Here is a 67,841-nt window from a genome sequence, read left to right as displayed (position 1 = left end):
TTATGGGGGACTTGTTCCAATATGTCAATATAGTCGAGAACAAAAATAGTTTATATATTCTTTCTTTCCTAAATTCTCCTAGACATCTTTTAATGATAAAATCACAACAGATCACAAATTTCTATGTGATAATTAATCATAACGATGTTATATCATGAACTTAAAATTGAAAAAAACAATAAAATAAAATCACACAATGATTACATATAAATCAGCAACAGTTAAACACTTTCAAATAAATTAATTTTTTATTTTATATTTTGTAGATGGTTAGAAATTTATCCTATGACGTAGTTTTTTTTTTTGATAAATTTAATTAAAGTACTTATCCACTGAAAAGACACGATTGATTGTTGTAATGAATGCAGAGATACATTATCGTTAACATGCGTCACTTCAAACCATGTTTAACCAATAAAAGCTAATAAAATACTAAGTTGTTTCACTTCAACAATGTCCATGTTCTTTTTTATACTTAACATGTCTCACTCCAACTTGAGGTGACTTGAGATGTACGATTACTAGGGGTTTACAATTAAATTATTTTTTTAAAATAAAATAAAAATATACATTTTTTAACCAAATTTTCCAGTTAGAATTTCAAATTACTTATTCTATTTAAATATATTGTTACATTTAGAATTAATATGTAATTAACAGACATGTCTTTTATAAGATGTTTTAAAGTTTGATCACAATATTTATATTTATAAAAATATCATAATAATTTATATTATAAAATTGTGTAATTATTTGTGAATATAAAATAAATTTGAAATTTACAAATATAATGATTATAAAAAATGACAACATATTTATTTATTTAACAAGTTTGCATTAAAAATATTTAATAATTTTTTATCAACAAAAATTGTAAAGCTCAATTTAATTTGAATTGAACCACGAAACATAAACATTGTTAATTTGATTTGGATTGGATTTTATATTAAATTAAAATCAAATCAAACTAAATTACATTTGATTTTAGTGATTGGTTTTGTTGGTTATTAATTTAGATTTTATTATTATTATTAATTCTGATTTTATTATTCTTAAACTATTTATAACATGATAAGTTTTAATATTTCTACTTTTATAGCTTTCACTAATTGTAATTTTATTATATATAAGATTGATTGAGTAAATCACAATGAATAAGATCAATTTTGTGTAATTACGTTCAATCAGTTGCTACAACCTTTTGTCTTCTCTTATTTTCTCAATTCCTACACCTACAGGCTTAAATGATTATTTTTACGATAAACACTTTTAGTGATTATATTAAAGTATGAATTTTTTTTTTATTATATTTTATAATTTTTATTATAGTTCCTTGCTTTTTGGAATACATGTTTTAAACATAAAAAAAAATAACGTTTATATATGATACAAGTTATAATATTTAATTATTTAAATCCTTGTTTGCATCATGCTTGGAAAGAGTGGTTGTCATATAATATTATCTCCTTTATAATCCACTATTTTAGAAGGCAACAAAGTTTATACCAACCTAGCTGGATGATATTGTTATTTTAGAAAACTTTTTCTCTTTTTTTCTCTCATATCTTAAATCCTCTATTTTATTTTGACTGGATAGAGGTTTTCTTAATCAAACATTTACTCGTAACATAAAAAATTATACATAATAATTAGGTTATAAACTTTTACTTAACACATTAGCAATCTAATCATGATTTAATCGTACTACTAATTTTACTAATTTTTTTGTTATAATTAAAATAATTTATACTTTTTTTTTCTCAATAATTGTAATGTCTCCATCATCGAAATCAAACATAATTTAATGTGATTTGATTTAGTCTTCATCAAGAGACAATTAATCTAACTTGTGACAATCTTCCACTTACCAATCATTCCATTGAAATAAAAAATAATTCGAATGTGACTTGACTTACTTAGTCTCTAAAAAATAATTTATATATTTGACAACCATATTCTCCTTAATAAATATCATGATAAAAATTAAACTTTTTTCATTAGCTCAAATAATTATACTATAAGATAAATGACACACCCTACAACAATATCTGATTAACCGTTGTTTCAATAAGAATAAAATATGTTTCAACAATGATTTAGTCCACCTAATTAATTGTGTAATAATTGAATTAACTTCCTTTGTTCCCAATTAAATATGAAAATCTTTATTATTATATATTTATAGTTATGTGTTTAATCTTTGAATAAGATTTTTGGAGAGCATGTTAAGACATCATAGCTTTTCTTCCTCTTTGGACTATTTTTTTTTTAAGTTAAAAGATATAAAATGAGTAAATTTATTGAGAAGTATTTTGGACATTTTTCATAGTGAGAATTTCTGCTAAGTAAACTATTGAACTCTAGGTTTAGATATTAGGATATGAATTTTTTGGGATTATTAAACTATATAATATTGTTTGTTTTGATTTAAGTTTATTTATTGATTTGAATATAGATATGTTGAATTTTGATATTGAATATTACATTTAGAGAATTTAAATTAATTGAAAAAATTAAATATATAAACTTAAAAACATTAACATCAATATTTAAAAAAAAAAGTAGAAGAGAGGATGGGATATTAACATCAATATTTTATTCACCTACATCTTTTTAAATCTCTTGAAATAAATTAACCTTTTAAAGGTAAAAAAAAGATGAGATGATGAAAAATAATGGAAAAAAAAAAGAGAAAAAGGAGTGGTGGTTTAAATTATGTTGAGTTGTATAGAGATGAGGTGAATGAAAAATAGAATTGTTTTGGATTGAAGCATGGAAAGAGCAAAGTAGGTGTTACACGAAATAGAATTAGAAGATATGATGGTGTGAATATTGGTGGATGAGTTTGGTGAGAAGAAAGTGATGAGTGTGAGATGTGAGATGTGAGAGGAGAGAGAGAGAGTAAAGAGAAGAAAGGTGGGCGTGGTGGGCTCAGAGAACAGCTTGGTTTAGGGTGTCATCCCGTTGTCATTTGCCACTCCAGCCCTGCTTCTCTGGCTGCACTTCACTTTCTCTTTCATTCACCAAAATTCCAGACACAAATCTCAGCCACAACTTTACATCTACATTCACCACTTACCTTTAGTCCATGGTTATCAACAATTCATTTTTAAATTTAATTTTATATAATTGTCTCGTAAGTTTGAGTTTCCATTCACTTATATATTATGAAATGTCTTATTTTTAATCAATATGAAATCTTTAACACATTCCTTTCATATCAAAATAGTCAATTTATATGTGAAACTATACACGACAAGAAAGTCATTAAATAGAAACTAATTTTAGATATATATATATATATATTTTATAAAAGTTTTCATGTTAGATATTATTATGTAACTTGACATCTCAGTCAAGTTCACACCTCAAGCAACAATCATTTGTCATCATATAAAAACATATAATCTTGTAAACTAAAAAATTATTGATATCTAAGATAGTTCATATTATAAATAAAAAAATATAAAATAGTTTTTAAATTAGTATCTAACTATTAGCTATCAAGGTTTAGCTACTGACTACTTATGTTCTAAATTAGTTTATATTATTATATAGACTAATTTAGAATCTAAAATATTAGTAGTTCAAACTTTGGTAGTTAATTTATATACGAATTTAAAAACTATTTTATAATAGTTTATTAATAATAGAAACCACATTAGATATCAATAATTTTTTAGTTTCTAAATTAGTATTTAATTTAGTCAATATAGTGACTAATTATTTTTTATCTCTAAATTTGATTACTGTTCAATTTCAATGATTTTCTTGTAGTGATATAAGTGGTTTGTTGTTCTAACCTAATCAACCTAAAAAAAATTCGTTAAAATAAACTTTAAATGAATTTGATACCAGATTAAATATTTTAAGTTTAATTCAACCTTATATGTATTGTTTTTGTTAGCATATGAGTTTTGGTTTAGTCCATAATATTTTTGTATTTTTTTTCTTTTTAAATAATATTTTTTATGTGATGGCAAATGATTGTTATTATTTGAGATGTCAGCCTAGCTGAGATGTCAAGTTGCATAGTGATGCCTAAGATAAAAACTTTTATAAGAAAAAAATCAATCTTATGAAATTGGATTCAACTGGACTCAAATTTACACTCATTGATATAATATGAAATGTCATTATTTCTAATTGACGTGAGATCTTCAACATTTTTAGTTTAATTTTACAAAATAAAACACATTTAAAAAAATATTTAAACCGAAACAAAGTGCGGATTGAAAAAAAAAATACAAAAGTCGTGTAAAACTTGTTGTTTATTCTAAATGTTCATCCAAGTTCAATCTATAATGAAGAATAATCACGGGGTGGACTTGACTCTGATTAATAAACAAGAAAAAGAAGCATCCTAAATGATTGATCCAGCCTGTGCTGGGTTCATCTGATCTCATATCTAGCCAGATATGAAATAAATAATGTTCTCAATTCTATAAAAAAAAAGAAGTCCTTTCGTATTGTTATTTAATATTCTCTTCGTTTACCAAAAGATGGTCAAATGATCACACAATTAAAAAAAATTAAGTGTCTCTTCGTTCTCAATATCATAATTGTACAACTCTAGTTAGTTGTAATTGTCTCGATTAAACCTCATTCAAACATTACATTTGTTTTTAGTGTCTTTTCTTTTGTCTAATTTCAATTTAATATTTAACAAAATTTGTTAATTAACTGTGACATGATAAAGTTATAACTTACGTGTTTGATACATATGCCAATATTACTTAAGCATTTTTGGTTTCTCGTGTCAGAAGGACCAAATCTATAAACCAGTCATGTCAATAAATGTGTGTATAAGCTCTCACAGTATTGTTCTGTGATAAGTCATGATGTTTGATAAATGTTTGAAAAATCGAAAAAGAAAATCAAAGTCTCACATTACTAAATATAAAAAAATAGTTAACTAATCAAAACTTAAAAAATCTGATGCATAATTCATTGTCATTTTCTTAGGAGAGGCATGAATTAAATCTTAACCGATGCAAAACATATATGTAAGGAATAGTTGTAGTGATGTAATAAATGTTTGTTTATGACTGATGCTTAAATTCAAAAAAATTGGACGGAAAGCGCACACGAGTTTACTTTAAAATAATCAATAAATGTTTTTAAAAGTAATTATATTTTTTTAATAATATTGTAGAAAAATAAATTTTAATTATTATAACAATATTTTAAATAATTTATTTATTTTCTATTCCTTATTCATTTAAACAGGTGAAGCTTTTTTTTTCATTCAATCATATATATGTTTTTTATATTCAAATATTATGATAAATTCTTCCTTTAACTTTATATATATATATATATATATATATATATATTACTGCACGTTTATATATATTTTTTAATTTTAATAATATTCTTTTAAGTATAATGGAGAATGGTGTGTTTTTTTTTTCAGCTGATCGTAGTTGTTTGTGATTAGTGATGGGTGTATTTTCTTTTAGGGTTTGTTATTTTTAAAGTTATAAAATTTAGAAAAAAAATATAAAAATAAAGTATAAAATTAAAAAAAAAAATATTTTCACATTAGAGAACATTTAATAAAAAGAATTTTCTCGTCAATTAATATTGTGGCTGTTGAAAAAAAATAAAAGTATTAAAACTAGAAAGGAGATTTGAGATGCGTGAATATAATTAATGTTATTTATTTAAAAGATAAAATTATGCTTTATTTTAAAAAGTTTGAAAATTAAAACTATTTTTTATAATTAATATAACATTAAGGTGGAGAACTTGACATTAATAGTTGTACTGCCGTAATAAATGGTTTGTCTACGACTCTGCTTAAATTCAAAATATTTGGACGGAAAGTGCTCGAGTTTACTTTAAAATAAATAATCAATAAATGCTATTAAAAGTAATGATTATTTTTGAAAATAATATAGTAAAAAGTATTTTAATCAGGATAAAAATATTTTTTTATATACAATCCTCTTTTTTTTCAACTCCTTATTCCATTCCCTTAGACACGTGAAGTTTTTTTGCAAATTATATTTTTTTTAATAAGTAGAACAATATTTTAAATTATTTATTTATTTATTTTGTATTCCTTATTCCATTCATTTAAACAAGTGAAGTTTTTTTCATTCAACCATATATATGTTTTCTCTATTCAAATATTATGAATAATTTGTTTATTCCCACATTAAAAAAAAATCCTGGATTCGTCATTGAGCGCGAGAGAAATTTTTAGGTAAACAACATGTACCTATTTTACAATTTTTTTTAATCCCCTTTATAAGAGTAAATTAAATATTTCATTAAAGTTAAGAAAATCAATTAGTATAGTCAAATAATTCATATAGAAAGTTTGAATTGAAAACTATATCAGAAATACATTGGTAATTACAGTGAAAGGCATCAATAATATTTTTTAATAAAAATATTATATTATGAATTATTTAACCGGTGCGGAATTAGCATTTTGTTTTTCTTTTAATATATTTGATTCATTTACTGGTTTAACTGCTAAAAAAAATTATTAACATTAATTTACTGGTTTAGTTTTTTTATTAGATATGCAAGTGAAATTTTTATATATGTTTCATATATATTGTAACAGGGATAAAAATAACGAAAAGAACAATTACCAATTACTTTATTATAAAAAAACATGTATTATATTTGTTAGTTTCTACATGAAAAAAAAAACCTTAGGGAAAAAACAAAAAGAATAATTCGTGAATATATGGGTTGAGAATTAGGATAGGCTCAGATAGTTTATTCAAACTAAGCAAATGATTATAGGTGAAGGCTATAATTTTTAATTGGGTTTTTAGTCAATATATTAACAAAGAACATTAAATACATTTTTAAATGCTCATAACTAAATAAAATAAACTTGTGTATTAATATAAAAAATATATTTATTTTCATCACCTAATTAATTCACAGAACTAAAAGACTTTTCAACAATCATGAAGTGTTGAGAATGAAAAACCACCCCGTCAGTTACTTCAGAAAACTTGTGACTACAGATCCACTTTGACTCTATATTTACCCGAGCAGTAATATTTTTATTTTATTTTCTTGAGATCTTCATTTTCACTGAAGAATTGGATTTCAGAGAAAAATAGACTAACTTAATTATTATTATAATAAATAAATAGTTTAATATTAATTTAATATTGAAATCTCTGAGTAGTGTTTATTGAATGATTATTTAAGTAAAAGAATTGACTTGTGATTTTTGTTGGTGTGCATAACGTTTAGTCCAGGGTAACAGTATCTATGTAGATTCTTATGATGGCAGGCATTAATAAATTATAGCGTATATTATTAAGGAGAATTATTATGATGACAGAACAGAAGCAAGCATGCACCAATCCTCGTATTGTGATCGAGTCGTATTCCCGCGAAAACAGCCAAAAAAGTGAGAGGAAAAAAAAAAAGAAAAAGAGAAGATCTCCAACACAGTGTTTTAAACCTCGAAGCCGACACCCATATTTGTATTCCACAAAGGTAGAGATGTTTCTGCAGTTGTGTCTCTGAAACAACCACCACAACTATTCTCTCTTACTGTCAAACTTTCTTCTTCTTCTTCAATGGATCCTTGTCCCTTCGTGCGTCTCATCGTCGAATCTCTCGCTCTCAAACTTCCCTCTCCGACCAAACCACCTCCACTCTCCGGGGTGCACCCCTCCACCACCCCATGCTTCTGCAAAATCCGCATCAACACTTTCCCCACCCACACAGCCCTCCTCCCTCTCTCCGTCTCGCCCTCCGCCCCCGACACCACCACCTCCGCCCCAGCATTCCACCTCGACCCCGCCGCCCTCCGCCGCCTCTCCGGAAAGCCCCTCAGCCTCGTCCTCTCCGTGTACAACGGCCCAATGGGCCGCTCCTGCTGGGTGCGCGGCGCCAAGCTGTTGGGCCGCGTTCATTTCACCGTTAACCTCTCCACTGCCCTCTCTCACTCCAACACCTTCCACAACGGCTGGCTCAACCTCGCCGGGCCCCACAGTAGAAACAAATCCTCGGCCCAGCTTCACCTCATCGTCCGGTCCGAACCGGACCCCCGGTTCGTCTTTCAATTCGGCGGGGAACCGGAATGCAGTCCGGTCGTTTACCAGATTCAGGGAAACATACGACAACCCGTTTTCAGTTGCAAGTTCAGCGCCGATCGCAACTACAGATCCCGGTGAGTCACTCACTCACTCACTCACTCACTCACTCACTCTCCTCTGCGCATATTTACCTTACCTTCACTCAATCTGCTAAAGTGCGCTATCTGTTAAATTTTAATGTATATTTGATTGAGTGATATTATTCAATTATGCAGATGAAATTATAGAAGTAAATTGTTGGAGTGCAATGTGTGATTTTGGGTTTAGGTAAGGTTTATTAGGCATGTGGGGTGTTTGGTTGGGCCAAGCCTTGTTCAACTGAATTCATTTTCGTGTTCCTTTCCTTGTTGGTGGATATCATTACCTACTGTTGTTTCTTTCTTTTTCGCCTGAAAAAAACGTGAAAAGTGACAGTGCTGCTGCGATGTTTTCCTTCTCATCTGTCGTTTTCCATTGGCTGGATCGTAATTCCAATTTTCCAAACGGTCTGTCATTGACGTTACAGTTTTCACGTTCAGACACTGTTTTCCTTCACAACTTTTCTAATTTCCCATTTCTCAGAAGAATTGGTTTTTAACTTTTAACCCTTTTGGTTTAATTTTCAAATTTTATGATAATTAACTTTAGGATTACGAAAAAAGACAATCTTAAGTGAGACGACTTAGTGAAGACTAACTGCCTCCCCCTCTCGAAACATTAATATCTCATGATTTTAATCAAACTCTTAGTGCCTTTTCTTTTCTCAATTACTGGTTTTCGTGCAATTCAAGAATCCATTGCTCAAATTTATTTTGCACTTTTTTTCCTTTTCGCATATACTACCACTTCAACTTTTGGTCCTCCACCTTTTTCTTTTACCCTTCAAATGAAAAGCCCACATCCTAGACTACCACAACTAAATAATTCCGTTTAAGGGCCAATAAATCAGTAAATGGGAATTCTATAGTAACTGCTACTTCATGCCCATGTTCGGTAAAGCAGAGGAGTTAACACCATCCAATCTAGTACGAAAAGTGAAAACATATTCTACCTAGGATTCCATCTCATGTGAAAGCCACTACACAGCAGTCACAGTATCTTGTTGATTACAAGCTCATTAAAAATTACCTGTCACTGTTTCTCAATTTCGTTGTGTTTGTTATCCAATAATTATACTTACCCACTCATTTTCACTTTATTCTCTTTCAATGTCTCTCTTCCTTTAAGCTTACACTGTCTTCCCTGAGTCTACATACATTTTTAATGAGAAAAAAATAATCTTTACACGACAGATATTTTCAATATATGAAAAATAATTGATGAGTAGAAATTGGTCTCTTTGAAGAGGAGCTAAAAGAAGTTGATTTTTGTTTCCCTATTTGAAAACTCAGGTCTCTTCCATCAGATTTTTCAAGCAATGGAAATGGGTGGAGAAGATCCTCCACAGGTGACAGAGAGCGCCAGGGGAAGGAGAGAAAGGGTTGGATGATAATGATTCACGATCTCTCAGGCTCACCTGTTGCTGCAGCATCAATGGTGACACCATTTGTCCCATCTCCCGGCTCAGATCGCGTGTCCCGTTCCAACCCCGGAGCCTGGCTGATCCTCCGGCCCAACGGAGCCTCAGTGAGTAGCTGGAAGCCATGGGGTCGGCTCGAGGCGTGGCGAGAAAGAGGCCCTGTGGATGGGTTGGGGTACAAGGTTGAGCTTTTCTCTGACAGTGGACCAGCCAACAGAGTACCCATCGCTGAAGGCACAGTGAGTGTGAAAAAGGGTGGCCAGTTCTGCATTGATTACAAGGTGATGAAGGATGCAGGGTTGGGTTGGAGGTTGCCAGGGGAAGAAGGGTTTGTGATGGGTTCATCTGTGGACGGTGAAGGCAAAGTTAGCAAGCCTGTTGTGCAAGTTGGTGCACAGCATATCACGTGCATGGCTGATGCTGCACTCTTCATTGCGCTCTCTGCTGCAATCGATCTCAGCATGGATGCATGCACGCTTTTCTCACATAAACTTAGAAAGGAGCTTTGCCACCACGAACAAAATTCCCTATCATAGCCTCCCCACCCCTGAAAATCAAAGACCAATCTCTCCAAATACCAAAACCCAGAATTTGGTCTTTTTAACAGATGCTGTTTTATAGATAAAGATCAAATCTTTCACCATATACTTGAAAACCAAGACATTACTTTATCTTCCAAATATAATGAGAGCATGCATTCTGTAGAAGTGGGTTATTTTGGTATGAGCAGGTATATGTAGATTGAATCCAAAATTTCACCCCTCCTCGTGATTTTGTCTCAGGGATATATACCATGAATATTCTTTTTGCCTTCATCTGGGAGTGCTTGAAGCTTTAGATGATTTGGGTGTTAATGTTCTGAGGCCTACCTCTACAATTTGTTTCGTGTTTCTATTGAGAGTGTTGGAAAAAGATATCGCAAGCAGTTGCTGTAGTACCTTGAAGTTGGGTTTTTCTTCAGCAGCTAACATTATAGGGGTGTGATTTAACAGCTGAACACATTGTCTGGTTATTGGGTGTATAGATCTCAACGAAAGATTTGAAATGTACAAAGATATTAAATGCACATGTCTATTCATAAATATTTCAATGCAAATTTCTGTTTATGATTCCATCTCTTCTCTATCTCACATATTAAATGCTTATGATATTTTATTTAGTTATTTATCTTTAACATATTAATTTATCTTCCTTATTTCCACAAAATATAGATTGTTTGAGTTAATTTCAGGAAATATTTTTTATACTTACAAAATAATATATTATTAATAATAATAAATCTATTAGTAGTGATCTTGAAAACCCATCTACATCAAGTCTTATTCCAATAAAATAGATTGAATCTAAACTTGTGATTCATTTTAATTAAATTAAATTTAAAAAAATCTAATTTATAGAAAGGTCGACGAGAAGGAATAACTTTGGTATATTTTTAAAGAGATCTTTAATTTAGATAAATCTTTCTAAGATTCTTTTGTAAGATCGATTATAACTAACATTTTCTATAATATAGAATAAACATTTATCATATTTGAATTATATCATGAAATGTTTAAGATCACATATTTTATGATGTGTTTGTTAAAGTCTAAATTGGTGAAACAAAGATAATTACATAAAATATTTTGCATGTCTTGCCCTTAGAAGAAACAAATTTATATTTTAACATTTTATTGTGAAGAAACTTATTCAAAATAATTTCGGATCTAATAAACTTTTCTCTGACACAACTCAATTAATACTCCAACTAAAAAATACAAAAATAAAATAAAATAACAATACAAAAAATAACAAATCAATACATTTCAAAAAAGATTTCTTGATATAATTTAGTTATATTTACCTATTCTAACATATATTATAACTCCAATACAAGCTATTTTTTACAATCAAAATCACAAACTTATTAACTAATCAAAATTAATATACATTAAAAAAATAATTAAATAATAATTAAATTTAGAACAAAAATAATTAGATACTATTTTAAAAACTAAAAAATTATTGATATAAAGTGATTTTTATTATTAATAAAAATTTATAAAATAATTTCTAAATTGATATTTAAACTAGTTAACAAGATTTTAACTACTAACATTTTAAATTATAAATTAACCTCTAAAAAACTAATATAAACTATTTAACTACTAACATTTTAAATTATAAATTAACCTCTAAAAAATTAATATAAACTAATATAAAATTTAAAATAATTAGTAGCTAAAATCTTGATAACTAATAATTAAATACTAATTTAGTAATTTTTTTATAATAATATTAAATCAACTATAAATATTTTACATAAAACGATAAATCCAACCAACCATTGGAATCCAAACTCACTTCAAAATTTAATTATTTATTACTGAGCATGTAATTTAATATTATTTTAAAAATAAATTCAAACAATATTAAATCTACTTTAAGTCATCCTATCTAAGAGTTATTTTCATTTCCAAGAAGAAGAAAAAAAAGTTTACCAACCAAACGGTGATAAGAGAGTAGACAATAGAAAAACATTTTCATCTTATTAAAATTCAAATTTAAGACTACTAAATACTGAATTAAAACAATTATAAATCAGTTTATTTATGTAACCAAAGGTCACATTAGAAAACAAATTCACTCAATTCGTTCAATAACTTTTTTTGTTATATATTTGTACCGGTCGGCACTGGACGACCCCAGGGTACTCATGGTAAAATCATCACAAAACCCTGCGTCTTATACGACTCTTCGTCCTTCCATGACCTCTAGCCGGACGACCGAATGGTTTATGTCGATTAAATCTAATTTAATCCAGAACGTGGTTACACGTGTAGAAAAGAGCAGTTATGACAACCATTGACGAAGTAAAAACACGTTCTCTAGACCACTCCCCTAGTTTTCAGGAAACCACCAGGCACGACCCAAAGACCACTAAGCATGTCTCTAACCATCAACTGATTGGCCCACATGGCCAAGGCCCAGGTCAACCTACTAAAGGGACTTCTTAAAAGGGGGAAAAGGTACGTTTTCCATACTATCAGAGAATTCACACTTGAGCACCATCGCTGACTTGAGCATCGGAGTGCAATCGCAGGTACCCCCGCCGGCCGATCGAAGCACGCGAAGAGAAAGAAGACTTGAAGAATAGGACAACCAAGAGTGAAGAAGACACCTTGTATCGACGTAGATCAACATTACTCAGTCCCCAATATCCATACAGGTACAATTGGCGCCCACCGTGGGGCCCGAGTAATCATTATTCCCAGACCCAAGGATCCCAACGCTTGAAGATGGACTCAACGGCAAACAACAACAATGATATCTCCGAAGAGCATAGGACCATACTCCAAACCCTCCAGATTCAGATGCAGGAGTTACTCCAAAAAGGAGTCATCGATCAACTTCGCCAGGATGAAGAAAGGAAAAGACGAGAGGAAGAGCGTCAACAACATGCAGAGGAGATAGCACAATTGAAAGAACAGAACAAGAGATTGTTGGATAGACTTGAGCAATCTGAACGCGAAGGGCATTCACGTGCACCTTCTCCATCACCGTTCCAATCAGGAACAAGAACAATAGCCCAGGCCATACCTCACACGTCACTCGTTCAACACACCCGTCAGAGTGCAAAGCCAGTAACCCCAAACGAGGTAGCAAACCCGAAAGGCCATCCGTTCACTGATGACATCATAGCCACTCCTCTCCCTGACAAGTGGAGGGGCCTAACGATAAACCTTTATGACGGTTCCACAGACCCAGACGAACATCTGAATATATTTAGAACTCAAATGACCCTTTACACAACCGACCGAACGGTATGGTGTAAAGTCTTCCCCACCTCTCTCAGGGAAGGCCCCCTTGGATGGTTTTCGGACCTTCCACCCAATTCCATTGCAAGCTTCGACGCTTTGGAATTGAAGTTCACCACGCAATACGCCACAAGTAGACCTCATCGGACATCCTCCATGTCTCTTCTAAATGTCAAACAAGAAAGGGGAGAATCATTGAGAACATTCATGAACAGATTTAGCAAAGTGTGTATGAACATTCGTAATCTTAATCCAGAAATAGCCATGCATCATTTGGTCTCGGCCATACTACCAGGAAGGTTCACTGAAAGCCTTATCAAACGACCTCCGTGCAATATGGATGAATTAAGAACAAGAGCAACAAAGTTCATGCAGATAGAAGAACATATTGACTACCATCGAAAAACTTATGCTGAGAACACGGACAATAGCAAAGGAATTCGTCCCCCCACAATACCGACCGACCGAGAACGACATCGCCCCAATAGGGGACCCCGTTTCCACAACTACACTCCCTTGATTGTACCAAGGGGTAAGGTTCTCGACGAAGCACTGCAGATTGAATTGATTCCGACATTGAGGCCATCACAAACCCCTCCCAATGCCGACACCAGTAAACGTTGCCAATACCATCGTAACTATGGCCACACGACCGAAGGATGCCAAGCACTGAAAGATAAAATTGAAGAGCTCGTCCAGGCCGGTCATCTGCGCAAGTTCGTGAAAACCACCATCACTGCACCCAGGTCACCCCAGCGTGATCATGATCCCCGCGAACGTTCGGGACGAAGAGACGACCGGACCCGTGACAACCACTATCGTTCAAGCAGAAGAAAAAGAAGCGGAAGTCCGATCAGACGAACGAGGCCTAAAAGCGAAAGCCCTGAACGTAGAAGTCGAACTAAACAAAAAGTTCGCACAGTCATCAATACAATCGCTGGACCGGTGTCGCTCGGTCAGCCCCCTCAAGAAATTAATTACATTGCAGGCGGCTTTGCGGGTGGAGGATGCTCTAATTCGGCAAGGAAAAAACATTTGAGAGCAATTCAATCCGTTCATTCGACTCCCACACAACGCCGACCGCATATACCACCAATCACTTTCACTGACGAAGACTTCACAGCAATCGATCCATCTCAAGATGACCCCATGGTAATAACTGTGGAGATAGATAAATTTGCAATTGCAAAAGTTTTGGTAGATCAGGGTAGCTCGGTCGACATCCTATATTGGGAAACGTTTAAGAAGATGAAGATTCCAGAAGCAGAGATACAACCCTACAACGAGCAGATAGTTGGTTTCTCAGGGGAAAGAGTGGATACGAAAGGATTTATCGATCTATACACCACGTTCGGGGATGATTACCTCAGCAAGACCATCAACATACAATATCTACTCGTTAATGCCAATACATCGTACAATATTTTGCTCGGTCGACCATCTATCAACAGATTGAAAGCCATTGTCTCAACTCCTCATTTAGCTATGAAGTTCCCCTCGGTCAATGGAGACATAGCAACCGTACATATAGACCAGAAGACAGCACGAGAGTGTTATGTAGCTAGCCTGAAGGTGGAGCCGACCCGAAGGCTTTATACCACGTCAGCCGAACGGACCACAGAGCGAAGAGGTCGGTCAACAGAAAGACGCTCCAGAGGAAGAGAATCTAGAAGACACTTGGTCGCTTTAGTCGATCTAGATCCTCGACTGGATGATCCCCGAATGGAAGCAGGAGAAGATCTTCAACCCATATTCCTTCGGGACAAAGACCGGAAAACATACATGGGAACATCCCTCAAACCAGACGACCGAGAGACGATCGGTAAAACATTAACAAAGAACGCTGATCTTTTCGCCTGGACGGCTGCAGACATGCCAGGGGTAAAATCAGATGTGATTACCCATCGATTGTCTGTTTATACAGAGGCCAGGCCAATCGCTCAAAAGAAAAGGAAACTAGGTGAAGAACGGCGGAAAGCCGCACGAGAAGAAACCGACAAGCTAATTCAAGCTGGTTTTATTCAAAAGGCCCACTATACGACATGGCTAGCCAATGTAGTGATGGTAAAAAAGACGAATGGAAAATGGAGAATGTGCGTAGACTACACAGACCTTAACAAAGCGTGCCCAAAGGACTCGTATCCTCTACCTACTATCGACCGGCTGGTCGACGGTGCAGCCGGTCATCAAATCCTAAGTTTCCTTGATGCTTATTCAGGTTACAATCAAATACAAATGTACCACCGTGATCGAGAAAAAACCGCGTTTAGAACAGATTCTGATAATTTCTTCTATGAAGTCATGCCGTTCGGCCTCAAGAATGCAGGAGCCACATACCAACGACTCATGGATCACGTATTCCACGACATGATCGGTCGGAATGTAGAAGTATACGTTGACGACATCGTCGTCAAATCAGACTCTTGCGAACAACATGTTTCTGACTTAAAAGAGGTTTTTCAAGCCTTGCGTCAATACCGCATGCGTTTAAACCCGGAGAAGTGCGCGTTCGGCGTAGAAGGGGGGAAGTTCTTAGGCTTCATGCTCACACATCGGGGTATAGAGGCTAATCCAGAAAAATGCAAGGCAATCACTGAAATGCGAAGTCCCAACGGACTCAAAGAGATCCAGAGACTAGTCGGCCGTCTCACTTCGTTGTCTCGATTCGTACCTAAGCTTGCCGAACGAACGAGACCCATCATAAAACTTCTGAAGAAGACAAGTAAATTTGAATGGACAGATGAATGTGAACAAAATTTCCAACAGTTAAAAGCATTTCTGGCATCTCCACCGGTCATCCAGAAACCGAACGCACGGGAACCCATTGTGGTCTACCTCGTCGTCTCCAATGAAGCGGTGAGTTCCGCTCTGGTACAAGAAATTAAAGCGGAAGAACGACCGGTATATTTTGTAAGTCGAGTCTTACATGACGCAGAAACCCGGTACCAAATGGTCGAAAAAGTTGCCTTCGCTTTGGTCATCACCGCACGACGGATGCGGATGTATTTCCAAAATCACAAGGTCATTGTTAGGACTAACTATCCCATTATGAAGATTCTCACCAAACCTGACCTCGCCGGACGAATGATAGGTTGGGCAGTCGAACTGTCAGAATTCCACATCGAATACCAACCCAGGGGAGCCATCAAGTCCCAAGCCCTCGCCGACTTCACAGCAGAACTCACTCCCTATCTGACCGAACGGACTCCCCGATGGACACTATACGTAGATGGGTCATCTAACAGTCGTTCGTCCGGAGCAGGAGTTGTACTTGAAGGACCAGGGGAGATTGTTGTCGAACAAGCCATGAAATTTGAATTTAAAACTTCCAATAATCAAGCCGAATACGAAGCTATAATCGCAGGTTTGCATCTGGCGATTGAATTGGAGGTAACAAATATAACTTGTAAAAGCGACTCCCGTCTAGTCGTCGGACAGCTTACAGGGGAGTATGAGGTAAGAGAAACATTACTCCAACAGTATTTTCATTTCGTAAAAAATCTTCTAAACAGGTTCAAAGAAATCTCCTTCCAACACGTACGGAGGGAAAATAATATTAGGGCGGACGCTCTATCGAGATTGGCTACCCTAAAAAAGAAAGGCGCCCACCGGTCGGCCATACACGTGACCCTGGCTAAACCAAGTGTTGGTACCGAAGAATGCATGGCGACTGACACCCAACCTAACTGGATGACTCCCATAAAACAATATCTTACCGATGGTGTATGCGATCCACATTTGGAGAAAACGATGAAGTTACAAGCCGCCCGATACATACTGATTGGCGAAGATCTTTACAGGAGAGGGTATTCCCGTCCCCTCCTAAAATGCCTTGGTCCAGAACAAGTCACTTATGTAATGACCGAGTTACACGAAGGGATATGCGGAACCCATTCAGGAGCGCGGACTATGTCCGCCAAAATTCTAAGAGCAGGATACTACTGGCCGACCTTACAAGGAGACTGCACTGAATACGTTCAAAAGTGCGTGAAATGTCAAGAGTTCGGCACCCTATTGCACCAAAAACCAGAGCATTTGCACTACATCCTATCCCCTTGGCCGTTCGTGAAATGGGGAATGGATATTATCGGACCTTTCACACCCGGAAAAGGGCAATGCAAGTTCCTACTGGTGGGTATAGATTACTTTACCAAATGGATTGAGGCTGAACCACTAACAGCCATCACCGCCCGGAACGTACAAAGCTTTGTGTGGAAAAACATTGTCTGCAGGTTCGGCCTACCTCAGATCATTATCACAGACAACGGTCGACAGTTCACCGACCGTGGGCTAGCTGAATTCTATGAGAAACTTCACATCAAACATATAACGAGTTCGGTCGAACACCCTCAAACCAACGGTCAGGCGGAAGCCGCCAACAAAGTTATTCTCAATGAGTTAAAGAAGAGACTTGGCCCGTCCAAGGGAAATTGGACTGAAGAATTGGTAGAGGTTCTGTGGGCTTATCGTTGTACTCCCCAGTCAACAACTCAAGAAACACCTTATAGCCTGACGTACGGCACAGAAGCCATGATTCCGGTCGAAATCGGCGAGCCTTCACTACGCCGACAGACGTTAGACCTAGACTTAAACAAGGAAAGTCTACTAGTCGGCCTCGACCTCATCAATGAATTAAGGGACAAATGCAAGATAAGGGAAGAAGCATGCAAGATACGAGCAGCACGAAGGTACAACTCCAAAGTGAAGCCACGAAGCTATCAGAAAGGAGATCTAGTTTGGCGCATGCGCAGCGACGCCCGGAAGGACGAAGGAAAGTTTTCAAGCAATTGGGAAGGTCCGTTCCGCATCTCCGACACAGCAACAGGAGGAGCTTATTACTTAGAATATTTGTCAGGAAAATCTGCACCGAGAACGTGGAATGCCACGCATCTCAAATTCTATTACAGTTGATGAATAAACTTAGTGCACTCTTTCCTCGCTCGGTAGTTTTATCCCTAAGGAGGGTTTTCTACCGAGAAGGTTTTAACGAGGCACTTTAAATCACCAATCTTGGTCAGAAATTCAGTTAATTCACCGTTCATTCGGTCGGAATACATAACGAAAGTTATCCGAATTATAACTTAAACGTTATTCACCAATCTTGGTCAGAAATTCAATTAATTCACCGTTCATTCGGTCGGAATACATAACGAAAGTTATCCGAATTATAACTCGAACGTTATTCACCAACCTTGGTCAGAAATCGAAATTATTTATGCCTCGTTCGGCATCAGAATTATTCAGAATTATTTATGCCTCGTCCGGCATCAGAATTATCTTATTACTTTAATGTAATCAGAATTATTTATGCCTCGTCCGGCATCAGAATTATCTTATTACTTTAAGGTAATCCGAATTATTTATGCCTCGTCCGGCATCAGAATTATCTTATTACTTTCAGGTAATCCGAATTATTTATGCCTCGTCCGGCTTCCGAATTATCTTATTACTTTAAGGTAATCCGAATTATTTATGCCTCGTCCGGCATCAGAATTATATCATTACAATTATTCACCAACCTTGGTCAGAAATTCAATCAATTTATTAATTAACCGTTCATTCGGTCGAGATTATATAACTACGGCTCTCCGAATCATATACTTCTTCAAACCCGGATCTATGCTCACAACAATCTCTGCAACATAAACACGAAAGTAAGAAACAGATACGCTATTAGCCGAACGACCGCAAGAAGAAGGTGCTCACCTTTTAGTTCCGCCTACTGCTTGGACGACCCATAAAGAGCTATCAGTTCCCGCGTAGGGAGCCTACACGGTAGTTGATTCACGACCATCAAAATTTCTTGGTCGATGGGAGACAAAGATTCCCAAAGCCGATGGTCAAGAGAGGTGGGATTCTCCGTCCAATAGAATGGAAATTTTGTGCTTCCAGCGGCATTATAGAATAGATTTTGTGCACCGGACGACCCCAGGGTACTCATGGTAAAATTATCACAAAAACCCCTGCGTCTCATACGACTCTTCGTCCTTCCATGACCTCGAGCCTGGGGGGCAAGTGTACCGGTCGGCACTGGACGACCCCAGGGTACTCATGGTAAAATTATCACAAAAACCCCTGCGTCTCATACGACTCTTCGTCCTTCCATGACCTCGAGCCTGGGGGGCAAGTGTACCGGTCGGCACTGGACGACCCCAGGGTACTCATGGTAAAATCATCACAAAACCCTGCGTCTTATACGACTCTTCGTCCTTCCATGACCTCTAGCCGGACGACCGAATGGTTTATGTCGATTAAATCTAATTTAATCCAGAACGTGGTTACACGTGTAGAAAAGAGCAGTTATGACAACCATTGACGAAGTAAAAACACGTTCTCTAGACCACTCCCCTAGTTTTCAGGAAACCACCAGGCACGACCCAAAGACCACTAAGCATGTCTCTAACCATCAACTGATTGGCCCACATGGCCAAGGCCCAGGTCAACCTACTAAAGGGACTTCTGAAAAGGGGGAAAAGGTACGTTTTCCATACTATCAGAGAATTCACACTTGAGCACCATCGCTGACTTGAGCATCGGAGTGCAATCGCAGGTACCCCCGCCGGCCGACCGAAGCACGCGAAGAGAAAGAAGACTTGAAGAATAGGACAACCAAGAGTGAAGAAGACACCTTGTATCGACGTAGATCAACATTACTCAGTCCCCAATATCCATACAGGTACAATATTGAAATTATTATTTAAATTCCGTAACAGTCAATCCTTCCAAACTTAAAAAAAAATCCAATTCAACTTTTATTTATTATTTTATCAACAATAAATTAATAAAATAAAAAATTAACACTTAATGGGTATCCGTATACAAATCCAATTCAGCTTGTAATAAATATTTTCATATTTCTTTAATAACCATACAATCCATGGAATGAGGGAATGTACCATTCCATTAAGTTTAATGTCAATCCTTGGTGAGAGAAGCTTTCACTTCAATGGGAAGTTCGAAAGTATAGTTTAACCTAAAACAAACACACTTAGTGTCACCACGTTCCCTACATATTTTACACACATTAGCATGTATCAAATTACAACTATTTTTTTTATTAAAATATAGATTACAAGTAAAATGAGTTTTTATAATTATAAATTAATATCGTTTATTGTTAAATTGTTAAAGTAACATTTTATTAATTTTTTTTTACAAAGCTCACTTCCAAGGTTCTTTAAACAAAATTTTAATTATCTAATAAAAAATTACTTAAACTGTTTTTTTAACTTCAAATTAATTTTACAACATTTTTCTAAAATCATAAAAAATATTATTTTAGCGTAATTTTGGTTTAGGGTTCAGGGACAAATGCACCCCTCAATTTTTTAATTATATATATATATATATATATATATAATATTGTTGTTACTATTTAAAAATTAATAATACCTATAGTTTTTAATACATATTCTTCTTAACATTTATTTTATATTATTTGAGAATAAGAGATTAATTCTTAATATTTTTCCATCGATCAAACATATACAAGAATTATATAAGATTTTGATAATTTAAATTTTGAGACATATTAATAAGTTACTTTCAATAATTATTAATTATTGTTTCTATTAGAAATATGAGACTTAGAGAACTGTTGACTGACTTCGTTTTCCTCCTTCCTGTCGGGCAATCTGCTAGAACTTTAGCTTGCTTCTTCTCGCCTTAGCGCTACTCCTTGAGGTCTCGGTCGCTCCATCTTAGGTGAATGCCGAAAGGGTACTTGCATAAGGCACTCCAATACCCAAGTCAGCAAAGGATACTCGGCGCTCGGTTGTCAGAGTATACTCAGTAATGACGTACCTTGTTCTTGGAATGCGCGTTATTTATATTATTTTAATGGACTTACCTTATTAGACCGGATTAGTGGAGTGTATCGCACTTAGGAACGTATTACCTAGTTCTTAATAGTGGTTTAACTTTACTGACCTTGATTTGAGCGTTAATGGATTAGATGTTCGCAAGGACGTGTTGAACTCGATCAGCTCGATCATGGAGACCGAGTTATGGTATTGACCTTTCAGTCCATACCAGTACAATTACTATTTTCCATTGATAATATAGCGTGTAAGATAATTTATACTTGTCTAGTTTTGAAGTATAATTAATGTAGATGTCAATTTTTATTACAAACATTTTTTTTAGTAAAGTGTGAATTAGTGATTGTTATTTATAATTAAAAATCATTAAAAGACACTTAAAACCGTATTTTCTATTTTAATTTATTTATTTATTTTCTCCCAGACGAAGGCATCTGGCTCCATCCCTAATCATTTTCTAATAAACCAAACCATTTCAGATTAAGCATTCATTTATATATTGAGATGATTATATTTATAGGTAAGGGTTATTGTTGACTTCAGATTTTTATTAATCTGGTACAATTTTATCTCAATTAATAAAATAAATTTTAAAAATATTTTATTAAAGTAAGTGTCAAGAATGAAGTACAACTTCCCTATAATAAAATTAACTAAAATTGTGTTAAGATGAAATTGCTTATCTATTTTAATAATTTTTAAAAAATTTATCCATTCAATAATTAATAGATAAAATTGTATCAGATTAAAAAATTCAGATCATTGGCATCTTTGGTGTGTTGAATGGCTGGGGCAATTGTGGTTTCCATTGTCCAGGATCCACAATTCAAAATAGTTGCAAGTTATGTCTTCATTATTAAGACAACTTATGAAGAAAATTACATATATTCTTTCCATACCAAAATGTGTTAAGATGCCTTTTATCTACTGAATTTGTTTTTCCATTTGAAATATTAAGAGCGTCAAACCTACAGTGAAACCTCTGCAACTTGTTTCTGCGACAACGATTGACTGATTGAATATGATCAATTGATCCCATAAATTTTTTTACATAATCCAGAATATGTCATATACTGGGGCAGTTTCAATTCAAGGAATTTTTTACATGAATTTTCTTTCTTTACATGATATTAGTTATTGGCCTCAAGATTTTTAGTGATAGTGTTTTGTCATGGGATCCATGATTAAGATAAAACTTAAAATTGACCAGTTACAGCTTACAAAAATGCCTAAGCTATAAGGTTATCTGAATAATAATAATAGTTAATAGCTAAAGAGAACAACAGGACCAAATGAAGTTGCATGATGATGCAGGTGACTTGTGAATCTGGTTTAAGTGTGGTGTGAAGATTCAGTAGTCAGAAAGCAAGCAATGAAACAGGAGGTTTGTGATATTTATGGGGAGAAAAAATGTAGCAGAAAACTGAATACACAATCTGAAAAAACCCGTGATGGTTGTACACATTGTGGTGGTAACCAAATCAAGGAAGCATGCCACGTGACATATAAATTATCTTGTTTGTTAACACCATCATAGAAGTTTCTCAACTCTGGTTGCCCACAAAATCAAGGCAAATCTTATCCGTGCGGGCCAAGTATAATAATAAGATACTAACACGTATACTGAAACCACCAAGAATAAGATTAGCAGGGTTTGATTATGAATTAACTTGGTAGCATTAATTAAGGTAAAAGCCTCGACCAACCTGCATCAGGGAGAAGAGGAATGTGAATTTGCGTGGTTAGACAAAGTTGCAGCCAGAGTTGCACAAACAAGAGGCTTTGGAGCAGGGATTCTAAGACAATTGAGACTGCCACCAGGGATCCCAGAACACTCTGGTTGTGGTCTTTGCATGTTCCTTCCAGGGATACAGTTATCCGAGAAATCAAACCCCACATTGAATAGCCTTGAACATTCCTGGCTCAGCCCAGAGAAGAAATTGTGAGCAACAGTTAGATTTAATAGGCTTCTCAAGGAGCACACCACATCAGATAATTCCCCTGAGAGCTTGTTATTGGCCAAATTGAGAACCTCTATATCCTGCAAGCAATTCATTGTGTCAGGCAAATGGCCCATCAGAGAGTTGAAACTCACATCCAACACTTGCATCTGTGTGAAGATCCCAACTCCTTGAGGAATGCAACCTGTTAACTGGTTGTTAAGGAAGAGAATCTCCTTTAGTCTTGAACTCATGAAGCCAAAGCTAAAAGGGATGTTTCCACTCAACTTGTTGTTGGCCAAGTTGATGACTGAGGCAGGTGAATTTCCCAGATTCTCTGGGATTTCACCTCCAAAATTGTTGTTGTTGAGGAATATTGCATCGAGTCTCTTGTTGAAGAGTTCATCAGGAAGTTGCCCTGAGAAGTTGTTGTATCTGAGGTCCAAGTAGACGAGGCTTGGCATGGAGAGAGTGGCAGTGGGAAAAGGTCCTGAGAGTTGGTTGTTGCTGAGGTCCAACTCTTGGAGGGAAGTGAGGTCTCTGAATGAGTCAGGAACTGAGCCAGAAAGCCTGTTGGTGTTGAGATGGAAAAGAGTGATATCTGATAGCAAAGAGAGCTCTTTGACAAGAGTCCCTTTGAGATTTGCATGGTTGAGATCTATTCCAGCAACAACAGAAGACTCGGTTGATGCTGTTGTGGCAATTCCATTGTCGTCCTGAGAATTCGAGCAGAAGACACCTTTGTAGGAACACACATTGGGACCAACCCAAGTGTCCAAAATCTTCAAAGGGTCATCAGTGATAGCAGATTTCCAAGCCTGGAGGGCCGTGAAAGCATTGTTGAGGTTTGGCACTGAGGATCCAGAGGGTCCTGGGGTGCTACCACCACTTCCCCCATTGCCAATACCAATGCCAACACCTATGCCACCTCTTCCACCAACACCCACACCCACACTAATGGCCCCTTTTGCTGCATTTGAATGGAGCAGGAGGAGAAGAAGGTGGAAAGTGAGGATCCAGGTGTTCTCCATTTGGAGCTGAAGATACCAGGATAACTGTTTGATGGATGAAGGCTTTTGAGGTTGTCCAAATAAAGTTGCTACATTCAAGGGAGAAGAGAGGGTGGTACACTAATGGGGTCTTCATTCACCATTTTCTTTTGGAATGACTCATAACTCACTTAAATCCTTCAATTAAGTTATTTTTATTATTTTATCACAGTGTCTTTTTCCCACTTCTTGCTCTTCTTTCTCTATGGTGTGAAAAGTGGTGCTAAAGTTCTTGGTGATTAGATTATAAAGTTTGAGCTCAGCTTTGAATAAGCACAGAGGATGCTGACTTCTGTTGGCTTAATATCTGTGGTTACCTTTCTCCTCAAACAGCTTCCAATAAAAATAATTTAGAACACAATCACTTGGTAAAATGGTTGCAATTTTGCAATTAATTAACTAATTAAAATGGAATGTATTTATTCAAACTTAAGGCATCTGATTAAATTAGGAGAACTCATGACCAAACATAAAATATATCTATTATTTTAAGAAACAAATAGGGTGTAGTGTACATGTTAGGTTAATTACTAGCTTACAAATTTAATGAAAAGCTGGTATGTTGCGCAGACATAACCATCAATGTAATGTTACGGCTAGGCTACACTTTCCATTTAAGTTTGAGATGGAGATAGCCATAAAGATTAACACAGAGTTTAGTAGTGTCTATAACGGGATATTAATACAACAAATATAACAGCCTGTGTTTGCTTCTGCAGTGATCAATGCAGTTTTGGTTACTGTCATCAGTCATCAAAAGAGGGGCAAAATTAAAGCTGCATCACTCTAGACAGCAAAGTAAGTATAAACATTGGTCACAATATATCTCTTCCATTTTGTACCACAACTTAAGTTTTATTATTAACTACTGAGTAATTCTATATCTTAATTTTCTCACAAATTGTATCATTATATGACCTTTATTTTCTTTAATGTGTGATGTGTTCTAAACAAATGAAGAAATTAATCATTTAAGGGTAAAAAAACAAGAGGGTTACCAATAAACTAGGCAAAAAGATGTATGAAAAACAAGGGCAAATCAATATCATCATGAGTATTGATTAATCTGTTTCTTCACACTTGACTTAGTTGAGCTAGAAAAAGAGGCCAAGACCAGAGTCCTCTTTGATAACTTGCAGAACAAAACAAATGATTCTCTATGACCCTATGACATAATTAATACATCACATAGGTTTGGTTAAGTTAGTTCACATCGAGGGGTGGAGTCCTTCAGATTTGCATCATCAATTAGGAGAAAAAGCAAAGCAAAGAAACACAAAGATTTGTCCTTGTAGTTGTAGCAGCAGGTCTGGTAGAGGGAATTGAAGTTGCGATTAATGGTTGGCAGATGGTAGCTACCAGCCAACGGTCGTGAAAAGTTGTCTCTTAATTTCTAGCTCTTAACTTTCCAATCATAATGTGTTATTCTTTAAAAACATCCTCATGATGAATCAAAAACTTATAAAAGGAAAAGTCTTAAAATAATCAAAATCATTTTACACAACGCGTGCTCTGTGAAACATCCACAACCACATGCTACAATACTAATTATTGGTGTGAAAGAATTCGGGCAGGGTTGATTCAAAGTGGAGGGTATGTTTTTTGTTGAATTCTATATTGAGCTGAAATATGAACAGTTCAACAAAAGTTAGTGGGATACGCAGTTCAGTTCCCTTGCCTAAAAAATGGGAGAACAGTCCATAAATTAATGATTAGAAAAAAGTGATCTTGCATGTCATAAATTCCATATCTTATAACATTGTAGCTAATGTGATTTTTTTTTATAGAAAATTATGTTGTATTGAAAAGGGCAAGGCTCTATTTCACTCACTTTGAAAAAACTTATATACCAAATATGTTTTTATATTGGTAGGATATGCATGACTGAGTCCATGACTCGATATCCGATTCAAGCCAATCGACACAGTAACACCATTATGCATAAATAGGATTAACGAGACTAATCAGTTATCAAACAACTAGGTAATACACTCCTAAACATGATCCAACTCTCTAATTCGGCCCAATAACAAAGGGTTCATGATAAACATATAAATAGGCACAGATTTCAAAAATCAGGTACGTTGTCATACAGTATTAATAACACCAAGTGTTAAATACCGAATTCTCACTTGAGTCGGAGTGCCTTTTGCAACTTCTATTCGGATTTGGAGTTCACGGAAACCAAAGGTAAAGTAACAAAGGAGGAGTAAGGAGCTCATTTTGAGAGGAAGGGAGGAAGTGCATACCGACCAGTAGTCCGAATCGTTCTCTTGGTTTCAACCCTATTATCCTATTACTTCTAGAATGAATAATGGGAGTTGGAGTCGTTGCATACATGAATTAAGGCATGAAACACACATTATAAATATTCTTTTTCCTAAAAATTTATCAGAATCCGAACTTTGAAGCATTAAAACATAGAAGACAGCTAGTTTCCATGTGAATGATGATCCTGGTGTGAAAAGGGTGAGCACAGAAGAGCGCACACCATTTTTGAAGACTAATGGAACAGCTAGTTTCCAAGTTCTATGGTTGGGCATGGTCATGGAGTATTGTTCCACTTCAGAAAAAAGGAGAAAAAGAGAAAGATTCCTCTTCCCAATTCTCCATCCACTCGACTGCATAAAAGGAAGTTTGAGTAAGTAGTTGCGTTTTCAAAACGTAGCCACCAAGCTTATAGTAGCAGTAAATTTTATAACTATGATGCCACCTACCAAGGTAAGACTAGTGTAATGCATATGCGTGTTCTTAAGTTAGGTATTCATCCCCTTAAACCATTCTAAACCTTACTTGAAGGAATTAAACAAATGAGAAACTGATAGTGACACTACTCCAAAAATAACATTAAACTTGGCTAAAGTCTCCAGGGTTGTTTATTGCAAATAAATGACCCTAAGTAACGCAAGAATATTTGGCCTCTGTTTGTGGACTCTGCTCACTCTAGCCAAAGACAAACTTCCATATGCTGTAACATGGATGTGATTAGACAAAAAAGTTTAGTTCTTTAGTTAGATGTCGTCTTCTAATCAAAATTAACTGAAGTTTCATTTTTCCAATTTTCTCATTAAAATTTATGTTAAAGGTTAGTGTAGTGGTGTGAGTCAGATGATCTTGTAATTCTCTGTGTTCTACCGCTTAGTTTGAATACATCAAGATAAAATGGAATACACGATAAATTAGTTAATATCATTTTTATGATTACGTATATTAATTATGATTACGGTTCATCAATGATAGAGCCTATTACAATGGTATCCATAAGCATAATAAAATAAATGTAAATCATTATTACATGCATTAACAACACCCAAAATACCGAATAGTTACTTAAGAGTCAGAGAATGTGTTACAGATACACTTGTTACAGATACACTTGTCAATCAAGAAGAAGGAGATGAAGAAAAACGTAACCGAGAAAGAGGAATCAATTGTCTAAGAAAAAAAATTATGTGGTGAGGTGGACCCATCTTTAATCCTTGGAAAGGATTTGTTGGGTTAGTTGGTTTGGTTGCATAAATGTTGTTTTGCTTCCACTTTACGTTTACTCCCTCGCCTCTTTATCTGATCAGAATATTGGTTTCCAGCATTTTGTAAGATTGTAGGATTAGGACGTGCAAGGAAATGGTAGACAAATACTCCAATGTGAGAACTTTGGTTAAAACAAATAATGAATAAAAACTTGTTATTATTATAGATGTAAAAAATTAAAAAAAAAAATCATCGTTGTATTTTTTTAGTAAAAATATTTCACTTTTCATTATTTAAACTATGTGGTCACATTTTTTCTTATATAAGTTAGAATTAATTGTTAAAAAAAATATTCAGTTTTTTTAGTACTCACATTAAATTCTTTTCTTAAGTTTTACTACTGTCATGAAAAGAACAAACTGTTCCTCTTTTGTAGTTTCATTTCTCACTCTCATTCACTTGTATTACAGGGCAAGGAAGGTAAGGTGGGTGATGTTACAAGGGAAATTAATTGCTATCATTAACTCCAACTTTTTAATTTTTATTATTTAAAAAAACTACCCACGGAAATTAAAAGTAATTTTAGTTTATAATCATAATAATAAATAATAATTATTGATAAAAAAATCATATGTATTCCTTTTATATAATTATTATAACATTATCAAAATTAATAAAAAAATATTTTTTAATTATTTTTTATTTACATAAATTTTTATAATTCCAATAAAAAAATTTAATGACCTTTATTATATTAATTATTTGTTATTATTTTAAAAAAAATGAATACACATGCCCCGCTTGTATTTCCATCAGTTTAACATAATGTAAATAAGTTTTTCTTGTATTATAAAAAAATTAACGCAACACAAACAATTTTCAATTATATTAATTATAATAAAAAAAATTGTTTCATCTGAAGTATTTTTTTAACTAAATAAATATTATAGACATAATTTTGTTTTCTGGCTTTGTTTGGACAGTGTAAATAGTAACTTGGGGGTACCAATAGCAGGGCCCAAGTAGATGTACATTGGATCGATTTAAGCTTTTAACCCAATCATTTCTTTGGTTAGACTCAGATATTCATTTTGTGTTTGGTCACATTTTTAAAGAAAATAGTTAAACAGGATTTCATTCTTTTATTTAATATATAATTGAGATGTCCAAATAGGCTTAATTTATTTTTAATATTTTTTCACAAATAGCTAATAAAGCAACAAAATAAATATTCAAAATAAACCATCAATTCATTCATGAGTCAATGAATAATTAACTAACAATCTCCTTTCCTACTTCTTTTGATATCAACATGTATCCAGAAAACATTGCAATATCAAACCATTAATATAAAAAGTATAATATAGGAATATTAACCCGTGATAACCTAAAGTCCCAAGTTCAGAAAATAAGGTGCAAGCATAATTTTCTTTAGATTCTTCCAGCACAGTCTAAAATTAAAGAAAATGTAAGTTTCATTTAATTTTCTCTTATCTATAATAATATATAAAGCGTACTCCTCACTATGATATACACAAATTATTTTTCTTTAATAATATTTTATTCATAATACAAAATTTAAAATAAAATAAAAATATCAATGTAAAGAATAAATAAAAAACTAAAATAAAGTATAATAAACTAGACGAAAGAGACTCTTATAATATTATGATGATTAACTCTAAATCATGTTATGATACACTGAAGAGTTCAGACAGATGATGTTATTATCGAATAAAAATGAGTAAAATACCGTCTCCTAAAAATAGTTTAATAATGTTGTAATAGATCGTTTAATGCAAACATTTATTGTTGTTTAGACTTAATTGTCGTAACAATTTATTATTATTATTCTCTTATGGTGAAATTCCAACTTTTGTTGGCATTACTTGGATTGGAAACAATTTTAACTAATGAAAGTTATTTCAAACTAAAATTGTCAATAGTTAATTAATTGTTTGTTTATTTAGATTGAATGGGATAGATTTTGATCATCGCAAGAGATTTTGAACTAGGTAGTAACTTACAAGGGTCAAAATGAGCATTATTGACTATTTTGAGTCATTTATGTTCTCCTTTAGTATAACTCTATGCTTTGAACTTGTTAGAATATTTATTTTGGTTTAAATTTGTTTTGGGTGAGTTATGAGCTATTAAGTATAAATTGTTATTTTCTACATATGTTGCTTGAGTGTCAAATTGTTGCTCAATGAATGTTTTATCGAAGACTTTAATTTACAGCAAATAGAAAAATTGTTTGAGTGACTAGTTGGGTATTTAAGCGATCACTCTTATCGCTTAAGTTAGGAGAGAAATCCTAAAGATAGAAAAAGAAATTATTTCCTCCGCTTTGGAAGTGTCTAACTCAAGTCATGGAATCCTGAGATTTCGTGGGTCTCTAGTCTTAGTTTTCTCATGGTTTCATAATCATGTATAGTCCAATTAACATATTGTAGCTTGACGGATTAGGAACTAAAAGCAAATTGAGTTTTAATTAAGTTTATTACTTAAACATTGACAAGATGTTAAAGAGATACATGCTCTTACTCAAGCAACACCACACAATTTTAGCAAGAAGCTTCCAATGACATACTTTTTATATTTTTGGAAATGTATGTCATCATTAAATAAAGAGATTAAAATGTAATAATAATACATTTTTATATTATATAAATTTGATAATTATGTATGATATATAGTTATGTTTTGTTTTAGTTGAAGTTACTTACATGGGATGATATGATAACTATTAATTGTATACATATAAGTATATATAAATTTCTATATTCAACAAAGATTTTCTATATTCAACAAAGATCATCTTACTTTATTAATAATCTAAATAATGCAAATTAAGAAAGAATTATTGCATATTAAAACATTTTTAGATGTTTGAAATCAATGTTACAACAATCACATTCCTTATTTTTGTGCTTAAATCCATTGTAAATATTTATTACGTATAGATTGAATAATTTTATATGAGAGGTAATTGTAATTAAACTAATTGTGACAATACTTATCTTAATTCATGAAGAAAAGCAATATCATATATAATGAAAGAAAAGGTATTTCTTTTATATATTATGAGAATTAACACTAAGAAAATAATTAAATAAAAACTAATTTTAACGACAAAAAAAACAGTTACTATAATAACTAAATTAAAAAATATTTTAGAGAAAAAAAATTATTAGTTTTTAAATTAGTTTCTATTATTGATAAATAGTTTTTAAATTGGTATTTAATTAGCTACCAAAGTTTCAACTACCAATTATTTAGATTTTAGATTTGGTTAGATACTAATTTAGAAACCAATAATTTTTGTAGTCTCTATAATGATATCTAATTTAGAACATTATAACATCTAATTATTTTTTGTCTTTAAAATTAATTTCTATTTAATTATTTTTTTAATATACTTTTTATTTATGAATATTATATTAACAATGAAAATTCGAATTATATCGATCTTAATCTATTTATCAGCATCAAAATTAACCATACTCAGTTCTTGAAAATAAACAAGCAATAACTTATATTTTTTTTTATCAACAAGATAAATAAAAAAATATGTAAGTATTTGAGATACTCCAAGCTATATAGAAAGAAGCAACAATTTATGTGTCAATTATATTTTTTTGAGAGATTCTATATCAATTATAATAAAACTATATTTATCTAACAAGTAGACATATAAATATATTAAAAAAATCAAATACTGTTTTATTTTGAATTAGTGAAGATCCTTCTTCTTTTGTTCCTTTTTTAACTGGATGATCCTGTGGGGTCCCTAGACTCTTTGTCCTGCATGCTACTGAAGTTTCCTTTGATTTGTTGGGTTACTGAGAATAATAATAAAAAATGAGTGAGTCTTATCCACTAAAAATGCAATTTCGCATATCAATCTCTTTAGATAATGAATATAACACTGATAGCTATGTCGTATATCAAATTTATACTTTAGTCCATATAGTACTTTTTTAAACCATTACCACCCAAATGCATCTTTTAGTCGACCATATATAAATATAAATTATAAAAAACAAATTTATACTATTCAAGTATTGTTCTGGTAAGAGTTTTTGTGAGAGTTTTAAAAACCCTAATTAGAACACCATTTATTATTAGGAGTTCAGATCAAATATTATTTATATACTGGTTTTTCTTCCAATTTATCGAAACGTCTTTTAAAGATAAAGACATGATAAAATATTAACCTCCAAAACAAGTAATATATCGAATCGGTGATTGATTTTAATGATGTTATCTCTTGAACTTGAGGTCCAAACGATTTTTATTCGTGTCACTCTGTCCTTTAAATGAGACATGACACTATAAGAAAATCATGAGATAGAAACCAATTTTTAAATAGTTTCTAAATTGATATCTAATTAGAAACCAAAGTTTTTGCTACCAAATTTAGAAACTAAATAATGGGTAGTTAAAACCTTAGTTGCTAATTAGATACCAATCTAGAAACTATTTAACAAAAATACTAATTTAGAATATTTTTTTTTAGTTTCTAAAATGGTCTCTAATTTAATATAATGTACTAATTTAGAAACTTATATTTTTTTATAGTGTGAGTATACAAATTTCTAATTTAAAATGGAAAGATGAAGAAACTATATTATTTAAAATTTATTTTTAATGTAACATATTATTGATTTGTGGTTATCCTAAAATATAATATTTTTGCAGAACTAAATGTTTGATAAATAAATTTTCTTTTAATGGTTTTATTAAATTAGTGAAAAATTCAATTTTTAATCATAATGACAAATTTTAATGTATAAAGAGATTTCATGAAATAAGAGACTTGCATATATTATTTCAGAGATTAAAATCATTAATTTTAATTTTAAGAAAACAAAATACAATTTTAAGAAGACCATAATAAAAAAACATATTAACTTGATTAATATTAAAAGCATATTAAAATTTGTTGGACGTGTCGACAAATTTATTAGCTTCTTTGATGGTCTTGGTATTTATTTAGTCATTACTAGTAATTGCATACTCACGGGTTGCGTGGACTAGTGTTTAATTGTTTACATTTTTTTTTTTATAAAAGACATTTGTTAGTTGCCACGATTATTTTTATATTGAAATGTTAATTTCATAATACTTTATTAAGATTAATACTGAGATACGTATCATATTTACAACAAAATTTATTAATTACTACTACATACAAATGAAATATGTTCACAATATTCATCTCATAATAATGTTGCATAAATTTTGAATAAATAAAATGAACAATTTAATATTTTTGTTTTATTTTTAATATATACTTTAGTTCTAATCTTAGTTAATTTTTTTTATTAATTACATAATAAACATATTACAGTGTAAAGGGAGTTAAAATAAACTTAGTACAGTATTTTCTAAAACTAACATTAAAAGAGTTATTCTTAATTAGATGGATAATTTTTTTTCTAATTTTAATTAATAAATTTTTTAATATTCTTAATATATATTTTGGTTTAAGTATTAATTAAAATTAATAAGGTAATTTGTAATAAAATACTACGGTGTTTTATATTGCTAGATACTGAATAATAAAACATATTTACATTTTTCATATTGTCGAGGGAGTTAAATTAAACTACTAATATATTTGTTATATTTAATAGAATTCATATTAAAAAATTTATTAAATAAAAAATAATTTAAAAGATAAAAATATTATATTAATTAAATTAAATATTTGTTTAAAATATATTAATATTTAAAATAATTCAATTATTAATAAATAATTTTTAAATTAATATATAACTATCTACCAACCTTTAACTAACAACTAACTAAATTATATAATTTGTAGTTAAAATATTGATAATAAATTATATAATAATTTAAAAAACATTTATTAATAATAAAAATTAATTTATATTAATAATTTTTGTAATTTAAAAAAAATTAAATATAGTCATTAACTGTCATATCTAATAATTTTTTTAGTACAGTTACTTCAAAATTTGATAACATTATATGTTTTAATTTTTTATTTCAATATATTATAACATTATTGAAATTATTATTTTTATGATTAAAAAAATTGGATTTTTTTTTACTCAAATTAAAAATTAAAATAGATAAAAAATAGGAAATTAAATGTTTTTTAATCAGCTGGCATGTAATATAAGATTTATTATATAAAATATATGTATCACCTTAAATAACTAAATTATAAATATACATAAAAGGTATTTTATTATAGAGATATATAAATAGATAATGAAGTATTTCATTAATGCATGATATTAGTCTACTGAAGTAGTTTTAAAACAATTTGAGTGTTTTGAAATTAAGTAGTTAACTCTAAATGTTTTAAAATGAAGTAGATATAATTTGTTGACTTGGTGATATATTTGTATAGAGCATAAATGTAATGATAGACTAATATCACTAAAAAATGACATAACAAGTACACTATCACGCTCAAAATGAATAAAAACACAATTACACTAAAATTTAACTTAACTAACTTCAATCTTAATACCAATAATTCCTAATTTTAGAATTAAAATCAAAATAAATTTCATTACATGATAGTTAATTGCACTCTAACTAACAACTATAAAGGATTGATATTTCACCAAAATCATATAAAATTTTAAAAAATATCACAAAATAAATCAAAACTTTGAGAGATGATTTAATTGAGAATCACGTTGAGTTGAGAAAACGCAAGTTGATGATATAGTAAGCTAAAAGAAAGAAAAAAGTGAGAGATAAATACAAAATGAAAAGTAAAAAAAATGATAAAGATTTGTATAAGAAGTTACATTTTAAAAAAGTATATGCGTGAAGGAAAAAAAGAAAAGAAAAAGGGGAGTGTTAGAAAAAAAATGTAATGTGTTTAATTTTCAGACATACTTATTGTTGATTTTGTAATGTCTTTAATTTTGTAAGAAATATATTATTGTATTTATTTCTCAGACATATGAATGTATAAGGTTACAAATATAGAAAAATATTATTTTAAAACTTTTATTTATTGTGAAATGGCACACTAATTTATTCCCCTAATGTATTTTTTAAATAAATAATTTTTTAAAAATGATTTAATAGTTAATTTGATTATTTGATAAATTTGGGGCATTGACACCCTCTAGCATGGTTTGGAGCAATAATATTATAAATATTAATAGAAGGGTAATTTAGGTAAGAAGCAAGGGCATTTTTGTGAAGGATCTTACACAATCCACACTCTACTCTTGTGAACATTGCATTTCTCTCACCATTCTCTTTCTCTCTCAGACCAAAATTCGTGGTTTTCTCTTTCTTCTTTCCCTTCTTCGATTCCATTTCTTCCTAATTCACGTATTCCTTCGTTCCCAGGTCAGCGTTAAGGTACGATTGCTTTTCGATTCCCTTCGTTTTTCATGTTTCTAACCGAACCAATTTGGGATTCGTGTCGCGTTTTCTTAGGGTTTTCTTTCGTTTGGCGCGTGCGATGAAGATCGAGGAATTGGACGACGCGGAGTGTAGTATAGTCGAACAAGAGAAGTACGAGAAGCAGGTTGTCAGCGTTGAAGTGAAAAGAGCGTTGGTGGGCGCAGGTGCTCGGATCCTGTTCTATCCCACACTCTTGTATAATGTGCTTCGTAACAAAATTGAAGCTGAGTTTAGGTGGTGGGATCAAATTGACGAGGTTTTGCTCTCTCTCTCTCTCTTAATCAACTTTAATTTTGTTCTTGATTAATTGTGGTTTTGAATTGCTGTATAACCTGCTTATGGATTTGTGTGCCTTGTTTGCCGGGAATCATTGTTGGGGTTTTGTTAATTTTGGTTGTTGTTCTTTTTTAGTTTTTGTTACTGGGCGCTGTTCCGTTTCCCAAAGACGTTCCTCATTTGAAGAACCTTGGTGTGGGTGGTGTGATTACTCTTAATGAGCCCTATGAAACCTTGGTGCCGTCGTCGTTGTATCGGGTAAGTTACATCCCCTTTCCTTTTCTGAATGTCTCTCTTATCTTTGCATTTTGTGTGCCACTAAAGCCTTCTTGAAGTTAGGAAGTCGTGGAATCTCTGATATTGGTCATGTATGGGTTTGGAGGTTTAATGGATACATACAGGAATAATGAATTTCTATTTAAGCAAAATAGTGTCACAATGCATTTTCTTTAGTTGTTTTAGTATAAATAATGAATTACTTGATTTTTTTCAGGCTCACGGGATTGATCATTTGGTAATTCCCACTAGAGATTATCTCTTTGCCCCCTCGATTGTTGATATCAACCAGGCTGTGCAGTTCATTCACAGTGGGTGTTTTCTTGTTAATTTAATTTTGAGAAAGGGGGGATAGGGTCAATGCATCAGTCAATGTTGTTATTTTGTTGTGGCTGGTGATGAATTATAGTTGTGTATTACCTTTGTATTTTGGCAGAGAATGCAACTTGCGGCAAAACTACTTATGTTCACTGTAAAGCTGGGCGGGGGAGGAGTACAACAATTGTGCTTTGCTATCTGGTAATTGATGATCTTTATGATTGAGTTTAGGCACTATTGAAGCTTGTAGGTTCTGAATTTTCTCCATGTGATCTACTTGTGTTTTCTAGGTTGAATACAAGCACATGACACCTGCTGCTGCCCTGGAATATGTTCGGTCTCGACGACCTAGAGTGCTACTAGCACCATCACAGTGGAAGGTATGGCCAAGTCCGTTTTTTTCTGTGTTTCATTCCCTCGAGAAGGCTAGTGAGTTTATGTTGTTGTAGTACTGTTTTTTGGCAATGATTTGTAAGTGTTGCTTGTGTTGTGAGCAGGCTGTTCAAAACTATGACAAGTGCAGGCCTTGTCCTTTACCGTACTCCCCCTCCGGGGACACAGTTCTTATAACCAAAGCAGATCTTGAAGGCTATCATAGCACATGCGATGCCGATATGGAGCTGGCCATTGTTCCCAAACTTCCGAGGACTATGCCCATGATTGCAAGATTATCTTGCATCTTTGCATCCTTAAAAGTATCTGGTAGTAGTGTACCAATGATCAGGCGGCTGCCGGTTTCTGAGTCACGTGCTTGCTGAGCCAGCTTGATATTCTTTCAAGCAGGTGGCCTGTACAGAAGATGATGATGAAAATAAGTGGAGTTTCATAATTTCCCAAGTCGGTACAATTGTGTTACATGGAAGAGAGGATGCATAGAAAGATAGGAGAGAAGGTTTCTCCAATGTTGTGTTACAGATTAAGGGGAACATGTAGTTTCTTGTACATATATTTACCTTTTACATGTTTGTTAATCCAAGTAAATCATCGTTCAAGTTAAAGCATTGTTAATGTGAGATCAGGTGGTGACCTAAGGGTTACTTGTCTTTACATAAAAAACGGTAGACGATTCACTCATTCACTACCTACTTTGTACCCCAGAATTGTTTAACTCTCTAGTTAACCTGTTGACTCTGGTTTACAATTCTAGACAGAAAATGGAGCAGAGATTCTTTACAGTCCTGCAGCCCCTACAGCAACGTATTAACCTTTCATACTATTTATAAAATCAATTTATTTGCACTCCAAATTTTAGAGTATCCAAGTGGGAGAAATTCAGGAGTTCGAGTTTGAAATTAAAAACATTTTTTTAACCTGATTCGCCCTATTGACTGTTTTATGCTACTCATGAATTGCTTTTGAAGCGAGCTTTGTTAACATTTTTACGAATATGTTAAGTTTATGTAAATGTTTTTCAGTTCTGTTTTGTTGGATTGAGCATACTTGATAACTGTATATGTGGCAAAAATAATAATATTTTAAAATTTGGTGAGTCCATTCGTAAACTAAAATTTTGTTGAAAATGAAAAAGTTTATTCTCTTTTCTTAAATTGGTTTTCCCCTTTTGTGTGTAGTTTGCATAGAAGTGGTATTGAGTGGTGGGTTGTCTTTTGGCTACACCTATTTTTTTTAAAGAAAAATGATTTGACACTCACTCATTTTTTCTCTTCCTTCCATTTTACAATTTCTTTCAATAATAAATATTATATTTAATTATTAAAAATAAATATAAACAAAATTTTAAAATGAAATAATATTTTGGTTATTATATAGAAAATATAAAAGAATGTCATTTTCTTATTTAAATGAAGATTATTTTTGGGTCAGGAAGACTCCACATGCATCATGCATCTTGCTTCATGCGGTATAGTGTGATGGACCAGTTATTTGCAATAATATAAGTATTTTATATTATTCAGGCATTTAATTTAATTATAGATTGTACTGTACAATAACATTGTTAACCTTTTGTAATTTACTTTAACACTCGTATGTATTGTACTATAATTAAGTTGATAATGTAATGTTTTTACCTAGAAGATATATAAAAATTAAATTAAATTTAGATATATATTCTATTCCAAAAAAATTGAGAACCAAGCAATTTAAGGAAATTGGGAAGAGATACTGGAGTGATGATAGCCACATGTCTGTGGAATGGAGCATATACTGTGAGGTATGGGCATCTCTAAAAGGTTCAATACTGAATACTTAAACCTAAATGATTCCATGTTTCATTAGGATTCATGAAAGAAGGATAACTAAACAAACTTCTCATTAAGGACAACAATTTATATTCTGGATTACCGCCCAGTATGCATATTATGATATTACCCTTTTACCTGAAACAAATTAATTTGGGCTTAACATATTATTTTTTACCATATCAAGAACTTCCACCTTGTCATTTTTCAAAATTTTCAAAATTACATTCTATTCTTGATTTGAAAATCTGAAATTCAAAGAATATAATTCAAAAATTAAAATCTCATTTAAAAAAAGTAAATATAGAATACAAAAAGTAATTTCAGAAAAGAAAATCCAAAACATAAAATCTGAAAATGCATTTCAGAAAAGATTTTCAAAATTCAGAAATGTGTTTAAGAAATCTAAAGGAATTATTTTTTATTCTCACCACTTTATTTATGGTCATTTTCATCATTTTGTAAGGGTATTTTCATTATTTCACTAGAATTGGGTGTAGGTCCAAATTGATATGCTGTAGGAAGAATTTGCTTATTTTTGAAGGCAAGTTCTCACCCCACTTCATACCTTCTTTGTGCACCTCCATCTTAATTGTATAAAGTCGGTTTTAACATCTTTAAATTTTTTAAATAATTTTAAATGAAGCATAACCTCACATTTTGAACTAACCTAAGTTACACCTCCACATCTCCATACTTTTATTTCAACCGCAACACTTCTATTCTTCTTTAACCACAATGTTTGAGAGAGCAGTTCCATCATTTGACATATTTTAATTTACTCCATAAGATAAATCAACACTTACATGAGGACTTTGGTCTCTTAGTTAGAAGTTTTTCTTCAGGCAACGTCGTCGCATAAATTCTATCAAGAAAATAACTATTGTTGCACTTGTAATGGTTCCATGAAATTGTGTTAGAACCAAAATTTTCTTCTATAGTGTGATTTTTTTTTTTAGTTTTATACTTCATTTTTGCACCTCGATAATTTTTTTTGTGGCTTCTGAATCGTACAATAAGGAGACGCTAACACCAATAAAACACCACAAAATTTACTTCAACCACCAACGTTCACCATAAGTTACCACCAACCACTACAAGCAACCATCATCAATTAATAAATGAAGAAAAAAAACATCACACTCTACTCCGAATAGTATTGTTGGAATAAAAAAAAAATGAAGGTGCGAATGTATGGAGGTCTGTGGAGAATTTGACATTTTGAAACATTGTACATACGGAAAGGTCCAAGATCGTTTATTTTTTTGTTCACAAGATGAAAATACATCGCATAATCGCTTTTAGGATTAATATGCAAACAAAAAACATGTTGCAGTTGAACAATAAGGCCTAATATTAAACTGTGCAACTTCTTCCCGTTTTATTAAAAAAATTAGTTGTTAGATTTTGTTGCCCTTAAAATAAGTTTATTTCCAAAACAGCTTATAGTATTTAGATTACTATTGGAATGTTTGACTACACCTTTTCCAAATGGATTACGCTTTAAGAGGAAGAACCAACAGTTAAGATCTTTGAAACATTAATTATGATAGACAATTATGGAAGCAAATTCTTTTTGTTCATTGAATGTAAATATAAAATAACCATCTTATGTATATACTATGTTAGAAATTTAAGGAGAGTTGAAGGTGTTACATTGAGTATAGATGAAAAGAATGAAAATATGAAGAAATACTAACAAACATAATGTTGTATCTTTATTTATTATACAAGTATGTTTGTAGATTATTAATGCAGAACACACTTCTCTGAATTACTAGATTAACTAGTGCACCTTAGTTAGATGTTTCTAAAGTAAAACTTCATAGCTTAGTAAATAGAGGGAGCTAGTGCAAGGGAAGCATGCCAACACGAAAGGCAACATGGCTTGGGAAACACTTTAGCATCAGCTACAACCCACCGTAGCAATAATTGCAGTGCTCATTTTCCAAACCAGATGCATAGCAATAGGGTATGATACCACTTTACACTACTAAATCCATGGGTAAAGCCAATGTGATTGTGTTCATGATCCATTTTTTTCTGACTGTTTGGTGTATTAAAAAGAGTTATCAAATGATGAAGGGCTTTTGGACATGAAGGGAAAAAAAAATTTATAGGAAAACTTGCTATTCAACTTGGTTATAGTTTTTTTTTATCAACAAGAACCAGATATATTAAACAAACTAACTTAAAAAGTGGTCTAATTCTCATACAAAGCAATAAAGGTAAGAACACAATTTTCCATAACAAACAAAATTCAAAAGAAATCGTCCACTGCCTACCCCAACACTATCCATTAAAGAGAATAGAAAGATCAATTCGCCGTCCTAATAATAACATTAAATCAAATGCATACATGTCAGAAGTTCTAGACACCAGCTAGAAAAAAGAGAAACTCACCTTTGAGGAAATCCAAGATCAAACGTTAACATGTGTCAAATAAAAAACTTCAGAATGATCAACAACTTTTTCTTTAAATAAATAATTAAAAGAAGCAGTTGGTGGGTCTTTGAAAGAATATGAAAGAGCATGATGTTGTTATATTCGTCCTTGCACTAGCACCATTCCTCCTGCGACTTCTTTACGGGACCAAATCTATGGCATACCAAGAAACCATAATATTGGCAGTACTCTTATACTCTCTCCATTTATGCTCCTTTCAAAAGCATCCAAAATCTTCCATAAAGCCAAAGATCTCCTCTCTTTAAACTCTAACTTATGGAACGGATACTTCCTCTTCCTAATTTCACATTAACTCATCCTCTCTTTCTATCTTGTTTTTTTAATACTGTTACAACATCTATCTAAGAGCAATAGTTTAAAGATTCTCCTACCATTTCATTGTAAGAGAGATCCAAAGTTATAAGAATATTTTTTTATCAGTAAAATGAATAAATAAATATACCTCAACACTTATACAAAATTTTCTTTAATCTCCTTATTCTAACATATAAACCTCACATGTAATACGTTCATATATGAATATAAATCATTACAAAACTCGTTCTAATCTCTCTAATAGTTACATAAACACCTAGTAATTTTTAACATATCTCATAGTAAAATGAGCTATAGGAATCGTATCTCGTTTCACACGATCATATATACTTGAGAGTGAATAAAATTATATATAATTATTATGGCTTGTCTTTTTCTGTCTTACACACTGATACAAAGTATGGTAGCTAAGAGTTTGGGTATATATGGCACACAGTTATTAAAAAAGAGTAGAAGAATAAAAGAAGCTAAAAAGTTTATTCTTGTCTTGACATTTTCTATTCACTCCTGTCTTTATTCCCTTGAGAAACTACTATGAAGTTACCCTCTCTTTATTGCATGCATGTCCCTTTAAAGCAATAACATATATACTAGTTTTTCTCTCTTTCTCTCTCTAAGATGAGATAAGCACATCTTTACCCTAATAACATAGCAGGAAAAGATCGAATCTTATTGAGAATAAAGCAAAAAAGACATGTTTGTCTCCTAGTATCACTCTCTTTCTGAAAAACTAAATAAGAAAATGAAGAGAAGGTGAGGTATATAAAATGTGAAAAGTGCATAGTGTTGAATAAGAAATTAAATTTCCCTCCTTAATTCCCTGAATATGACAGACAGAAGCCGTACATGCCTTGGGAAAGTAAATGCAGCTTCAATCATTAATTGGCAGAAGTTAATTGATGATTTGGTAAGTGGTGTCTGCAATTTAGAGAATGAATGCGTTTGTATTCAAACACAGAGGACTACTCTTGCTCAGTTGAGGGACCCATCAAAACTAAAAGATATTCTTCAAACTCATCTCCTAAAGCAAATTTTCTTTTTCTTAGGCAAACATCACCACCAGTAAAAGGTTCAGAGAAGCAGCGATTTCCCGCAGATTTCTGAACATGCTCGTTTCGCAAAAACACCATGTTCCTAATCGTGAATGCACCAGATGTCGACATACAAATTATTCATCAGAATTACTATTCAAGATAATTCTTCTAGAATAATTGCTTATTTAATGAAAGAGTTCTTCTTCAACAAGTTTTTGGTTCTTTGATTGGCCTGATGGCGGTGGCCTGATAAGGTCAACAAATATTCTCGAAATGGCTTTGATACCATGTTAAAAGGTGAGCTTTAAGCCTAACTCAATCCCATAAAATCGGTTCATGAGATGAGGGTTGCACCCACTTTTATACGATGAAATGTCTTAATCTCTAGTCGATGTGGGATCTCCAACAAATTTCAAGTCGTTTTTTAGCTAGTTGTGACATAATAGGTAGTTGAGATTTTCTTGAAGTGTATGTCTCTTTTGTTCTATAAGAAGGTTAGATCACCCTTATAAGAAATTTGTTGTGGTTGAATATAAATTTTATTGAATTTGAGTGAATTTAATTAATTTTTATTATTGAATTTTACTTTTTCCTTCATTTATTATATGGTTTAATAATCTTATATGCATATTATTAACATATTATGTTTTAGATGAGAAAGATACATTAAATCACTAAAATTAAACCAATTTAATTCATGTCTAATATATTTCAAGTACCAATTAACTTGGTTCCTTATGTATATTTAATTTAGTTATTAAAATCAACTAGCTATAATAGCATATTTCTTCAAATCTACCAACTTAGTTAAATATGTTAAACTTGTTATGGAAATTAGTCGAATTTGTCAACATAATGACAAATGTGGGTCATATTTGCGTTGAGTTTTATTTTCAAATTTCACTTTAAAACTCTTATTTTTTAACATAAAAGATAGTAAAAAGTAATCAACATAATAAAACGAAATTTGCTTTAATTTTTTGATTTTATAAAAGTACTTAAAAATAGGAAACAAAACAAAAGGAATTGATGTTTTATAATTAAAAGTGAGAATAGAAAACATATTTTCAAGCAAAAAGTTTTATACATAATCCATTTTAAGTTTGGCCTAATCTTGAAAGATTTGAGTAGTTCGTATCACATTTTAAGTTCAAACTTACATAATAAAAAAAAAGTCTCTAGTTTTTAAAGAAGAGTCCTAAATATGTATTTTTTAACATGCTTTTTTTTAAAATAATACAAAAATCAAGAGATTCAATAAATATAAAGTAAAGCCTCACTAAAGTTTATAGTTTTAAATATTTTTTCAATCAATAATAAAAAGTATATTATTAACCTTTTGGAATAATTTTAGAAAGAAAAAAAATCTATTATGACACTACAAGAAAATTATTAAATAAAAATAAGTTTTAGAGACAAAAAATAATTAGTTACCCTATTAACTAAATTAGATACTATTTAGAGACTAAAAAAATTATTGATATCTAAAATAATTTCTATTATTCATAAAATTGATAAATTAGTTTTTAAATTAATATTTAATTAGCTACTAAAATTTTAGTTATTAATTACTTCACATTTTAAAGTTGGTAAGTAAAATCTAGATAGTGATTTTCTTAGGGTGAAGTAAACTGTATACAAGGGCACGAAATCAATACAAATTGCTCACTTTGGGGGATGGAGTTATATATTTATTCTATTATAAATTTAACATGACAAATAATTCAAATATTTTTGTAACAAACTTTGAACACAAAAATTATTTGTAAAAATAAATAAAGTGAAATTAGTTTGAACTTTCCAAACAACCCAAAATGAGCAACTGTGACTTGACAAGCAATTTGAATTCTGAGTGAAGAACCCTAGTGTCATAACCTTGGTCCTTGCAGCACTAGCTAGCATGAGGTTCCCTAAAGTTCTCGATAAGAAATTGTATAAGAAAAGCAAAAGTTATATGATTCCTCTCTAGCCTTTAAAAATGTGGAAAGAAGAAGAAAGTGAAACCCTACGACAAACAGTACATATTCACAGCACATAAGAGAAATGATGTAAGAAAACAAATCATGTTTAAGCTAAATTCTTTGGTAAAATTGGTCAAATGCATACAGTATGAAAAATTTACGAATCGTTGGTAGAAGATTCTCAAACAACGAACTTAAATGGTTCAATGTAAAAATATCATCTTATCTTAAACTATATACGGAATACCTAATATATATATATATATATATATAGCACGAGCAAAACCAGGTGGTCCTGAGTTTGCTGAACCTCATTGGTATGAATATTTCTTGTGCGAAAGAGAGGGAAAGTGAACTAATACAAACATCTTAAAACAATAAAATAATGTGAATATTAAGAGGGATGATACTGTAATCATATTAGTGATGATTTTTATGCAGCAGGGTGCATATATCTTTGTTTCTTTGGTCGTTCTCCCTCACCATGTGTCAGGAGGGAGAGCAGCTTTGTCTGGATTTCTTTTCTTTTCCCTTTTTTCTTTCTCCCTTTCTTTCCAATTTCTTCCGTTGCACACAGTTAATTCCCATGAGAGCCACCAAAAGCTTATCATAAACTTGCAGCATTGGAAGATGAAAGAAAATGAGCAAGCCACGGATCTGATTAATTGGGGTTGATGTATGCTTCAAGCATTAATGATGACCACAATGATGTTGTCTTGTTTGTGGTTTTTTTTTGTTTATTTTCTTTTGTACTCATGAATGATCGTGCAGGTTACCAGGGTCTGGCCAGAAAGAAGAATATTTCAACCATTCAGCTTCTTGTTGGTTAGTAATGGATGACTCCTGCAACCAAAATGCAAATAATGAGAAGATTAGGTTTTGTTTTGTTAAATGAAATATATTCTCATGCCTTTCCACCTCATAGTCAAAGTCACTGAGAACTTCTTTCCTAACAAGGATAGGTTGCCAAAAAAAGATATTTAAGTCACTATCACCTTTTCCAATATCTCCTTCTTATAGCAGAAATTGAAAATTTTCAAACAAAATAGCATTAGCAGCAGTGCTTCCACCATGGGAGAAAATGTTATAGCAGAAGAGTTTTTCTATGGTGTAAGGAAAGATATTCTACTGTTAAGATATGCAAAACATAATGAGAACAGTAAAAGGTAATAAAGAGAAAAGATATGAAGGCTTAAAGTCTTTGCAATTCAAATTAAAAATGTTAAATTTCTTTTAATTATTTCAAGTTATATCAAAACTTGAACACAGTATTTATTTGACACCATTGTAGGCCTCTTTACATCGTTATAACAACAGCAAAAAATAATATATATTAAATTGAGTTATTTAGTTAAATTATTGAATATAAAATGAGTTATAGAATGGAAGTAAAAAAAATCATGAGGTCTGAAGTAATCAGAATACTTTTCCTGTTTCTCTTTTTCACAAATGAATCATGTTATAACACATTTCTCTCTCTTCTCTTCCTATCACTCTTAAATTTCTCCATTATTTATTCTTGAGCCTCCTTTTCTCTCTCCCTAGTCCCATTCTGGCAAACAAAGTTGATATATTTGAGAGTCAAAAGGGTCTTAATTACCTCTTTGATATCAGTTGAGGTGCAGCCCATGATGAGTTCCTCCAAACCAGACGCAGACCTTCCTCCTAGTTTATGATGGTGTTGCTGCTGTTGCTGCCATGTGGATGTACATATTATACATTCATTAAAAAAAGACAAAAATCAATTCAAACCCCACATCTCAATCATCATGTTTCAACACCAGTCCAAAATTGAAAAGACACTTCCATGCTCCTAATTTTGCTAAACACTTGTATAAACTCCACAGTTAGTGAATCAGCCTCGTGCAACACACACACACACACACACACACATATATATATATATATATATATATATATATATATATATATATGTGGCTTACTACCATTTCTAGAGATCACTATAATCCAACCCTTATAAGATCAGAATACAAACATAACCTACAAATAAATAAACACATAACAGCATATCAGAATTCCATAAAATCCTCAAATCCAGAAAGTCCAAAACAAATACCATTCTTCATAAAATCCTTTCTTTGACAAATGTGATTTGAGACAGTACCAACACCTTTTTTTTTTCTTTTAAAACAAATCTGTCAGTTATTTATTACCTATCTATATTTTAGAAAACATTCTTACTGTAATGTATTTTGACTAACTTTTTCTTTATATTTAATTACTCATTGGATCTTTATATTTATATAACTTTTACGTTTTAATTCTTATCCTTAAAAGTTAAGTATTTTAATTTTTATAATTTATTTTATATTTTTTTTAGTTTTCACAATTTACACAACTCAAACAAAAATATTAAAACTAAAGTAATTTTTAAATGTAAAGACTAAAATATGAAAAAATTGTAGATAGAAAGGCTAAATGAGTATTTATCTTTTCTAAATTTTCATTAAAGACGAAAGTTAATAATATTTTTTTAAATTTAGAAACTAAATAATATTTGCATATTTGAAAGATTCAGGTGGAGAATTTTTTTAAAAATAAAAACTTTAGTTAAAGATTATTATGTAATTTGTTTAGTTATATTTAATTACAGTGACACTTAGTTACAGTGACACTTTAAGTAACCAGAAATTTAGTGAGAAAAATATTATAAGCAAGGAAGAGCAGTGATCTTTTAACTTGTGGATTGGGTGATAATTACCTGGAAATTTTCATTTTGAAGCATGATTGTGGAGACATGGTAGGAGTTGTCATCTAGGATGATGGATGCATGGTGAAGGGGTGGAGGAGAGATGATGGTGGAGATGGGATGCGAAGGCCTACTGATATGGAAGGCTGTGGTTGCAATTTGTTGGTGCGCATGCTGATTTTGCTGCTGTTGTTGATGATGATGTGCTACAATGTTATGTCCTTCATGTACTTCCTCACACGACCTTGATGCTTGCACTTCTCTTCCTGTGGAAGCTTCTCCTATTCCAACCTGCAATGGTCATCATCATCATCATCTGAATTTCCAAACCATCACCAAATATTTCATGGAACTAACTAGATTTCTAGCTAGCTAGCTAGTCTTTTCAACCTCTTTTCTTTTCTTTTCTTTTTGAGCCTCTATAGATAGCTCCAACAATCAACATGCATGCATGTGACCCAAATTCATTGTTCAATAATTCATTAGCATATAAAGTTACCTTTTTAAGGTGGGTATGGTTGGCTGACGCTGATTTATTATCAGGCCAGGTCCATTCAATTTTATGCTGTTTATGCAAGCAAGGTTTATGTCAACGCCTTCCCCGTAACCTTTCATGTTCTTTCACCTTTTGGTACAACTCATTTTACCAAACGTACGCTCAAATCTGATAAATTTTTTATGCAGTAAGATACTCACTTTTACATCAGACTAAAATAGATAAATCCTACTCATCATAACCATAAATATTCAAGATTTAAGTGAAGCATCATGTTCATTAATTTCTCCTAGGCGCCTATAAATGAATGTTTCCTAATACGTGTGGCTTATACATACAAGGAAAGTTTCAGGTTAAGGTTTCGTATTGAATCCCGTAAAAGATACTTTCAACGACTTTCTCGTTTTCTAATTGATCTCTAAAATCCGTCATATATATGTACTTAATTAATAATTAGTAATAGGATTACAGATTGGTGTATAAATTTTAAGTTTTTTTTAGATGAAAAGGTAGACAGTTAGAATTTTTTTAAAATATATGTCTTATCATCCTAAAGTGATCACTATCATTTATTATATCTTTTCTTCTGATAAATAAAATACATACAAGGAAGAGTTTGCAGTGCATATGAGGTGTATGTGTGTACCTCATCGAAGCTTTTTCTGAATGGAATGAAGCTAAAATGGTCGGATTTGAGTTGTTGAATGTCCAAGGCAGTGTTGAAGGGTGTTATTTGAGGGACTCCAATGATAGCAGACATTTCATCTCTGTGAGTGACAACTTCCTTAGAAGAACAACTCCCACTTCCACTGTCTCTTCTTCCACTAGTGTTGCCTTGTTGTTCTCCACTTCCTTCACCAGTTGTGGCACTTCTATCTGTCCAATTGCATTGCCTCGGTTGTGTCTGGTAGAATATCTTCGACACCACAAGCTCTCCCTCTTTTTCTTCCTCGTGCTGACCCAGATGGTACTGGTGCATCACCCAGTTCGTCTTTTCAGGTTTTCTGTTCTTCCCGAAGTTGGTGTAGAGCACTAGAATCTTCTTGCAACCCTTTTGTGTGCCATTCACCATCACTGGTCTGGTCTTACCTGTCTTGTGCCATCGGGTTTCCCCTCCTTGCAAGTCGCATTCGTTTTGAATCTTTCTCCTCTTTCGTGTCCCTGTTGTGTAAGCCTTTGAGGGCCTGTGGAAGAAGTGTCTGCTTAAGCCATCTCTTGTCACTCCTGAAAAACCATAATCAAAGTTAGGTCAACTTAGGTGACCTGTAACACAAAACCTTTTTGACTTATATATCCAAGTCTTGCACAGATTTCAAGGCAGATTTTCTGCTGTTCAACACAAAATATCAAAATAGATAAACTAAACCTTTATGTTTTCATGGATGCATATATTTCGTACTCACAAAAAAAAGTAGCCTGAGTGGAGAAGAGAAAGAGTTAGAGGCTATTTCAATGTTATTGTCGAAAAATATTAATAATATATTTTCTAGCATATTCTTGCTGAGATTTGTTAAAAATATTATAACTTTGGGAACTATTGTAATTCTTTATATTTTATAGCTTTTTAATAAATTTTAACTGATAACAAAAAAATGTGTTAAAAAAATACATTAAAATTCTTTTATATAAAATTTGTATGTTATGACATTATTATATAATTTAACATCACAGTTTTAAGTAATAAAAATCATCTAATACGAAAAAATATTTATTAATAATATACTTGTGTTTATTATTTGAGTATTTCAACCTGGAAGTTTCTCAGGATGGGTGTAACAAATCCCGTCTTCTCCTTCAATGGTGGGAATGAACTCATCTATCAATGGGTGTGATTTCATGTTCTTTGCTTCAACTTTGGCTTCAAGATGTTCTATGAGTTCTTGGTCCGTTGGATCAAACTTCACTCCTGCTGGAAGACCTAGCCAGTCCTGCAGTTCCCATTGAAATTGAAATTAAAACTAAGAAAGCAAAAGGGTGAAGATGATTAAGAAGAGTAGAAGAGAGAGAACACAGAGAAGAAAAAAAGTTGAACAACCCAAAAACTTTAGCAATAGGCTAATTAATAGGTAACGGAGAAAAGGGATACCGATACAGCATTAAATTAATTGAACTAGTCCAATGATAACACTGCCGTAAACATGTGAATATGGTATTCTTTTGTCGTGTGATTCTTCTTCATTTTGTCAAAGGCTTTTCGTTGAAGGCAAGAATATTACTCAGATTTAATTTTTCTTTTCCGTACCGGCTTCCCTTCAAATTTGTGACCACAACCAGGGCACTGTTTCGATCCACACAGTTGATGTTCTTCCAGCTTTGCATCTATGAGATCAGAGCTCCTAACACAACTCAAGTTCCTCATCTTATTCATGCCTGCTTCCTTTGTGATGGATGTGTTTTGATGTTGCTATCTCTCTTGATCAAACCTTCTGAAGCTTTCAATTGGATTTCTCTTACTATGGAACACTCCACAACCATGCATCTCTCTCTTTTATATAACCAAATCTCGATTCAGATCACAACAAAAACTTTCCTGAAAAATCAAGAGAACAAATTGGATGGCATGTTACAATCACATCACTGACTTGAAAGAGAAAATACGAACAGTTAATATATAATAAGAAGTGGGATTTGGCTTTCCCAAGTTTGTGAACTGCCATCAAGAAATAGATGGTTGATCAGGCGATGATTCAATTCAGAAACTAGCTTAAGAATAATTACCATTAATATTTTTTTATCAGCAATAAACAATATAGTAATTCAAACTCATATACAAAGAAACAAGAAAAAACAAGAAAACAAGAAGAAGCTAACAAAACAAATCTTTTCAAAGTACAACCTTGCCAAAAACAGAAGAATTGCCAGCATAAACTCTAAACAAAAAGATTAAGAAAATAAAAACCTTAAGCATAGACAAAGGGAAAAACATGATTGAAAACGTTAATTCTGAAGCGTATGGTGTGGCTATTTCAAGGAATAAATGAAATTCATAGGTGTGAGGATGAGAGTGTGAATTGTGAGAGGAGAAAGAAGGAGGAAAAAAGAGGGAAGTGTTGGAGTAGAGCTGAGATATAAACCTGCTTTAACCATGGAAAACAGCAGAATTCCCTCTAGGTAGCCACTTTAACTGAAACTAAGTGAGAAAAAATAATAAAGGAAAAGTTGTCCTCTTGGAACACAGAAGCAACTTTAAGGCTTTGCTGATTTATGAAGCGCATATATGTTGGCGGTTTATTATAGATAAAGAAAGAGAGAGAGACGAAGAAACAGGATAAAAGAAAGAAAACCCGGTTCGTTTTTTCTTTCTTTCTAACTAATCTTCTCTCCTTTATCTTAGACATTCATCCTAATACACTGTAGCCACCCTACACCTTTCTATTTCACCCTTGACTGCAAAAGCAATAAAGCAATTAACGGCCACACACCTCTTATTATAATCAAGGAAACCTATTTAGAATCAAAAATAATATAATTAAATTAAAAACTGATATAGGTTATAAGTTCATCACCTTTTTTTATTAATAACAGTATGTTATAATCTAATATAGTAATGCTATGGTTTTTTTTTATCAAAATAGTTACAGTTTATTCTGACCCTCTCACGTGAAAACTCACATTCTGATTTTTAGGTTAGAATTTGACATGGTTAGATGTAAAATCAGAGTTTACGTGTCAGTGTGACAAAGCTTGGAAGAAAGAGTATAAGACAACATGGGCAGAGTTAACAGTTTCATTATTCTGCCATAACAGACTAATGTGAGAGTGCGATAAAGCCAAAAAAAATGTTGTGGGAAATAGAGAATGAGAGGAAAAGGATGATAGAAACTCACATGGGTTTTGAGGTGGAGTGCAGATCATGATGCTTTCGCCATGAATGTTTTGCGCACACACGCAGCGAGAGAGAGAGAGAGAGAGAGATATGCGTGGACAGTATTACTTGATAATCAAGGAAAATGAGCAAACGTACTTGATGGACCACCACCTTCTCTTCTAATTAATTACTTCAACATATCTCACACAAATCGCATTTCAAAACATAAAAACACGCGAGTGATAAATAAAAATCTTGGAGCACAGAATTTTGCTAACATGACAATTAAGTAAAGTGTATAGTGGTAGTTAGGTTTATACCATTAATGCTTGCACACACACAAAAAGGACATATATATACATGAAGCTTGGACTAGAAGCAGCCAATAATTTACTGTTATTGTTGCAGAAAACTAAACTAATGGATGGTTATAAATTTTTATGAGTACTATTATGTCCCCTCTTTTTTTGTCATGATCTTTGCCGGCTGTGTTATTTCTATTCAGGGGTTGTCTAAAGTATTGGTCAGAGGCACACAACTTGTGTAGTTTCACATAATGCAAGTTAAGAACTACAACAAGTTGATTTGGAGCATTGTGTGGGTCCAGGGTTCAGCATGAGAATCTTTGGCCCTGATAAAAGTAACATAATCAGATGATGGTTAGATTTCACGTTTATAACTACTACATTCTTTGGTGTAGTCAAGATAAAAATGATGGAGGGGCCCTAATGATGTTTTCAGTGTACATAGACTGCGATGATGCCTCCTTGTCTTGCCAAAATTTCAAGCTCTGATTTGATCTCATGGACCTGAAAATGAGGAGATGGATCAGAATTTTCACCAAAGATATCATTTCACAGTTCCTAAATCATTTTTCTTTTATAAAACAAAATAATATATACAAAAACCATTTAGAAATGATCTAACACATATACAAAAGACTAAAACAGTGTATAAGGTAATCTTTCAGATAACTTCACTCCAAACCTGAAAAAAACACAATCAGATAAACCGAGAAAAGGCAAACCATAGAACTACAGTCCCTAGAGTGTGGAATATATCCTATCTTAAGGGTAGATCTAGAAGTGAATTAAACTTGGCCCTAGCAATTAGCAAAAGGTGGCAAAAATATTCTCAAACATCGTTTCAAATATTTCTCTTTTTCACTACAATTTAAGTGAAAGAAAGAGAACTATAAATTGCTTTATTATCCGTTAAATTGACTTTTGACGAACCTAGCCATGGAGCCCACATGTTCCAGAGTTCCACCCTGGTTCGCGATTTCAATGCATAAATATTCCACTGTTTATAATATTTTGTTACTTATATATGGTTGGTAACACAGTTCCACCAGAATATAATCGTGTATGCTAGTTTTAGTAATTATACTCGGAGGATTTAGTTTTATACATATTCCAAAACATTCTTCCTTTTCTGCATAATTCATCGTCTTTAGGAATATTTCTTGTATGAGTACAATTCTTGGTCCTCTGTATATGTATATTCCATATTATTTTTTCGAAAACAAAGATTTAATTAGTATTTAACTATATATAAATATTTTGTGAACTTAACAATTCGTGCACTTGTTAAATATTATGAGTATTTATATATAGTATCCTTCCATTTGGTGGTCTACGTTGTTTATTCAATTATAAAAATGTAATTATTTTAACAACCAATAGAGGTATTATTAGCATCATTAATTAATCTAATATGGGAGACAAAAAAGTTGCATCATGAGGGTGCTCATAAAATAAGTATAGAGTAATTATTTAGAAGATAAATAAAAATAAGAAAACATTGCAAGACAGCAAAGCAGTGAATACCAAGTTGGAGACACATTCATCTAATGTTGAGCATTGGATCTGTGTTATGAGAAATAATATAATCGTTAATTATTATGTCATATTTACGTCTCAGTTAAAATTTTATATTATTATACTTAATAATTATATAGAGAAATTTTCCTTATAATTATTATTTTATATTTTATATAGAGAAGCTTTCCTTATAATTATTATTTTTGATACTAGTATAGTCATAAAGTAATAGCAAGGATAGAATTCGTTTATGCTCTCTTTCAATTGAGGTAAAAAAATTAGAAAATTGGGATGTTTGATGTGAGGGAAGGTAAATTAACACTACAAAAGAAAATCATTAAATAGAAATCAATTTTAAAGACAAAAAATAATTAGTTGTTATAGTGACTAGATTAGATACAATTTTAGAAACTAAAAAAAATGATTTTTAAATTAGTTTGTATTATTGTTAAATGGTTTCTAAATTGATATCTATTTAGCTACCAAGTTTTTCTACCAAATTTAGAATCTAAATAATTGGTAGTTAAAATCTTGATAGTTAATTATATACCAATTTAGAAACTATTTAACAATAATATAAACTAATTTAGAAACAAAAAATCCTTAGTCTCTAATCTAGTCACTGTAACAACTAATTATTTTTATTTGTTTAAAATTGATTTCTATTTTATGATTTTGTAGTATAAGAATTAATTTGAGTTGAAAGTGAATGGACAACATGTGAGAAATATAATTGATTTAGTTGAAAATATTATTAAAAGTAATTGTGTTTATATTAAGTTGTAATGTTTATATGAATAATTTAATTTAGACATGTTTGGGTGTTTAGTTATGATTACTTCTAAGATGAAGATCGGATTGATAGAAAAAAATTATTATTTAAATAGATTAAGTATTTAAACTTTATGATGAAAAAAAAGGAAGACTAAAAAAGTAACTCTTCAAATTCTCTAATGCAAATTAGGTATTTGGTATCAATAATATAATTTTAAAAAAAATAATTAAAAGAATTGATATGGGAGATTATAATTTAAAACTAATAACTCATATTTACCTATTCTCATTTTATTATATCCTCAATAATTAATCAATTTAGAAGTTTATTATGTTATTAATTACCGCAAATAGGACAGTGGCTTTAGTCTTTATAAGTAAATTATACTATTTAAAAATTTTCATTTATGAAAATGTGCCATATAGTTTATGTTTCGAGATAATGTCCTTTTTTTTATCATCATGAAAATAAGAACACACATTTTCATAAATGAAAGACAAAGAAATAAATTATTTTTGAGTGATTAAAATTGAATGTATTTTTTTATTATAAAGAAATTTAAAATTATTTAATTTTTAATTATAAAACTAAGGAGTAGATTGGTAATTTTACATCTAAAAAGAATTATTTTTTCAATATAATTCAAATGAAATATGTAACACCTAAAATTTTAACTTCATAATTAAAATAAATATTTATACTAATCATATTTATTATATATGTTTTAAAATAGTAAATATTGAATTAATCTGTTAATTTGTTCAGTTATTGATTTAATTTTTTTATATTGAAGTTTTGAAAGTTACAAACAAACATTTAATCGAGTAGCATACGTTACCAATAGATTAAAATGTAATTTAATTTATTAGAAATATAAATTAATCAAATAAATAAATTAATATAAGTTTGACTACGCATATTTAACTAATTTTTATAAATAAACAATATATTACATGTACTACTTTGTATTTTTAAATATTTTTCAATTTAAAATAATTGATTACAAAATTTATTAGTGTGTGTATATATATACATACAAAACATACAAAATTTAGATTTTGTATAAACCGTGTGAAATGTGTGTTATTTGTTGTTGATGGTGTGAACAAAACTTTTCTTTTCTTATAATGTGTCTAAAAATATAAAATATATGTTTAGGGAGTGCTCTGTCGGCAATGGGAAAGAAAATATACTTATGACTTCTGTTTTTTCTTAAAAGGAAAAGCTGTAAATAATTTAATCCATTTATGAATTGCTTTGACATGGACATCTTCTCCACTTTCCTTGTCAGGTGTAATTCTTTGTTGGGTAAAAGATTTTTTTATGAAACTTCATTAAGGAGAACAACTTTATCACATTCTAGACTTATGTTAGAGATAGTTATTTGATTGGATTTATAATCCACAAATAATGTAAATTTATTTTATATGGTGATTTATGATTGAATAATAATGTAAAATGATTTAATATTGTTGATATTGCACCTTAAAAATAAGAATCTTATTTTTTTTAATATTTCAATCTCAAATTCGAGAGATAACATCGTTAGATCAATCATCACATTTGAAATATTGTTTGTTTTGAAAATCAGTGTTCGTCACGATTTTATCTTTTGTTTTGAAAATCAGTGTTCGTCACGATTTTATCTTTAAAAACGCTTCGATTGTATATAAATTATCTTTAATATTCGACTTTTGAACATATTGACGGAAACATTTAATAACTATCTTTATGGTTTACAAAAGAATGAAAAAAGGTTTTGATAACTACAAAAGTGGGTATGACCCCATGAAATATGCAAAAGATTATCTCATACTTGAAAACTTCCTTCTATTTTACTCACCAAAATATTGTTTTGACCAATTGGAACAAGGTACCTTCTCAGCAACGTGTTACAAGTACAACAACAGGAAGAATAACAACACATACATGACGGAGTTTGGCAGGAAACTGTTGAATAGTTATTGCCCAAATGTTTCTCATAAAAATTACTACTTTTCTTGTATCGATAATTTTTTAATGTAAGTGGTTAACTACGGTTGTGATATGTGCAGAAAAAATCGAGAATTTTCTTTTTTTGAGTTTAGAATTGAAGGTTGAAATGTCTCTTGAAACACACATATATAAGAATAAAACATTTATCAACTTGCTGTTGTTTTCTATTGTTCTGGGTAATGATGTTTACCACAACTTGTAATAATAATGAAAACAAGGGTGGTGTACTATAAAGAAGACAGCAAAAATAATATGACAATAGTTGTTTTTCCATCAACCTGGCTAAGATTGAAATTTAGTTCAGGAAATAATGCAGTAGAAAATTATAAAAGAAACAACACCTTCTAAACATAATGAAGTAAACCAAAAATCAGAAATTATTGTTCACATCTTACAAGAAACATCAAAACAACCATTTATTATTATTGTGAGTGTGAAGCCTTTCTTTCAAAAAGTTGTCAAATTATTATAACTTTTTAACAAAAATTAAATTAATTTTTTAAACTAGCAATGCCCGATGAAGCTAACTGAAGTAAAAAAAAACATAGATTTTATACTTTCTAAATTTCTTCAAAAAGACGAGTTAATGATTTGGTTTATAATCCAAAATAATCCAGCAGTTGGAAGTTCAATCCAAAAAATATTCTCTTACGTCAATGTTTTATATACCGAGAAACAATAGTTTTGCTCGCTAATTTATTGCCTACAACAACAACAATTAGGATAATTTTACACCTTTTAATAGTACAAGACTTCTTGCATGACAAGAAAAGAGTAAATAAGATGGATGGAAATAATCTCATTTGGAAAGGAACTTGCTGCTCACTGATTCATAACTTGGAACGTAGAGAACTGCATGAAGATACAGAGAAATCAAGAACAGCCTTTCGAAAAATAATGAAATATATAAACCATCAAGAAGAATTCATAAAACAAAACAATGAAATATACCATCTCCATATGATGCCATTGTCAGAGGAGAAGAAATGAGTTTCTGCGAAATTGAAGAAATATCCTTCAAGGTTACTTCGTCCACTGCCTTTAAAAAATCCTCCAGAGGTTTCCTGAATAGGAAAAAATACATACTTTAACTAAAGGCACTAACATTTCAAGTATACAAATCCTAGTTATGAACTAACTGCTACCATTCTCTATTCTTTTTAATGAAAATTTCAAAACTATCACTACAAGAAAATCATTAAATAGAAACTAATTTTAGAGACAAAAAATAATTAGGTGTTATAATGACTAAATTAAAGATCATTTTAGAGACTAAAAAATTATTGATTTCTAAATTAGTTTCTATTATTGATAAATAGTTTCTAAATTGGTATCTAAGCTACCAAAGTTTTAACTATCAATTATTTAGATTCTAAATTTGGTAGCAAATTTAGACACGATTAGTTCATAATAGACAGATCTTTTATCTCCTATCTAAGAATACTCTAGCAATGGCCAAGATAAGTTCTTTCTTTGACACGATACCATCTCAAATACTAATTTTATTTTTTTTAAAGTTCACCTCAGTGTCTTTAAACTTGTCGCTAAAGAAAATGAAATTCAGAAGAGGAAACAAACAACTAAAAAATCAGTACATAATGAATATCACTGACGTAATTAGTAAGCTTAAATTAGCAGCAAATTTAGAATTCCCTTCATGATACATACCTCTCACCATATGTCAAAACTTGTCTTCCTATATCTTCAGAAACAACCATCTAAAAAAAGGTTCAGTTTAGTACTGAGTAGACAGTTACCGAAAAAACATAATAAAAATTTAAAAAACATTTGCTATTGTAGTTTCCAGATAAAACTTTAATTTGAGGTACATTTACTTACTCTAGATTCCAAATTCATCAAAATTGCAGATTTGGTAGCTTGTTTGGCTCGATCCAGTTGGACCTGTTCAACTACAGATAGAGCAAAAGCATAAGTATAAAACTATCAATATAGAAGAAATAGAGATGAAAGAAATGGAAGAAAGGGGGATGGCACTGAAAATATACTGTTGATTTGAAAGGAGAAGGGTTCCCCCCTAAATTGGCTGTGAAAGAGAGGGGTGAAAGAATTGATCTGTTTTTTTTTTTGGCTTTAATTTCGTAAAAAATTAAATAAATCATCAATATATAATATAAAAAATTGAAGAATAATTTTATATTAAGAAAAAAGTAATGAACTAACAGTAATTTTTTAACTAGCACAAAAATATTTTTCAAACTTCACTTATTTGTTTCTACTCTTTTTCCATTGACCTCTCATGACGAAAAAAGGTCAAGTTATTTTTTAGTTTTTCAATTAAGCCAAATAATTCATCCATTAGAAGTCTTTTGTTTGTAATTCATCTAAACAAACAAACAAAAAAAATCACTTTTTTCCGTATTTTATCCATTTTCACTTTACTTCTCTTATTTCTATCTTTTTTATTTCTTCTCCTCTATTATACTTCTAATACAACTGAGCTTAAATTAAGATAATAAGCAAATACTAGTTAAAAGCATAACAACCAACCTTTTCCATGAGTAGCAACAGCAAGAATCTCATTAGCAGTTATATCAATGGCTTTTGATACAATATCTGAGTTCTGACACAAAGACAAATGGAGTCAGATCAGACTACTAAAAAGAATGGTGTAGTAGATGGCACAGACAGTCATAAGAACAAGGAACCGATCAAATGGATCACATCCATCACACACACACACACACACACATATATATATAAACTCAACAATTTCCAGCAATGTGGCCAGTAAATAAGTCTGCATAATGCAAAGTGGGGAATGCTAATTTTGGAATGAAAAACTGGCAGGAAAAAAATGTGATAAGGTTGAAAATAAACAGCTTCACACTTTTAATAGTGAATAACTTTAGTTTGAAAATAAGTTTTATTTCAACCTCTATTTTTCTACCTACTTTCCAACAACTAAACACAAAGTACAGCTTCATTCTTGTCACCAGTTTATGCAAAGATCTAGGCGTAGCATGTGGCATATAAGTTGTGGGTATAGATATTTATATTACTATACCGTAGAGATTCCTCACAATAATTCTTTTAAAATATATCTATATACACATATAGAAACCATGAAATTTTGGTTCTAGAGTTTCACATCAAGGGTTTAATAAAACCACTCTTAATTACTATACATATAAAAATTGAGTCACAAATATCCGTCCTTCCAATATATCCAAAAACTCATGATTTCATGATGGACTAGGTATTTCAATACATCCAGAAAAACATGATTTCATAATGGATGTATTCGGAGGGGCTTACTGTTGTAACTTGGGTACTGTTAATTAATATTACTAAACATATAAAAAATGACTTACAAATATATTCGGTCTTCAAAAATATCCAAAAAACATAAGTTCATAATGAACAGGTCTTTCATATCCAAAAATTCATGATTAAATAATGTACAGTATTTAAAGGGGCTTACTGTTGTAACTTGGATGCCAAAAATGCCAGTGTCATTATAAATATTGTTGAAGGCTGAAATTGAATGAAATTGTGGATATTGGTTCAGAACATTGAGATCTGCACATCATCAAACCAAGAATGTTGAGGTAATAATCAAAAGAACACAGCCTTTGGAGAGGAGCACGTGAACTTAGTTACAAAAAAAATTGTGGCAACAAAGAAAAGTGAGTAGAAAAACTATATATCAAATATTGACTATCATTCTTTGTTCATAGCTTCAACTACAAACTAAGAATAGATTGAGTATTTCAAGATAACTTACATAGCCGTGAATACATCCCTTTACCAGGACCACCAGCTGAGAATGATCCACCACCTCCCAACAACATCTATAGTAAAATGACATAGTACAGTTAAATAAAAATTTAAATAACAAAAACATTACTGAAAATCATAAACATACTCTAAAAAACCATCAGAAATATTTTTAGCCACCTTAAAATAAGGAAAACAATTTCAAGTGAAAAAAATCAAGTAAATATATGACATTATCAAAACCTGAAGAACAGTCAAAACCATAGCATCCTTCAACTTATGCCAGCCACCAGGAAGTTCAAATGCTAGAGCAAAATGGGTCCTCTGCTCATTCAAGGAACGATAGACTTTCAGCCCAAAAATTAAAAACCCGATGTGTGAACAGAAGCTATATTTTTTCAATTGCATACCCCTGTTTCACTTTGACATCGATAATCGCCCCCAGTATATACTGATTTTGGCTCCTCTGGACGCGGGCCACTCGGTAAATCGGACAAGAGAGGCTCTGCAACAGATAACAATTCCTCATGTTCAACACCAGAAGCTGCAAGTACTAAGCGAGGTGCTGTATAGTTCTCCTGATATTTCATAAAAGTTTGTCTTATAAGAAAGGTAAAGAACAACTTATAAAAAGAATCTACAAATTATGAAAAATTATTAAATAATATTTAAACATTACTTACAGCAACAAACTCCTCCAGAATTGTACCATTCAGTCTATTTATGGCTGATTCTGAAGCTAAAAGAGGATTTGCCAAGGCACCAGAAAAACCAGCAGAATGAATTGCTTCTAAAAGCAAGTCTTGAGGATTTTTGGAAGCTTCACCAATCTCAGCCTTTACTTTGAGAAGCTGCAATTAATAAGGGAATTTTGTTTTCAAAGAAACCATTAGACATTTAATGTAAGCCCTAAGTGCTAATAGATAAAAAAAATCTGCTAATTATTATTAACTGACTTTTTAATGTATTTACTATCAAATATGTTTCTAGTAAACTGATTTATCAATCTTCTGACAGTCTCATTGAATTTAAAAGGATAATATATCATCTGAATACAAAGTTTTATGATTATACCAGAAGATAACTATCAACCTTCTAACTGTCTCATTGAGTTTAACTTTTTTTTCTGAGCATAAGATATATAGTTTGCAAATTATATATCTGACCATACAGGCAAACTCACATAGAGGCATGTTAGTAATTTCTCATCCATTCCAATCTAATTTACAAATTAAGATGATCCTATCGAAAAATAGGAAATAAACCTATAATTTAAAAATAATTCTTAAAAAAATAATAATAATAATAATATGAAGTTAAGTTAAATGTTCCCAATTGTGTAAATTAAAATTAATGTTTCAACCAATATGATCACGGTAAAAAAAAATATGATCATATTCCCACAATAAACCGGTAGAAGTCCCATTTGAAAAAACACAAAATCAATCATTTATCCCCATTTAAACCATAGACCAGCAATTGGGGTATGTGAACTAGTATGACAATGAATATTTAGTTTGACAATTAGATTATTGGTAGCAAGAGGAACTAAGTAAGCCAACACAAACATGTGTAAGAGGATAGGCTCTGGTTTTGCATTTACAACTATTTTTATTAATATAATTTTCCTTTCAAGTTCTTTTTCCAGTTTTATGATCACGTCCATCATAAACATACAGCTTATTTATGGGTCACCATCAGCTACTACTAGAGTGTATAAGTTATTACACTGATTTCAAATTATTAGGTTTCCTGCTTTTCAAATTTCCTGTCTAACTATGTTGGAAACCATCCAGAAAGTATAAAAAACAATGTAGAAAGTACCTGCTCGTTAACCTCCCAATCAAGAAAAGCAGGATTCCTCACACAATCAACAAGAAGTTCCACCATTTCAGGAACATATGTCTTCAAAGCATCAAAAGTATAACCCATCTGTTCTCTAGAAGCCGAGGCCTGCACATTGCCACCAATTGCCTCTACTTCACGGACCACACGAAAGTGACTTCGGTTTCTAGTGGTTTTGAAAGCCATTCGTTCGAGCAAATGTGTAGCCCCTAAACTTATTGGACTCTCATATATTGAACCACAGTCTACGTATAAACCTATTGATGCCGTGGGAGTCTGAAGAACAAAGAATTCAGATCAATTTATTTCAATTTTAGACCTCTTACATACATGTGTGTGTAGATGGATAGATATACATATTAAATGATATAAAATCAATCATTCATACCGCGGATGTTTCAGAGGCCACTTTGACTCCATTGGGGAGTGTAGTGATAATAGTTTTACCCGGTGCAACATAATCTGGCAATGGAGGAGAAGGTACAACACCTGGAAGCGGAAAATCAAGCGGTGTAGCAGAACTGGATCGGTCGCCGGTGAGCCATCCAAACAAACCACCCAAACCAGAGGAGGATTGTTTGGTGGCAACGGAACTTGAACTTGCAAATCTGACAGGCAACCTGCTGCATGAACGGGCCTATCAAAAATAAAAAACTATCAGACAATCACTTCAAACCAAACTCATAATCTAAAACTTGTAGGCACAGGAAATCAAATGAATAATAACGTTTAACCAAAATACGAATGAATCATAGAAAAATGGTGTGAAAAAATATAAATTGTTTCAGATTTTTCGCTACGAGCTAAAGCGATTAACAGGAATTCCGCGCTCATAGACAAGTGAATTTCAATCCTAATTGAGAAGCCATTAAACAGAGTACTAGAATGGAGGGAGTAGTCAATGGAAGAAAAAAACAAGATTCGATTTAGTTCGTAATTAAAAGAAAGTGCGTATAAGGGTGAGATCTAGGGCATAACAATAATAGCAATTAACATTTGAAAGGGAAAGAGAAGAAAGATACGAACCCTAATGATCCTGAGGCGTGAAGCAACGTTCCTGTACATGACTGATCAACAGTTCAAAACCACTTGAATATTTGACTCTGGTAGGCTTAGAGTTAGAGAAGAGAAACAAATTATTCGAGGTTTCCGACATGGAGGTTTGGGTATTGCTACACGCTTTTGAACAATGGGCCCCAGCCACAAGCAAGCCCATAACATTACGGCAATTTCTTCCTCCACCATATCAATTCTAACCTGCACCTATCATTTTTTTAAATTTCCAAAATTACCTTTATTTCAGATTTTAAAAAATCTGGAATAATAAAAATAATTTAAAAATAAATAAAAAATACATTCTAGATAAAAAAATCCAGAGAATAAAATTAAAAATTCATTTCGAATAAATATTTTCGGAATTCAAAAAAGGTTTTGGATATCTAAATCCAAAATATTTCCAGATAAAAAATCTAGAAGTAACTTTATTTACACTCTTTTTTTTAAGGTTATTTTCGTCATTTTCTTAAGAACATTTTTATCATTTTAAATACAAGTTGGATGCATGTTGGAATTGATATGGTACAAGGCGTTATGTTACGACTTTTTCTTCTGCCTTTCTATATTTTTCTTCCTACACCCCTAATTTTTTAAAATACTAAAATTACCTTTAAAAGTTTTGGATGATTTCAAGATAAGAGTTGCATAAACAAAAGATATTTTAAAAAGAATAGATCGTAAGCAAAGGTTGTTTTTAAGAATAGAAAATAAAAAAATTCATTCTAGAATATCTTATTTAGAACATATATTTTTAATTTCCAAAATAGTAAATCTGGATTTGATAAAATATGTTTCAGAAAGTATATTTTGAAAAGAAAAATCCAAAAATCATTTTTAAAATGAGTAAAACGATATTTAGCAAAAATTATGGGATGCAGTAAGATATTATTTTGGACTAGAGAACGAAACACCTTGTGTTAGTTACCGAGATTATCTTTAAAACATAACTATTGATCCTCCTTAAACATAATTATATCTACTAAATGTACAAATTTAATATAAAAAGTAAATATTTTTATTTATAAAAATATTTGATATAGTTTAATGATAAAAAATATAAAGGAAAAATAATTACTAAATATTAATCTATTGCTTTTAATAAATAAGAGCGCTTGGTAATCATTTTCAATGAATACAATTTATTATAAATTTTATCTTTATAAATCTAACTTAATTTAATTATTTATAAAAAAATATCTATAACAAATAACCCTTAAATAATATATAATTATAGCATTATAAAATTAACACAAAAATATTTATTTTATAGTTTTTTTCATAATACTTTTTTTAATTATTTATTAGTGTACAGAAATTCTTACTATTTCATCTTTTTTTTAGGTGACGGTTGTTTTAAACTCCATTAATTATCCACAATAAACTAGGCTTAGTATGGTCCATACAAAGAAATTAAAATGAAGGGTAATAATGAATCTTAAAATAATGGTGCTTCCCTCTATACACTTTTTTACGACTGCATATTAAAAAAAAAGTTATTTTGAATGGTCAAAACAAAATTACTTTTCTATTACACTTAACAGGTATATTTAAAAATTGTGAAAGGTTTCTGGAAATTTTTATACACATATTATTATTTGTATTAATGTAAAAAAATATTCTTGTAAATAATGGTCATATTGACGAGAAGCAAGAGGCAGATATAAGAGTCAAGAATCCTTTTGGAATATTTCATAAACTGTTTAATGAAGTAATATTCTTTGAAATTGAAGTTCGAGCAATGAAATTGTAAGTTGATTGAGACATTTTGAAAACTTTTCAGTATTTCTTATATATTTTGGTTTATATAATATTAAATTCAAATTATATATGTATGCATGGATATGCCCACACCATTGTCTATAGACCAGTAAAAAGAATTCAAAACAAAAACTTTATTGCAAATATTTTTATATTGAAATCCCAAATTATTTACTATTTTTATTCTGTAAAAAATTATCTCAAGAATATATGTTTCAAATGAGAAACTCTTATAACGAGAAAAAAAATATTTGAATGATAATTGTTAAACCACAATAACAAAACTGTTGTGGAGGTAACAAAATTAATTATAATTTCATTCTCTTATCATACTTAAGTTATTATTATTATTCAAATTTCATAAATCATTTAATATTTTTTATTGTCAAAAAAATTATATTTTTATATAAACAATAATTATTAATAATAGTTGTTACATAATGTCAGGTTGGGATAACTTTAGAATTTCAATAGGTAGTTGTGTTTATGATGTTGAATTTGTATATTAGTGTGTTGTTTGGTTAGTAAATTATTAATCAATGATTTTGTTAGCTTTATTTACTTGGAAAATTAGATGTTGAATGAAAATGATTATGTCTCAATTTTTTTTAATGCAAGTAATCATTTGGTAGTTAAATAGTATATTTTTGTAGTTATAAATATTATATGGATGTTATGACTTGATAAACATGTATGTTATGTTGTTTGAATGATGTTGAAATGGTTGATAATATATTAGAAAATTTGTACATGTTTGGATTAGTAGTTTTGGTGTTTTGTTTTTTTTTTACATTTTCACTTAAGTGAGAGAGTCTAATTTAAATATAAAGCAAAATTGATATATATTTGTTTTTAGGTTGATTTTTACTCAAGTGAAAAATTAATTGAAGTAGTTCTCTTTTGTCTAGAGACATTTTACTAGAACAAAAATGTCTATGTTTAAGCAAAACTAAGGTATCAAGTTTAGATTTGATCTTTGTCATATTTTCGCTTAAGCGACACTCATTTTGTTTAAGGTTATGTATGTGTGTAAACATTAAACATTGTTGTGTAATGATAACATACATATTATTACATATGTGGATATAAATGTAAAATTTGTTTGAATTGTTAAATTGGCATCACGTGAATGAATTGAATTCCATGTAGTGTGTGACATATTGATCTCACGTTCATTCATGAGTATGGAACCTATAGTATAACAAAAAATTTCTTACTTCACTAATCGTTTAAGTCATAATAGATTAAGACATGAAGTGACGAAGAGTTGAAAGGAAGCTCTTTGCACACCCATGACCCATTACAACATAATAAACATCAATGGATTAAAATCATCCTAATCATTGGCTTTAAGAATTTGACGATGATCTAAGTTTCTAATTGAGTCAAGTGTTTACCTCTTGATAAAACATTCTTAATACAAGTTTTGAAGATGTCTTTCCTCTGTTGAATCTTGTATTGTTCTTGTGTTGCATATATTTTATTGTTTATGTAAACTTTAATGCAAATGAAACATGTTTATTGGTCTTTCACCATCTCAGACTACCCATTACCCCTCTTATCCTCAAAATCCTAACCCATCTTCCTCTCTTTCTTTTAAAATTCCTCATCGTGTGTTCCTCCAACATCTTAAACTTTATATTATCCCTCTCATCCTGAAAACCCTAACCCATTCCTCTCTTTCCCCCTCAACTCTCTTGGGGTTGATTTCCTCCCACCGTTGAATCCTAGTTTAATCTATCCTCAGACTCATATTGTTCGGGTTGATTCCAACTCGTTTGTGTCGTCTTCTAGGTACTATGTGGATCAGGGTTGGGCTGTCAGAGAGGTTGCTAGACAAAATTGGTTTTGACTCAACTGTCTATGCACCTGTAAATGTTGTTTCTTTATAAGTTTTGTATTCTTTTATGGAGGAAAAGGTGGATTTAGATAATGTGTATGCATGAGTTTGATTCCTTTTATATTTTTCATTAATTTATTATGTGTTCTAATTGCAAGTATAGATGGTAAAACATAGAGTTATGCTTGTGAAATTGTACATGTGTGCCAAATTATGTGTTCCAAGTGAAATTATGTGTAAAATAATAACTCACTTAACATCGTTGAGGACAAAATCTAACAAAAAATATCACATTGAATCATTTTAAAAAATTGAACATTTTAAAAACATAGGGATGAAATTTAATTTTGCTACTTAATATATAGGCTAAAAGGGTAATTAAGCCAAACAATTATTTTTAATATTGTAGTAAAAATAAAATCTGTTGAACCAATTTTTAAATCAACATCTCCATCAACTTTTTTTTTTCTTTTCAATTTTGTGATATTATTTACGACCTTCTCAACATCATTTATAAAACTATAAATGGTATCACTAAATTTGTTTATACAAATACTATAATATCATATGAGGACATACAAAAATTATCTCTACCAACTAAAAACAGATTCAAAGAGACAATTTTAATAACTTAGTTTATTATAAATTATATAGTTTTTTTTAAGAAAATTATACTAAAAATACAACTAATTAATATTAATTATGTAAATTTAAATAACGAATGATACATTTAATCTTCAAAACAAAAATATTTATAATAAATTATTATATTTATTAATATTAGTTAATTAAACTTAATGATAGCAATAAATTTATAATGGCATAATACATTTATCAATAATATATTTATTGTGTTGTTTATAATTGTAATATATTTGTTTAATGTTCATTAAATAATATTTTTATAATTAATACTGAATTTATTATTAATAATAAATGTAAATTAATAATAATAGTCAATTGCAATTTTTGAATTAATAATAATTAAATTAGTAATTTTCATATACAATAATAATAAAATTATTAATTTTAGATTAATAATTAAAGTTATTAATTTAAGTTTTCCTGACTAACATAATTATATACGGTATAAACTACCATATCAACACTTAACATAGTTTTAAAGCTTAAATAAAAGAGACTTCTATTTCAACATGCATGCACCAAGTTTAAGACAAAGTAACATTTATCATTTAATCACGTTGCAAAATGTGGTAACTTTAAATGTTTTTCCTAATCAGTTCTAATAAGTGTAATTTTATCACTCAATTGTATAAAAGAAATTCATTTACTATACTATAATAATTTATTGTTATGAATAATTGAAGTTAGATGCATTTCTAAATTGTAATTATCATTATTTTAATTTTTTTTTTTACTTTTAATTTTCTCTTTTAAGTGATTTTGTTTGGACAGTGTATTATAATAATTATTAAATAAAAAAGTAAGAGGTTGGTAGGCTGATCTATTTTTTTTTAATTATCTTATTTTAAATTTATTTATTGATTATTTTTTAATTATTTTATTTTAAATTTATTTATTTTATTGTAGTTGTTGATCACGGTCATATAAAACATTGATCACAGTTAATTTTAATTGAAAAAACAATATTTTTTTTTAAGTGTTAAAAACGAGTTTGACGAACAAATAACAGGTGAGTTTAAAAAGTTAACATGTCTCGCATAAATGATAGTAGGGTCGGAGGGTCAGTAAGGTTCGATCTGTTTGTCATCTCTATTATTAGTTGATGAAATAAAAATGAAATTTTTTTTTTTATATATTTTAAAAATAAGAATGAGAATAATTTTTTGTTTCAGAAACAATAATTAAGACAATTTTTATTTTGAGAATGAAAATAATGATCGTAAAATTAGCCTATGCCCAATTGACATAGCTAAAAATGATAATTAAAACGAAAATAAAATTGTATGGATGATAGAGCAATAAAGTTTTTTACAAAGAAAAAAGAAAATAATAAAAAAAAGTTATTGTTGTTTTACAAGTATATTAAAATAATTATTAATCATTATTATTCATAATTATATTTCATTACATTTTTAATGATATTAAAAAGTTTGAAT

At 31.2% G+C, this 67,841-nt stretch overlaps 6 protein-coding genes across 9 annotated transcripts; 3 read left to right on the top strand and 3 right to left on the bottom strand.

Annotated features, from left to right (window-relative positions):
• The first annotated feature begins 7,285 nt into the window (after positions 1-7,285).
• LOC137812817 (uncharacterized) lies at positions 7,286-10,696 on the top strand. Its single transcript, XM_068615036.1, has 2 exons — positions 7,286-8,158; positions 9,455-10,696. Exons 1-2 carry the CDS (start codon positions 7,563-7,565, stop codon positions 10,116-10,118), a joined length of 1,260 nt encoding a protein of 419 aa, XP_068471137.1. The 5' UTR covers positions 7,286-7,562; the 3' UTR covers positions 10,119-10,696.
• Positions 10,697-12,537: 1,841 nt separating this feature from the next.
• Positions 12,538-18,290, top strand: LOC137809546 (uncharacterized). The gene is made up of 2 exons (XM_068610652.1): positions 12,538-12,590; positions 12,665-18,290. Exons 1-2 carry the CDS (start codon positions 12,538-12,540, stop codon positions 18,288-18,290), a joined length of 5,679 nt encoding a protein of 1,892 aa, XP_068466753.1.
• Positions 18,291-22,572: 4,282 nt separating this feature from the next.
• LOC137812815 (leucine-rich repeat extensin-like protein 6) lies at positions 22,573-24,484 on the bottom strand. Its single transcript, XM_068615035.1, has 2 exons — positions 22,906-24,484; positions 22,573-22,822 (listed from the first exon to the last, which is right to left on the bottom strand). Exon 1 carries the CDS (start codon positions 24,168-24,170, stop codon positions 22,911-22,913), a length of 1,260 nt encoding a protein of 419 aa, XP_068471136.1. The 5' UTR covers positions 24,171-24,484; the 3' UTR covers positions 22,573-22,822; positions 22,906-22,910.
• A 10,354-nt stretch (positions 24,485-34,838) lies between these two features.
• LOC137812814 (phosphatidylglycerophosphate phosphatase PTPMT2-like) lies at positions 34,839-36,937 on the top strand. 2 transcript variants are annotated; one of them, XM_068615034.1, is made up of 7 exons: positions 34,839-35,012; positions 35,103-35,325; positions 35,481-35,603; positions 35,839-35,932; positions 36,058-36,140; positions 36,230-36,319; positions 36,437-36,937. In XM_068615034.1, the coding sequence occupies exons 2-7, from the start codon at positions 35,128-35,130 to the stop codon at positions 36,695-36,697; spliced, it is 849 nt and encodes a 282-aa protein (XP_068471135.1). In that variant the 5' UTR covers positions 34,839-35,012; positions 35,103-35,127; the 3' UTR covers positions 36,698-36,937. The 2 variants fall into 2 exon arrangements, with proteins under 2 accessions (XP_068471135.1, XP_068471134.1); XM_068615033.1 differs by having other exon boundaries at positions 34,839-35,024.
• A 7,067-nt stretch (positions 36,938-44,004) lies between these two features.
• On the bottom strand, positions 44,005-50,496 carry LOC137812813 (NAC domain-containing protein 75-like). Of its 3 annotated transcripts, none has more exons than XM_068615030.1 (7): positions 50,197-50,496; positions 49,365-49,652; positions 48,873-49,050; positions 47,769-48,346; positions 46,639-46,917; positions 45,517-45,609; positions 44,005-44,759 (listed from the first exon to the last, which is right to left on the bottom strand). In XM_068615030.1, the coding sequence occupies exons 2-7, from the start codon at positions 49,488-49,490 to the stop codon at positions 44,670-44,672; spliced, it is 1,344 nt and encodes a 447-aa protein (XP_068471131.1). In that variant the 5' UTR covers positions 49,491-49,652; positions 50,197-50,496; the 3' UTR covers positions 44,005-44,669. The 3 variants fall into 3 exon arrangements, with proteins under 3 accessions (XP_068471131.1, XP_068471132.1, XP_068471133.1); XM_068615031.1 differs by having other exon boundaries at positions 50,022-50,209; XM_068615032.1 differs by lacking the exons at positions 49,365-49,652; positions 50,197-50,496 and adding an exon at positions 49,209-49,338.
• Positions 50,497-56,088: 5,592 nt separating this feature from the next.
• On the bottom strand, positions 56,089-62,344 carry LOC137812811 (mitochondrial-processing peptidase subunit alpha-like). Its single transcript, XM_068615028.1, has 13 exons — positions 62,133-62,344; positions 61,495-61,743; positions 61,086-61,382; positions 59,945-60,112; positions 59,672-59,839; positions 59,505-59,585; positions 59,269-59,335; positions 58,966-59,063; positions 58,032-58,104; positions 57,363-57,433; positions 57,192-57,241; positions 56,475-56,587; positions 56,089-56,375 (listed from the first exon to the last, which is right to left on the bottom strand). The coding sequence occupies exons 1-13, from the start codon at positions 62,169-62,171 to the stop codon at positions 56,323-56,325; spliced, it is 1,527 nt and encodes a 508-aa protein (XP_068471129.1). The 5' UTR covers positions 62,172-62,344; the 3' UTR covers positions 56,089-56,322.
• Between the last annotated feature and the right edge of the window lie 5,497 nt (positions 62,345-67,841).

The sequence above is a fragment of the Phaseolus vulgaris genome, chromosome 2 (assembly GCF_000499845.2).
Source record: "Phaseolus vulgaris cultivar G19833 chromosome 2, P. vulgaris v2.0, whole genome shotgun sequence".
NCBI lineage: Eukaryota > Viridiplantae > Streptophyta > Magnoliopsida > Fabales > Fabaceae > Phaseolus > Phaseolus vulgaris.
The sequence above is the reverse complement of the archived record's forward strand: the minus strand, read 5'-3'. Positions and strand labels throughout refer to the sequence as shown.

Coding starts and splice junctions, on each gene's coding strand:
- LOC137812817 (XM_068615036.1), top strand. CDS start 7,563: ATGGATCCTTGTCCCTTCGTGCGTCTCATCGTCGAATCTCTCGCTCTC. Junction 8,159..9,454: donor GATCGCAACTACAGATCCCG/GTGAGTCACTCA, acceptor TTGAAAACTCAG/GTCTCTTCCATCAGATTTTT.
- LOC137809546 (XM_068610652.1), top strand. CDS start 12,538: ATGGCCAAGGCCCAGGTCAACCTACTAAAGGGACTTCTTAAAAGGGGG. Junction 12,591..12,664: donor CTTCTTAAAAGGGGGAAAAG/GTACGTTTTCCA, acceptor GTGCAATCGCAG/GTACCCCCGCCGGCCGATCG.
- LOC137812815 (XM_068615035.1), bottom strand. CDS start 24,170: ATGGAGAACACCTGGATCCTCACTTTCCACCTTCTTCTCCTCCTGCTC.
- LOC137812814 (XM_068615034.1), top strand. CDS start 35,128: ATGAAGATCGAGGAATTGGACGACGCGGAGTGTAGTATAGTCGAACAA. Junction 35,326..35,480: donor GGTGGGATCAAATTGACGAG/GTTTTGCTCTCT, acceptor GTTCTTTTTTAG/TTTTTGTTACTGGGCGCTGT. Junction 35,933..36,057: donor GGCTGTGCAGTTCATTCACA/GTGGGTGTTTTC, acceptor GTATTTTGGCAG/AGAATGCAACTTGCGGCAAA.
- LOC137812813 (XM_068615030.1), bottom strand. CDS start 49,490: ATGAATAAGATGAGGAACTTGAGTTGTGTTAGGAGCTCTGATCTCATA. Junction 49,051..49,364: donor ACAAATTTGAAGGGAAGCCG/GTACGGAAAAGA, acceptor TGGGAACTGCAG/GACTGGCTAGGTCTTCCAGC. Junction 44,760..45,516: donor CCTCAACTGATATCAAAGAG/GTAATTAAGACC, acceptor TTTTGGTTGCAG/GAGTCATCCATTACTAACCA.
- LOC137812811 (XM_068615028.1), bottom strand. CDS start 62,171: ATGTACAGGAACGTTGCTTCACGCCTCAGGATCATTAGG. Junction 59,840..59,944: donor TTCTGGAGGAGTTTGTTGCT/GTAAGTAATGTT, acceptor ATGAAATATCAG/GAGAACTATACAGCACCTCG. Junction 59,064..59,268: donor AGGGATGTATTCACGGCTAT/GTAAGTTATCTT, acceptor GATGATGTGCAG/ATCTCAATGTTCTGAACCAA.